This window comes from Sceloporus undulatus, chromosome 4 (assembly GCF_019175285.1).
Source record: "Sceloporus undulatus isolate JIND9_A2432 ecotype Alabama chromosome 4, SceUnd_v1.1, whole genome shotgun sequence".
In the NCBI taxonomy this organism is placed as follows: Eukaryota; Metazoa; Chordata; class Lepidosauria; order Squamata; family Phrynosomatidae; genus Sceloporus; species Sceloporus undulatus.
Genome location: NC_056525.1, coordinates 85,143,591 through 85,215,679, shown reverse-complemented (window position 1 = coordinate 85,215,679; position 72,089 = coordinate 85,143,591). Strand labels below are relative to the sequence as shown.

General features: G+C 39.4%; 2 protein-coding genes across 5 annotated transcripts in view; one reads left to right on the top strand and one right to left on the bottom strand.

Moving 5' to 3' along the window:
* FYB2 (FYN binding protein 2) overlaps positions 1–18,454 on the top strand; it is a 55,180-nt gene extending 36,726 nt beyond the window's left edge. Inside the window, exons 9-16 of one of the 4 annotated variants that reach the window (XM_042463749.1) lie at positions 2,390–2,459; positions 6,602–6,694; positions 7,428–7,456; positions 8,185–8,245; positions 12,409–12,505; positions 15,328–15,487; positions 16,501–16,534; positions 17,166–18,454. In XM_042463749.1, the coding sequence (XP_042319683.1) occupies positions 2,390–2,459; positions 6,602–6,694; positions 7,428–7,456; positions 8,185–8,245; positions 12,409–12,505; positions 15,328–15,487; positions 16,501–16,534; positions 17,166–17,172 (551 nt within the window). In that variant the 3' untranslated portion in view covers positions 17,173–18,454. Of the gene's footprint in view, positions 1–2,389; positions 2,460–6,601; positions 6,695–7,427; positions 7,457–8,184; positions 8,246–12,408; positions 12,506–15,327; positions 15,488–16,500; positions 16,539–17,165 lie in introns of those variants that run through there. The other 3 variants (XM_042463751.1, XM_042463750.1, XR_006103552.1) reach the window with 3 other exon arrangements.
* Positions 18,455–26,819: 8,365 nt separating this feature from the next.
* On the bottom strand, positions 26,820–59,931 carry PRKAA2 (protein kinase AMP-activated catalytic subunit alpha 2). Its single transcript, XM_042463705.1, is given in 10 exon segments — positions 26,820–30,466; positions 32,058–32,184; positions 37,454–37,955; positions 40,206–40,430; positions 40,927–41,014; positions 41,861–41,978; positions 41,980–42,006; positions 46,615–46,708; positions 49,173–49,314; positions 59,761–59,931. Coding segments are annotated over 10 exon segments (1,713 nt in total). The 5' UTR covers positions 59,915–59,931; the 3' UTR covers positions 26,820–30,230.
* Positions 59,932–72,089: the final 12,158 nt, after the last annotated feature.

Below are 72,089 nucleotides of genomic sequence, written 5' to 3'. Positions count from 1 at the left end.
CTCACCACAAAAAAATAAAATAAAATAGAAATTAAAATGAGTATTTATCTGCATAGTTATCGCCTGATAATTCACATATCCTGAAATGTTCCAGGAAATTATTTTACACAGAAATATACATGGGTGTTTGTGTTTGCATGAGAGAGAATTGTGGGGTTTTGAACAACAACAACAAAAAATCCCACACTAATTTTTAACAGTTGTTCACAACAAAACCATGTGGCTATTTTGTAAATGTAAGATTGTTGGTGGGGGAGGGGGAGTTGTACAAGGGTTTACTCTGCTTTTTGTACAAGGTTGCTGCATTGTTTGAAAACACAAGAATATGAATCAAGTACTGTGCAAAAATTCTTTCCACTGTCTTATGCTTCCCAACTGAGTGTCCTGAGAGCCAGGAAACCCATTTTGCAGCCAGGAAGTGAGTGACATTAGATATTCTCTCATTCCCTACATGGGATGACCTTGTGAATTTTGGGGTGGCATCACAGTAACAAGGACTGTAGTACACATATGCAACAGAAACAATTGGGAAAGAAATCTTTTTAAACTAAAACTTTCAGATAACTGCATAAAAAGATTCCCATTTATTGAACAAGATCTGGGCCAGTAAGTCACCCAAGGTCACTCAGTAACCTTGTGGCTGAGCAGAGATAGTTACTTGCTTATCTTTTACTAGAACCAGCCATAGTTAAAATAAAATGTCCAAGGGACATCATTGTACTGTCAAAGGAAAAAATGATTCTTTTATGAGAAACTGATTTGCTCATAATAATACTTAATAGGAGCAATTTTCTGTGCAATGGCTAAAGTCTTGGTCATACCTGGCTTTTAATGTACTTTTATGTCAATGTTTTATTGAAGGAACAGAATAGTTTTCAGTCTGCTGTTCTGGTTCAGTTATTTTTATAGACTCTTTGTCAAGGGATATATGGACTGTGTAGCATTAGCAAAACTTATTAAAATAGGTTAGTATTTTTAAGAAACTAGTTAAAGTACCACATAGGCATAGCTCATTTAACATGTCTTCATGTAAAAGTTTATAGATTGAATAATTCAGTGCTTATTGACCATCCAAATGTTCTTAAGTTTTATTTGGGTATAACATGTGGATTTTTCTCCTTGTATCGTGTTGGGAATTTGCAATTGATCTGATTTTTCCTTCCCTTTTTCTTATGTCCCTGGTTATCATGTCTTTTTTATCTGTTTGTCAGACATTAGAGTCATCTGACCTGCAGGCCACAGTCCCAGCCATCTGGGTACAAAAAGGACAAAAATATGTAGGTGCCTCTGACACCTTATTTTGCTCCTCACCCAACAGTATTATGATACTGAAAATGGACCTCTGACTACTTTCAGTTTTGGTTTACTTTGTCCCCTTCCCCCAGTTTTCTGGGATTCAGTGTAACCTGTAGTGCAGTCCAGGGTGGGCATGGGCCCTCTGATTCCTGGAGCTAGCCTAAACCTGGTCTATATCTGCACAGTCAACAGAAATACCGACGTCTTGAAAGGAAAATGGTTTTTAGTGTCTAACTGCATTCTTCTGGGATCCAGAAGAGATTCCTCTGAAGATCAGTTTGATGCCTTAAAGAATGCCCTTTATAGCTGTCTTTTCAAAAGTGGTTTGTGGGGTACATCTAATGTAACAATTGTCATTGCTAGGTATCTAAATGTCTTCTCTGAGCATCTAACTGCATCTTAATTCCCCTGGAACTCCAGGTTCTTAAGAATGGTTTGTTATGTTTCTTTAATAATTTTCTCTGCTTGTTGCTTTGATCACATCATTCCTTTATTATTAACCTTTCACTGGCTTCCCCCATTCCTTGTAGAATCCAATATAAACTTATTTTGCCGACCTTCAAATCCCTCCATGGTTTGACACCTTCTTATCTGGCTGCACATGTTCTTCCGTATCATCCAGGCCATGCTTTGAGATCTAGTAATGTTGGCTGTTGACACAGCAGATGTTTTCCTCTTCCTCCGCCCAGATCCTCCCTTTTTCCCTTGCTGCTCCCTATTCATGGAATCTCCTTCCCCTACATCTCCAGACTGCCACCTCTTTAGCCAGTTTTTAGTCTGCTCTTCTGATTCAGTTATTTTAGTAGACTCTTTGTTTCTCTAAACGTTTTGTTTAGAGCAGTGTTCCACCTCACAACTTGATTCAATGATTATTACATATTTGTTATTACATATCTGTCTTTTGCCATATTTTAAGATATGCTTTAATGTTCTTATTCTTCTGTTTAGATTGTACAACTTAGACAGGTTTTTATTTTATTGCATTTTGTATACACACTATGTACAGCAGTGCAAATTTACAGTGTTTTATAAATAAAGTTTAATAATAATAATAATAATAATAATGTAAAGATAATTATTTCTGTGGATTAAGTTGCAGATGAAAGTAATGAAGAAACCTATGAGGATATTCAGAGTGAAGATTACAGTTCAACCAAGTCAGAGTAAGTGTTATGTCTTACTAATATCTATAAATAAGTTACCTTTTCATTGACTAGCCTTTGCCTTTTTACCTATAATGGGAACATTGAACTTTTCCAGTGTGTGTAGGCATGCTAGCTGCGAGGATTCTGGGCTTTTCCCTGTAGGCACACAGAAAAGAAATCGTGGCCTACTTTGTCTCCTTGGTGATATGGCAATGATGATATGTCATCTCCATACAGCAGCATTACTCAAGCTATTTGGTGTGGTTGTTATATTGTGTGCCTTCAAGGCAATTCTGACCTAGTTAACTTGTCCCAGGGTTTTCTTGGAAGAGTTGTTCAAAAGGTGTTTGCTTAGGCCTTCCTCTCAGGCTACCAGATTGTGACTTAACAGGGTCACCCTTGGGTTTTCATGGCTGAGCAGGGATATGAACCTTGTTGTAGTCTTAACACTCAAACCACCACACCATACTGTCTCTCACCTGGTGTGGTAGAATAGCATTTGTCCTAATGTGCCAGGGACTAGTTTCATATTTGTGCCATATTATCACATTTGAATAATTTTCTGGAAAGTTGCCATGGACTAGCAGTTAATAGCTCATAGACCTGCACTAGTCTTGGAACCACAACTCAATGGTATGCAGGTAAGATTGCCTTCTAAAGATGAGAGAAAGGCATGACACAGATGGGGAAATGGTGCAATATAAATTAAATGTGTAAATTGTGGTGCATGTACTTCTTAGAATGCAACATATGAAATGGCCTCAGAGAAGAAAACTTGTTATCTGAACTCTGGTTTCTACTGCATTGTCACATGAGTTATGTGCTCCTATGTAGCCTGGACTCTGGAGAACAGGACTTGAATCCCAGCATGGGCATGGAAACCCACTGGGTGACATTGGAAAAGTCACACTCTCTCAACCTCAGAGGATGGCAATACTTGAAGGGATGTCATATTGAGGAGGGAGCTAGCTTGTTTTCTGCTGCTCCAGAGACTAGGACCTGGAACAATGGATGCAAGGTACAGGAAAAGAGATTCCACCTCAACATTAGGAGGAACTTCCCGACAGTAAAGGCTGTTTGATAGTGGAACAAACTTCCTCAGAGTGTAATGGCATCTCCTTCCTTAGAGATTTTTAAACAGAGGCTGGATGGCCATCTGTTGGGGATGCTTTGATTTAGATTTCCTGCATGGCAGGGGGTTGGACTGGATGGCCCTTGCAGGCTCTTCCAACTCTATGATTCTATGACAAACCTCCTCTGAACAAATCTTGCCAAGAAAACCCCTTGATAGGGTCGCCATAAGTTGAAAATGATTTGAAGGCACACAGCAACATGTAGTTTGGGTTCAGCACATAATCAATAAATGTAACAACAGATTCATTGAGCAAATTAATTTTGTGAAAGTATCAGAAGTTCAAAAGAAACTAGGGTTGCCACACTACAGAAATAAAGCAGTTTGACACTACTTTAACTTCCATGACTCACTGCTATGGAATTTTGGGATTTTCCCCATCAAACTACAAATCTCAACATTCCATAGCCTTGAGCCATGGAAATGAAATTGTTCTCAAACTGCTTTATTTCTGCAGTGTGACAGCAGCCTATGTCACTGTGTTGGCTCGTAGAACTGCACTATGAAGTATCTTTATACTCTGTTCCTAGTGTGATGGCCTAAGAGAGTAGTACTGGGGAGCCCTGGTGATGCAGTGGTTAAATGCTGGTACTGCATCCACAACGTTGTGAGTTTGATCCCAGAGGGCTTCGGGTTGGCTCAATCTTTCATCTTTTCGTAGTTTGGTAAATGAGTACCCAGCTTGTTGTGGGCAGCTGGCTTACAGATTGTAAACTATTCAGAGTATGCTGAGTTCACTATTAAACAGTTTAGAAATGTTAATGCTTTTGCTATCACTACTGCTCTTGCACATACACTCTTCAACCTGGCATCAAATCTGGCTGCTTCGTCAAAGCTGGCTCCTATTAATGAGAGTAGTGCCTCAAGCCTGCTTAGCAAGCATGCTCCACAGTCTGTTAGTGCCCCTACTGTGTAGAACAGTGATGGCGAACCTGTGGCACGCGTGCCAGAGGTGGCACTCAGAGCCCTCTCTGTGGGCACATGCACCATCATCCCAACACAGACTTCACTAGAGTTTGTCATTAGAAATCCAGAGAGACATGGCACTTTGCAGTAAATAAATGGGTTGCAGTTTGGGCACTCGGTCTCTAAAAGGTTCTCCACCACTGGTGTAGAAGAAGAGGCCAGGACTCCATATATATGTCATTTGGGGTGTGTGTGTGTTATATCAGCCTTTGTGATAGATGGGAACTGTTTTTTCTCCTTGACAATACAAGTACCAGTATTTAGCATAAGAATTCTTTGCTGGGTTACAGAGACAGATCATTTTATTCAGAGCTTGGCAACAATTCATTAAAAATTCAGCTGCTGAATTTATTTTGCTCTGATTTATTTATTTTTAAATACAGCAGTTGTTAAATAGCACTGATACTCCTTTTGAATAATGATTAATGTTTTACATTACTTTAAGTCATTATTGGCCATTTTAAAATTATATTTAAATTATATTTACATTTAATGACTTAATGATTCAGCAAATTAATTTTATAAAATTCTCTTGACATGGGCACTTTAACCAATTAATTAATTTATAATGGTTTAACATTAACATGTTAGTACTAACCCTTAACATTTTCAAGCTCTGATTTCAGTCTATCATAGATGATGATACATATGCTCCAACTGTCCCAATTTTGCAGGGACTCTCCCAATTTATCCTTTATGATCTCAATTTTTCAGCTGCTTTTTCTTTCTTCCTACTTTTCCCCTCTGTCCCCAGCTTACTTCAGTTGTTCAAAACTGCTTTCAAAATGGAGAAGTAATTTGCATAGTTAACTCATTACGGGGAAGAGTAGAGTAGAGTGTGGAGTCTTGTTCTTCCCAGTAGGCTCATACAAAAGCAAACTGCTGCAGTATCTCTTGTGCTGAGTGCTGAGCCATCAATAGTCCCCCCCCCCCCCCCATTTTGAAAATAATCTGATGTCACTTGGCCACATGTAGCCTGTTTTCATCTGTGAAATGTTGGAGGGCATGAGGATAGAAGGATCAGCAGCACCAACAGTGATGAGTTACATGCTTCCTGGGTAGTTCACAAGGAAAACAAAATAGAAATACCACACTTATTGTAAACTTGATAGATGATTAACCTGATGTTTGCTCTAAGGCTCAGGAGCCTGAAAAATTTTGTCAAGGAAAGTCCTTTTATCCTGGAGGCCTTCAGGAGTCACATCGGAACCAACAGAATATTGTCCATAGCAGGGAACTAGGAAGTCACCACTAGCTTTAAAGTGATATGATGTGGCCACGGGGGGTGGGGGGCGTGGGGTGGGGGGCTTGGCTCTGAATGTTCTGTATGTATCCAGCCCTGAGTCAGGCCATTGGCTTTCCTTTTGTGGCCATTATTAGTGTGTTGAGATTTATTGCTTTGGCTGTCAAGTTCATCACTTTGGGTGCTTTGAATGCTGTTTTCCCAACTTAGTTTATGCTTCACTTTCTGCCTTGACTTTCATTTTGTGTAGCATTGATATTTGCTCTGAACACCATTGGGCAGAAAGACAGGATTGTCTTGTAAAAAGTAGCCATTTTTTCTTAGTTGGTAGTGCTTCATACTCAAAAATTATTTGCCTCTGAACATGGATGTTCCATTTACAGCTATACACCATGGTGCTTTTTAAAGTCCTATTAAGGCTGCATCCACACTGCAGAAATAATCCAGTTTGACACCACTTTAACTGCCACAGCTCAGTGCTGTGGAATTCTGGGGACTGTAGTTTGTTGTGGCACCAGAGCTCTACTCATCATAGCAAACTACAATCCCAGAATCCCATAGCACTGAGCTGCAACAGTTAAAGTGGTGTCAAACCGGATTATTTCTGTAGCACGGACAGAGCCTACATTAGTAATAATGATTATATCCAATGGTACTGAATTCTAGAAGTCACCTATGTGCCATGTTTAGATTTGTTTCCTTTTCCCAGCCCTAGCCATTTTGCCAATCAGCTCCACTTTCATAAATGAAGAAAAGGTGAATGTCCATAACTTCCAGTTCTTGATTGTAATTTGATCCTCTTTATTTTTCTTTATCAAGGGACAGCAAAGGAGAAAAAGCAAAGAGGCTTGGAAAATTTTTCAGGAAAGGAAAATTCAAAATAAAAAATGCACATTTGAAGGAAAATTTCCGGTACGTAATTTCTGTGGACAGCTGCTGATTAAATTATAAAGGTACTCTATTAGCTAACTGTATCAAACAGTTCAAGTTTTGAAATGCTGGCTTACTGTAGTCCAGGTAACAATATTGAGTAGATTATGAATTCCCATCTTCTGCAAAATGCTAGTATATGAATGGTAGATACCACACAATGATATAAATAGCAATGGATGAAACTTCCAGTTGGCCAAAACTACCATCCTAACCAGGAGCTAACTTTCACCCCATTCACTTGAATAGAAAGAATGGGGGTGCAAATAGGATATATTAGAGAATCAGAAGAAACAGTGGAGCTTTATTAAAGAGAAAGGAATGGGAAGGTGAACAAGTATAGATGAGAGGGTGGAAAATGCTGGGATAAAAGTATGAGTGGGATTTGAACAACGCCTTGCTCATGTTTAGTTAAATGGTGGATTTCCCCCCCCCCCCCCACTTCTCTTTTAAAAAAACCTATTTCCTGTATGGTTGGTTTATTGTAGAAGCGAATTATCTATATTAACAGTACTGGTTATGTAACGGATGCAAAGTAACAGATGCAAAGGGCCATTCACTGACAATTTTTTCTGTCATGTAGCTTCTCCAACGTATGTGTGTCTGAGAGAGAAATAGGCTGAAAGTGTTCACGCAGGTGCATAAAAACAATGTTGCTGTTCATAAAACCATGCTGAAATGAGCCATTTTTGTTATATATTTTTTTCCTCTTCAGCAACCTTTCCCATTCTGTACCAAACCTCGGTAAGTTTACATTCTGCTAGTGATGTTCCCTTCTTCTAGCGTAGTGTGTCTTCTTTCTGTGGTATTTTGCTAAAGACTTATTATGATGTGCAAGTAATTCCTGCTTGTTTTAACAGGCAGTAGTTGTTATCTGCCCAAATCCAGTGAAGTGACTTGCATTTATAGGTGTGTGGCCCAAAGTTGGAATATATTGCTTTCTTCCCACCACCACCACCACCACCATTGCCTTGTATTTAGACTGTAAGCCTCAGAGCAAGAAACTGTTAAATGAACAATTTTGAAGCTGCTTTGTCTACATAATCTACAGACTTTCTGGCTGTAGAGTGGGCTAAAATACTCCAAATAAATAAATAAATTTACTTCATGGACTTTGAACACTTTAATGACCGAGTTTCTCACAGCTTCTTCTTTATGGGGCAAAATGTACTGAGAATGGAAGGTTGTTATAGATTCTAAAATGCATGGATTTAAACTTTAGATAGATTTACTTTCTAGCTTTTAAATTAGGTGGCGTTGTGTGGTGTGGTGCATTAATCTTTGCTAGCCAGTGAATTGGCAATGATAAGAGTTTGCTAATTTTGTCCCTTTCTCTTCTTTCCTTGAAGTTGTGTGTATTAGTTTGCAGGCTTGTGAGTGGAACTGTTTACGTTTCTTTAATCTTTGCACAGAATCAAGGAATATATGCATGCTTTATAAATGCTAAAAGATATATTTGACTTTGTTGACAGATGTTATAGCCCAGGAATCCATGGTGTATAACAATGTTGACACAGAACAAACTGATACAAAGTAAGTAAACAACAATGACAAAGGATGTTTGTATTCTCATACACAAAACTTCTCTTTTAAAAATATTTTTTTCCAGATCTGTAAATGTATAATGCTCTTAAACTGTATTTATGAGTATTCTGGGGGAAGCTGATGCAAAACAATTGGACTAGACATACTAGTACTCAATTCTGAGCCAGAACTGCCTTGGAATTTGAAATTATGCTCTGGAATTCGTCCTTATATGTCTCTTGATGTATTTGTACTACAAAGATTGTAACAAAGATATTGAAGCTCTGAACATATTTATGCTAAGGATGTACTACAGTTCCACTGTTTATATTTAAGAATGCATAAATGCACATCCTTTTCAAAAGGAAATTATGGGAAATTATTTCTATGAACCAAACCCCAGTGGATACCAAGGGTCCACTGTATCTCTTCTTCTGCAGCAATGACAGAGGAGGAGAAGCACTTTCACAGCCGTCATCTTAGTTGTTGCTTCACTACAGTGGTACCTCGGGATACGAATTACCCAGCTTACGAATTTTTCGGGATACGAAAAAATCCCATAGGGATTTATTGTTTCGGCTTACGAAGGTTTTTTCGGGTTACGAAAAAAACCCCGGCGCTGTTTTAAATGGAGCCGCGGCAGAGCCGCGGCTTTTTTTCCATTAGCGCCTATGGCAATTCGGGTTACGAAGGTTTTTCGGGTTACGAAATTAGCCGCGGAACGAATTAATTTCGTAACCCGAGGGAGCACTGTATCTTGTTCTTCCACAAGCCCATTCACCAACCGCTATCTTGCCATCTCCTGTCCTCATCTCACATCACATCTTTTTTTATTATTACATCTTGTCTCATCACAACCACTGATGTCTGTTTACCTGGCTACCTTCTGTTTGAAGTAGCACCACCATGGGCCACTTGGCTCTTTCATAAAAATGTGCCAGCTGCCAGTTCTTCTTCACACTGAAAGTGGGCATGACAATGATAGTGGTAAAGAGCTATGGTACTAAGAAAGGGAGGTGAGAGATCAATGGTGCAAAAAGGAAGGAAACAAGGCAATGACAACATGACATGCTGTAGGTGATGGGAGGGGAAGGTCTATAGTGGCAGGGAGACTCCTAGATAGGAGAGGCACATAATTTGTTGTTCCTGGTTTCTGTTAATTGATGCAGATGCACAGCTTATCTAGTGATAGGCCTGGGTTTTTATCTATGGAATCTTTGTGTGAGCCTCCATCAACCCCAAAGGATGGAGTTCATAACCTTTTATGTACTGTGCATCTGAAATTCATAAGCCATCTTCTATATTTATTCAGGTTGGTAAGTGTTTTATACTTAGAAATCTACAATTAGGACAGGCTGGAGGATCTGACTAATAGTACTGTGATGGTAAATTGGTCTGAGGTTTTAGTTTAAACTTTACAGGAATTATCCAAGGTGCTGAAATACTTTGGAATAGGTTTCAGCACTTTGGATAAATGATTTAAAATTCTTACTTGAACCTGGACTGGATTCACCATCTCATTGTCCACTAAACAACTGAAACTTCCTTCCATCCTAGACTCCTTCCTAGGTTTAGAAAGAAAATAGTCAAAAATGATAAAATAGCAGGTTTCTCCAAAGACAGGAAACCCTGATGAGGAGAATCCTAAATGGATGAGAATCTTCACAGGTCGATGCTTATGCTGCATGGAATGTGTCTGTGTGGATTTTTTGGACAGGAGATGGTGTTTCTCAAAGAAAATAAACATTTCCTGCACAAAAAACCCCAAAACATTTTTGCACAGTTGTTTTCTGTATGCGGAGCTTGTTTTGTGTGGAGAAATGTTGTGTCTTTGCTTCATGTAAAATGCCATTGTCTGTGCAGATAAAAAAAGGTACATTTTGGGAATGAAATAAATCCTCAATTGTGAATAGTCTTTGAAAACTGTGCAGTTTACTTTCTCCCAGCAGATGAGAACGTCATTCCTGCCTGTGAAAACAAAATGTATAAAAATTTGCATCCTTAGATCCCAATCTTCAAGTACTTCAATCTTGAGATGTTTTAGCTCTGCACACAAATCTTAATGATGGATTCTTGCTACTCTCTTTGGAAACCACTAAGCAGACTGGCTAGCTGGCATGCAAACAATTATGTAGTTGCTGCTAGGTGTGCTCAGGGACATTTGTTTTCATTAGAGGTGAAAGCAAAATGTATTGCGTTCACACTTTAATTCAAACTGACTTAACTCATATTTCCTTAACTAATACAAAAACAGAAATGCAATTGTTCTTCATTTTCTCTCTCACTTCTCTGAATTCTGCAAAACAGTCTCCTGGCTGAGAGATGTGGACATTTGAGAAAGCTGCATTTACTAATGTATAAATTTATGAAAATAGCATATAAAAGACAAAAAAACCCACATACATTTAGGGAAAGTGCTTGCAAAAATTCATATGCTGTGGAGAACCATGAATGAAAATGCACATGAATTTACATTGTGCTATCAAATACATACATACATACTTGATACAGAAATGGGGCTGAATAATTTGTGCTTGGGGGGCAAAAAAGAGGGATTTATAAAAAACAAAGCAGACAAATTATTCCATCTATAGTCCTCATGGGTAACAAAATCGACCCACAGTGTGAAGAATGTCAGGGATAGATTTTTGTGGTGATGTAAGTCAACCTATTAAAAAAGAATTGGTAATTTAGCAGCATGAGAATAATTGAATACTAAATGTTAAGAAGTGTCTTTTTGGGGGGCAAAAGTTCACATGGTATTCAAAGAAAAAAAATAATTTTAGCATCTGTTTTATGGTTGAATTTTAAAAAGCACTACAACCCTTGTAACTTTACGCCTGGATGAAGACTGTGGGCTTGCAGCCTATTGAACTGACAGTCTATGTGCTCCTGAAACTACACTTTTTTGTGATTCAGTGGTGCATGAAATGAGGCCTGTTGCCTGGGATATCTTGCTTGATTTCGCTGATACTCATTGTCTCTTTGGGACATCAGCATTTTACAGCTTCCTTGTCATCGAGAAACTATAGCTTCACTACCAACAGGAATGGAATGGGATTAATAAAACTAAAAAATGACGTGTCAAAAGAAAAGGATTGACAGATGAGCAGTGATAATGCAGAAGCATCCTGAAAGAAATGTTGGGTGCCCTTTCAGTGAAGTGTCAGGAATAGCCATATCTGCTGAGATCCTATTCAATGCTGGTGGAGCACTAAGCTCCATCATTGAATTTCTGCTGGCAGTCTGGGAGGGTGAGAGCTGCAGCATGGCATCTGAACATACATCCAGACAGTGGCCTTTGAGGCTCATTGGGGCAAAGCAAGCAACATCCAGCTGCCATTGCATGGTTGGGGATAAATACTTCACAAGGCAGCACTATGTATCTCCTGCTGTGTCCAAAGTTATACTTTCTGGTGTAACCCCCTGGAAGCCACACTAGAAGATTCCAGCTGCTGTTTTTAAAAAGCATTCCTATTCTGTACATCTGTGTTGTGATCAACACCAAAGCAATACACCGAGTTTGAAAACAAACAAGAGGAGGGTTTTTGGCAGACTGTGATGTTCATGTTGATAAAATACTACTTCTAGCTGGTACATTCCAGGTGTTCTTCATGGTGCAAATGAAAATTGGGTGTAAATATTATATTATATAAATAAATGTTTCTTTTTCTGTTGCATGAATAGCTTCCAAATATTGAGCCGAAGGCCTAAAGCTAGTACTGCACTAACAGAACTTTCGCCCCATCCTCTCTCACCAGAGCCCTTAGTGCCATCAAAATAACAACAACATAGGTTGCAGTGAGTTTCAGGTTTTGGGTGAATGGGGCACTGTTGGTTGTCTCCTTCCAGGTTCTACTGCAATTCCATCAGATTGTCCCCCACTTGATTTGCTCCTAAATACCTCTTTATAATGCAAACGCATTAATGTTTAGACTCAGATGAATCACACTGTGTTCAATTACATTTTATGGTGTAATCCTCTACATGCTTAGAAGTCTCATTGAGTTCAATGGGATTTAATCCTAGGTGAGCCTACGTAAGACTGCATGTCTCATGCCACATTTGGAAAGGGCTATTAGGACAAGATGAATAATTATGACAGTACTCTGTGCTTATAATGGATTTGTGCCCATATACTGATTTATCATTTGCATAACCTTTCTTCTTAGCTCTTCTCCCAGGAGCTTCTTCAAAGTCAAGAAATATAATGTGGAAAAGAATAACAAGATGTCAAAAGAAGAAAAGTTGTTTAGAGAAAAGTTCATGGTATGTGTCCTTTGGTTGTGTGTATGTGTTTTTAATGGAGTTATTGGGAGTTGTTGGCATGGTTACAAGTGGCTCAAATGAGTTATTGTATGTGTAGTGCCTGAAACTATGTTGTGCCTTACATAGAGTTGTGAGTAGCCACATTCCAGAAAAATGTAATCTTTAAATTATGTCGTAATTAGATGCAGGCAAGAATTTCTATCAATTGCCAAGGACTCTAAGGTTTGGCGAAATCCGTGGATGGCAGAGCACAACAATATTGTCTTTTATGGGGCAGAATTAATGGCAACCAATGTTTTCTCTTGAAGCGAATGAAAACATTATCTTTAAGAAGAGACTATGAACACTGTAGTGCGATATCATAACACACATAATGAACACAATTCAACATGAGATCATATAAACAGTAATAATTGTTTAATTGGTTGGGTCAAACTGATGTGAAATCATCCCCAGAAAAGAAAAACATTGAAATATATTTTTTTAAAAACATCTCTTCTTACGTTAGTTACTCTGCTAATGGAAGCCATATTACAGATTGCAGCATACTGAGTACTAATTGTGGGTGAATTAACATTTTTACATCTGGAATACATGACCTTATTTTGGTGCCTCCTAAGCTAAACATGGCACTCAGAAATTCACCAATGATTCTACAGGAATCTCATCCTTGAGTTCATGTGATCTCATTTTTCATGGATATTCCACATATTAAATCAGTACTGTTTGCTGCCTACTAGATGCTGATTTTGGTAGGACTGTTAACCTGCTTCAATGTAGTCAGAAGCATTATTTGCAGTGACAAGGGGACAAAGCATCAGAATGAAATATCACAATACACCCAGTTGGAAGGGAAAGGCCACAACTTTATAGAATACAGCTGACAGATAGGTTTGGCTCGAAATGCATTAGGTCCGGATCTAGCACTCTTGGCAGAAAAGGCTAAAGACTTAGGTAAAATGACAAATCCTAGGATTCCATTGGATGGAGCTATAGCACTTGAAGTGGTGTCAGACTGCATCCACTGCTTATTATTATTCATTGCTAGCAGCTGAACCAGTTCTGTGAGGTTTTTTTTTTAAAAAAATCATTGTTTGACTACTGAAGGTTGCAAGTTTAAGATATCAGATATTAGCTTCTGTTGTTTTTTTCCAGCTCCCCTACAGTTTTTCTGTCGTTTATTTGATATACTTGATTAATATGTTGTTTGTTTTTTAATTTCATCTGAACTTGCTTTGAAGCAACAGAGTATAGAATCAACAGAACCATAGCTTTACTGCATTTGCAAGGGTGGGGTCCCATATTTTTCTCCAGTAGCACTGGAATTTTTTTCCGGTAGCATTTGGGCTGCATCCACTCTACAGAAATAATCCAGTTTGACACACTTTAACTACCCTGGCTCAGTGCTATGAAATTCTGGAAGCTGTAGTTCTGTGAGACATTTAGCTTTCTCTGTCATAGAGCTCTGGTGTTACAACAAACTACAAGTCCCAGGATTCCCTAGCACTGAGCTAGGGCAGTTCAAGCGATCTCAAACTGGATTATTGCTGCAGTATGGATGCAGCCTGGAATTCCAGTCATCTCCTGCAAGGTCATAATTAGATATTGTATTTTAGAAAGGAACAACCACCATGGACATGCTAGTTAGGTAATATCATGTCCAGTACACGATGCTCTGTTCTACTGCTGCAAGATTTTCTTTAGCAATTCAGTGTCTGTCCTGAGTGGCTGGGGTCCAAAGAAATGTAGAGCTGCATGTCCAAGAAAAGTTCACTCCTATATTCCCCAAACAATTGCCATCTTTTTAAAAGTGAGGAAACTTTTCAAAACAGTTCATGATATGGCAGTTATTTATAGGAAGAACTGTCTAATATAAAAAATCTGCTGGGTATGCCAAAGTCCTAAAAATGTGTGTCACATTAAATAATATGCTTAAGCATGTTTTTAGAAGCAATCCTCCATCAAGAGGTGAAAGACATCTGTTAGTCATATAACAGATGACCATATACCTTGCATTTAGAGTGTTTTGTCTTGTGATTGTTCATAGGAAAATAAACATGGTCTTAAATTTGCAGGTCCCTTCACAGTAAACATAGTACTCTAATTTCAGTACTAAAAGCCTGTCTATAAACTCCAAATCCCAGGATTCCATAATATGGAACAATGGGAATTAAAACAGAATCATAATAATATAATTGTGTGGCGTGAAAGGGCCTTAATGAATTATGTAGCTCTGAGGAAATTTCATTGTGTGAGATAAAAGTTTTGTCCTCATGTGGGGTTGCATTGCCTTTAATATCTATTTTGATCCCAGATTACTTTAGGAACCTTCCAACTTGATCATCTCCTCTTAGCCAGAAGTAAGCCCACCATCTCAATAGGACTTGATTCCAGAAATGTGTCTATACTTTTCCAGCCTTACTTATGAAAAAAAGAATATCCCTGTTTTCAAGACTGCAGATGAGAGAGGCCATTTTGATATGATGGGACAGTCTAACAATGATAGGTGCAGGCACAGTGTGTGTGTGTGTGTGTGTGTGTGTGTGTGTAAGGGAGCACAAGCAGACTGGTCACATAGACGCAAACAATCCTGTTTTTGTTTTTCTTAGTTTGTGCAACAAAGTCACTGTTGCAACCTTTTCAGTTTTGCCCGTTTTGCAGAAGTGTACAAAAGCAATTTGGAACATACACAAAATTGCTTTGAGACATAAAAATGATAAATGTTTTTTTAAAAAAAAACATTATCCTGTTTACTTTGCAAATAAAGACTAAGTCAGGATTTATATCCCTGCTTACTGATTTTCCTCCTCTTGTCTTCTCAGTATGATAAGGAGATCACAGTAATTAATACAGCAGTTGCACACTGCTCAAATGCTTCAACCAAAGGAAAACTTGACTTGAAGATCACAGCTGGAGAACAACTTGAAGTCATTGATGTTACTGAAGGGAATCAATTAATATGTCGGAATTCTGAAGGCAAATGTAAGCTTCGTATGAAACTTCCTATGTTTTTGTCCTACTTTCCTATGTTAGGGAATGGTCTTAGACTGGCTTAGACCATTGGTCCATATAGGCCAATATTTTCAAAACTATCTGGTACCAGCACCCAAGGTTTGAGGCAGGATTCTGCCCTAGCCCTAGTTGTGTGACTTTCTGCTTGCAAAGCACATGCTCTGCTATTGAAAGAACCATGTTTTAGGCTTAGTATAAATTGGCAATTAAGTAATTAGAACCAACGAAGTCACAATTGATTACTCTGGTGTTGCAGAGAAGCATGAAGTAGAAATGTGGATTCCTAAATGACTCAGTACAAAATAAATACTTGGAGCATGAATTCTGGGCCTTTGTTTCTTCCCAAACTGAGAAACAAGACTCTTGCTGCTGTGATACTTGGATCCCATACATTGTATCATTTACTTGAGCATGCATTTGACTATACAGTTGGCCCTTCCCTTACGCGGGGGATCAATTCTGGACCCCGCCACATAAGGGAAATACCGCACAAAGTCAAGCCCCATTAGAAATAATAGGGCTCATTCCTGTGGCACGCACCCAGCGCTCCGCAGGGCACACACCACAGGCACACGCCCCATTTGTTTCTTCTGGGCCACAGGAGAAGCCTTTCTGGCGCGGCTCCCAGCGTATGCTGGAAGTCGCATATAGCGCACCCACGTATGACGCAGGCATACTGTATTTCGGAATTGGGTGGAACATACCTTTTTCACCTGAATGCCAGTTTTCATTTGAATGTCAGTTTTAAGACATACATTTGCGCAACTTGTGTATAGCTATGACTAAAGAGAACCAGTGCTGTGCAGCAGTTTGAGAACTGGACTAAGACTATGGAGACCAGGGTTTGGTTCCTTGCTCAGCCATGACACCTATTGGGTGACCTTGGGAAGTCAGATAGGCTTGCAACTACTTGAAGGCACACAACATGACTAAAGCTATGAGCCAAATTCATTTCTGTAACATTTTTCTTTCTTAATCCCTAGATGGCTATGTGCTATTGGAACACTTGAATTTCAGGTAATTTTTAAAATGCTTAAAATGATCCCTAGAATTCCAGTCTTTCCCTCTTTTCCCTCCGTCCACTCATTCTGCTTGAGAGACAACTGATTTTTTTGGAGTTCAGTGTGAAGCAATGTAGGGGTTCCTCTTTTTTTTTTTTTTCCATTTTTTGAGACAGTCTTAGGATTTTAGTTGTAATGGACTTGCCTTCTATAGAATTTTTCTCTTCGCTTCCTCACCTTCCCGTTTGTGGGATGAAGAATGTGGCAGCTCCCTGGGAAAAAATGGATGGGTGGATGAAATTCAGGTATAGATGGCAGAGATGAATGATAGTTTCAACTCACTTGTTGTGACATTTTGCCACTGAGAAGCTCCTACGTCATAAAGTATATTTCTCATCTACATATCCCTCTCCATAGGCTGCTAGATTGGTAGTCGCTGTGGTTTCACAAGTGGAGGGCCACATGGTACACTATACATCAAAATCTTGATTGTTTTACTGCTATCATTTCTGTCAGTTTTTAAGTTAGAGGTATAACCCATGGCAGTTTGAAATGTGATTTTTCTTTATAATAAGAAATCAGTATCTAAAATCCATATGGAAAGCCAAAGCTAACCTCATGTTGTTGCATCCTTTTTCCTACAACAGGCATTAGCACTGTGTATCTGAAGCACCACTGACATTTCCTAATGAAGCAAGGATGCACAAGCTGAAGATATACACTAGTAGAATTATCTTGGCATGAGGAAGAAAGCATCTAAACCATTGATGGTAAACTGAATGCTAAGTTTGAATTCTTTAGCGAGTGAGTTTTAATGGCTGCCAATTGCTTGAACAATTGCCACAAAATGAATATGATTTCTTTCCAGAATGGCCAGCTCAAAGTAGCTTGTTCTTCAAACTCTTGGTAGGCTGCATGTGGCTTGATAAAATCTAAATGCTGGGATCCCAAAAGTGCTATGTGCTGGTAGACTTCTGCACACACAGATGTTTTACCAGTTGCAAACCTCAAGCACTACTGGAAGATCATCCAATGATACTGATTTGCCTTTTGGATATGGAGATGAATAGTGTAAAAGGTCCCTATGCATGTACAGAACTCTCATTGGTTGTTTGAATTATGACCAGCATAAAAACAATTCTTATGCAAAATAGTATGCATATTCTTGGTACAGTGTATGTGTGTGTTATATATGTGTGTGAGAGGAAGAGTGAGAATAAATGCTAGCACAATTAGAAATGTAACACTTGGCATTTGCACCCAACTCTGTATGAGGCCTGCACTTTGACACAGTAATTTTAGATGTAAATAAAGCAGATTGGCATTTAATAGTAGATGCCTTTCTTCTCTTGATACCTGTACTTCCTATGTAAAATTGCAGCTGACTTTACATAAATGACCTAAGCATGTAATCTGTAATATATATATCTTGATTTGCCATTTTATTTGTATAATCAGTGGCTAACTTTAAAATGAAATAGAAACTGCTAACAGAACAAATTCACCTTCCTATTTGCTTCCCAATCCAAATCTGTTTTAGAATACTGGGGACATCCGGGAAGAGAATAAAGTGCCACTACATGAACAGATGTTTACTTGTCCAGTGTTACCCAAAAAAAATAACTTTCTTTAAAAAATGAAAGTTTTCTTGCGATTTTGAGAGCAGAGCTAGTTTCAGACTCAATGGTACGATTTCACCATAGTCTGGCACATCATGCTAAACTGTCCAAAGAAGCTTTTGAGTAATAGTGCACAAAATAGTAATTTGAGTCAAGGGCAGGAGTCACTGGGGGAAAAATGTAATATGGATGAACAGAAAAGAGGCTTGAGCACAAAGCCTAGAAAACCAACTCTTATCAAGGCTGTAAACATTAAACTTACTAGTGTTTATGTCTGCTCCATGACATGCTGGTATTTTACCTTAAAAACGATACTTGTCCTTTCAAAAAAGCAGAAGGATGCAAAAATACAAATGTGCTAGCAAAGATACTTTAAGGGTGAAATGTTAACTACAAGAAATGTAAATGTGTATGAATCAATTAATTGTCAAAGCTTATGTGTGATATTAATGTAAGCTAATTATGTTAACTTATGGTCTCTGTATGGAATCAGGCTCCTGGAGAGCTGAAATGTAGGAATGATAATACTGATGCTTTTTTGATAAATATACCTGCATATTTCCTTGAAAATCATATCAAATTGCTGAAATATTTTGTACCATTATGATTACCTTGGATTATTTAATATTTTTATCAGACATTTCAGGATCAGGAATCTGCCAAGTTCCCTGAAATTAATACTTGGGAAGAGACTTTAAAGAGTATATGAAGACTAAAAAGAGCTGAACTATCTAACCCATAGTTTTAGTGTGCAAGATATGATTTCAGCTTAACTTTGTGTTTCTCATTACTAACAGGTTTTTTACTTTCAATTACAATTCCTAGAGGCTCATTGCTTCCTTTTCCAACATTTTCTAAAATGTACAAAGCTACCCCCCATAGTACTTGAATGCAGATCTTTATCTTTTCAATACAAGCAGACTAAGAATATCATATGTGTTAAAACTTTAATGTGATCATAAAGAATAGCCCGGAGATTTAGCATTTTATAAGATAATCATCTGTTTATTAAAGTGCAAATGTCAACCATGGATAATCATAATTACATGCAGTATGGTACAACAAAATAAAATATTTTTTCAACAGAGAAAGAGGTGCATGAAATTCTTAATCAGCATTCATTTTCTGCATAAAAGTGAAAGCGCAAGGGGTTGTTCCTTTTCCAAATGCTGACGTAGGCAAGACAGTGATGATTTAAAGATACTGCAGGTTTGTTTTCCAATAAATTGAAGTACAGCCAGAAAGCATTTTTAAGAACTTCAAAATTCTCCGAGTTCAGACCCCGTACTAATAAGGATCTGCCTCAAAGGAGAGATGACTGTGTCAAGCCCTCAAGGTCTTCACTGAATTAGGATTCATGGCTTCTACACTTTGAGCTCCACCAGCCCTTGTATTTGTTTTTTTGAGAGTTCCCTCCCTGCAAAACTCATTCTGCCTTTCAAGGAAGAATAGTGACATGCAAAGAGAGTACAGTACACACCCATACCTCTCCTCTATTGCCTAAACATGCTGATTAGTAGTGTGTTGGAATAAGAAAGCCAGAGAATCGGGGAGAACCTAATTCTTCCAAGAGCTGTGGATAGTCCTTGGGAAAATACTACCTCCTATTGACCCTGGGGCTTTTGTGTTCAGACACATTGCCACTCAGGATGTGTGGATGATGGGAGAAAGGATGAAAGGGAAATAAATAAAGGGCAATAAATGGTCTCCTCTCCCCACATGCACCACCTCCTCCTGCAAAGCAGACTGCTGTAGAGAGTGCATTTGCAGATCCTGAAAAAGGACCATGGAGAGAAGGATGCTTTTCTGTGCTCACATAATAGTTTGGAAACGTTAGCTTTAAAAACTTCACAGCATTTCAGAGATTCTCTGGACAGCACAAAATAATTTGCCTCATATCTAGTATCAACCTTATATGTGTGTTTGAACAAGAGAACAAGCTCCATGGTTATCTAACGGGAACTACAGTACACTGTCTGCTCTCAAGCTTCTCAGAGCCTATGTAAATAATACTAGTTACCTAAGTTAAAGTACTTCAAGGGCATAGCTTTATAGCCATGTAACTTGCAGTTTTGTTTTGCACACTAAAGAAAAAACACCCGCAGCCTTACAAAACATCAAAACAAGTACATTTTAATACACAGAATCTCAGTTCATCTTGAGCTATGAGGATAATTACTTGTGTAGCACTGGTATCCATTTCAGCCTTGTGAGACAAAGGGAGGGGGGGACCCTATTTCCTAAAACTTAAAAAAAAATGCATAGATGAGTATGAAGTGTCTCCAGATAAATTAAAGACAAAAACGGATGTTGGATCAGTTAAGGCAGTTTCAGTAGGACTGTCAAGGCTTTATATATCTATTTTTGTGGATAGAGAATCAAAAGGGGTCATGCAATTTTAGTTTAATGACCTTGTTAACAGGTGACTTGTTCATTACCTACACATGTTGCTGTTAAAATGCATAGGAAACTTGTTTGAAGGAGGCATTTTGCAGATGTCTTGGAATTTCTATAGCCAAAATAATATTTATGACATAGCCTATGAACAGCTTCAGTTATAGATCTTTAATGATCTGAGGTCACTTGCAAATAATTAAGATATTTTGTAGCTAGACTGTCCATTCAGTTTTTCCTCCTTGAGGAAAATAACCTTTTCAAACTGAAGATTCACTTCCCTTTACTGTCCTGGGAGCCACTCCAGAAAACACATTAAAGGAAACTCAAAACCATTCATTGTTCCTTTATTTACTAGTAAACATAGCTTTGTGTTATTGCTATAGCATATTTTATTAACTAGCACACTCTGGTATTATTTCATTAATTCGCACTCACACAGGAAGCTCCCCATAACCCATCTTTATTTTCCCCATTCACTTCAGCGCAAGCTCCATGTGTAGAAAGCAGTGTTTGCTGGCAGCTGTTCCATACTTTGAAGTGAATGGGGAATCGTTAAGGTGCTCCCTGTGTATACTGCAACATGGGTTGGTGCATGATAGCTTTTTATGAACATATGCAAAAATAAGAAGAAATTAAAGCCTGGTGTAGTAACTTAATGTTACAGGGGAGAAAAAGTGAGTAACAAATAAGATGAAAAATGTAGGTGTAAAAAGAGGACCACTGCAATCACCCCTTTTTGCTCAAGATATTAAAACATGATGTTAAATCAGTCCAGCAGTTGTCCAGGTTTTCCAAAGAGCCTTTCCAAACCTTATCTGGAGGTTACAGGGACTGAACCAGGGCTCCTCTTCTTCATGCAAAGCATCTGCACTACTACAGACCTACAACCATTCCACAACTATGTTTCTGCTATTGGTCTACAGATGAATTCTAATATGCTTTGTCAGAAGAAAATGTCACCACTGGAGCAAAATGAGTACAGACCAAGAACACATCAAGTATTTTAGATAATTTTTGCCTATAATATGAAAGGCAGCACACACTTATTGCTTTAAAAATTGTGAAAACAAAGTATTTGTGACTGATGCAGCTGATGGAAGGCACCATTTTGTTTTCTTATATTTAGCTCACACAAGTGTTCTAAATAATACACAAATATGAATAAAAATGTCAAAACTTATCTAAATTTGCAAATTTGGTGATATGCTCTATTATTGTGAAGAAAGCAGTGTGATTTATTTGCAGATGCACAAGTGACCAGTAGAACATTGTATTTTTCTTGCCAAGAGCAGAACAGTGCTTGTAATCTGGATTTAAGGACTACAGTATTAGGAGATATTATTTTTTTATATGATCAATCATATATCACCATCACATTTTAAAACCTTAGAAGTTTACTACTGATTCTCCAGGGGGTGGGGGAGCAGCAGGTGGTATCCTAACTACAACAACTATTAGCTAAAAATTGCACTTTGACTTCAAGTGTATTTAAATCAATCCAGCCTGCTTCTTGGAACAACAGCCTTACCTTAAATATATTAATATTAAATATACTATACTAGAATCTATTAAATATATTAAAATGATAAAGCTCAAGGTCTGTTGAATGTATTCCAAAATACCTAACTAAGGCATAGCCTTTTAAGGGGACAGCATAGGGAACAAATTATCCTAATGCTACCAATAATTTTTCACAGATGTTTAAATAACTGACAGCCAGCCGCTAATATATTCTGATCATCTATTCTACAGAAAAGCAGTTAACTGACTGTGTATTTTTATTATGTGCAAGCAAAGTCTGTGGTGTAAGCCTTCTGTTCATGCTTCCAAATGGGATGGATATTTCAAAGGATTAATGATTAATAACAATTCAGAAAGACTGATGAAGCTACATTATCTTTTTACTTAACCATAACATTATCAAATGTTAGATTTAATAAGCATCATTTTCATATTCTTCACCTTGAGTCCATTGCCCTTTTTTAGAAGAAGAAAAAAGAAAAAGTAAAGTGCAGTATAAGTGCAATATGTTATAATCAACCTTAAAATAAATAAGGGATATGTTGCTGCCACCTTCCCTAGTACTCACATATTCAGCTCATACAAAAGGAGAGCCTATTTACACATTTCAAAATTTACATCTCTCCCATTGTCAAGTTCGTCCAAGGAGAACTTGTTCCTGATCTGCAAAACTCTTTAACAGCCCATCAGAAATGTAAAATAACATTTAAAGTGGGAGTGGTAATAAGAAATGGTGGATGAGATATGTATCAGAGGCTACAAGGCATGAGGCTGAGCAAGTTCTGTTGATATGATATTCAACCATCCGAGTGAACTGTGACAATGCACAACAGGGCAACATGCCAGATGTCTCTTTGTGGAATGGGGGCTCCCAGGAGCAATAGGTCATATTATACATCAAGTATATTACACAATAGGATAGGTTGCACATCGAGACAAGTGCATCTGGACAAATTGTGTATTGCAACTGTTGTACAATGGTCACACTGTTGGCTCCAGTTTCACAGTGGTCCTGATGGTGTAGTTATATCTCTGCTTCCCTTCTGAGAATACAAACATTGTGAAATAGCATAATTTAATTTTACACAATCATAAGCCAGTTTATGATGATGTAACTTCCCAACAGGATCCCATCTCAAATTGCTTCATGTTCACCTCTCCTTTGAAATTATTTCTGGTCAGCTGAAAGGATACCATTTGCCTTCCCATGTAGACCATGTTCTTGATTTTTACAGTGTCTACAATAGTGAGGAACAGGGAAGGTTCTTTGTACATAGACATGTGGGATTCATGCTAAAGTCCCTACTGAACCATGAAATACACAAGGTGAGACCCTGCGCTAGTAACTTGGTCTCTCAGCCTGAGTTGTTGTAAGACTGAGAACCTTGTATGCCACCTTGAATTCACTGGGGACAAAAAAGAGTATAATAGCTAACAAATAAATAAATAAGGAATATATTGTCATCCCCATCCCCAGTACTTACCCACACATTCAGCTCATACTGTAAGGGACAATATGCACACAGAATTCCTTGGAATCTGGAGTCTCAATCAGGCAGAGATGAGTCTCCTGTGGTGACTGGTATACAAACAAGTCCACAGACAGAAGGTTCCCTACTGCACACATCCATACTCAAAGTGGGGTTGAGGTCAGTGTTGTAATCATATCAGCAATGCACAAAGGGAGATTTTCTCCAATTCAGCAAACTACTGTAAGTATCTTATACTGTAAGCTCTTAAAAAAACATTGAAAAATTAAAGAAGTCTGTAGGGATGCACAAACACTGTAGAAATAATGCAGTCTGACACCAATTCCACTGGTATGACTCCATCCTACACAATCCTTTGTAGTTTTGTGACTACTTGGCAGGGAAGACTAAAGATCTTATAAAACTACAAATCCCAGGATTCCATAGGAGCTACAGCACTTAACGTGGTGTCAAACTGCATTATTTCTATAGCATAGATGCATCCTGAGCAAGGTAGTGGCATAACAATGATTAACAAATTTTGCCATTCTTGAGGTGTGGGATTTTTTATTTTGGAGGGAAGGGGCAAGGTTTCTCTGCAAAGGCTTTTGGTTAGAGCTATGCCAATTGTCTTCTCATTTTTTAAAACATGGCTCTATTTTTAGCTCTGTTGTATTTTACTAAGCCTATTTTGGGTGGGTTACAGACCGCCGAATAGCGGCGGCCTGTACCTGCCCCTTTCCCCGGTGTATCGGGGCCTCAGTGGCTAGAACGGCAGCCGCTGAGGCTCTGATCCGCCGCTTTCTGGGCCGTGGGGAAGCGGCAAAAGGCCGCTTCCCCGCAGCCTGGAAAGGGGTGTCCTTGGGGCTTCAAGCCCCAAGGACACCCCGCGGTGGCAGGGAGGAGGAGAAAGGGGCCGCTTGGCCCCTTTCTCCTTTTCGTCGCTGGGTGCAGCCGTCTGAAGGCTGCGCCCAGCAATGCAAACCAGGAAGGAGCTCCGAAACGGAGCTCCTTCCTGCTCCGCGCAAAGGGCGCATTAAGCGCCCTCGCGCGTAGCAATGGCGTCACGTCTGCGCCGCCTCATTTGGAGGCGGCGCGTTCGTGACGCCATCATGACGGCAGCCGTGTGGAACGGCCGCCGCCATTTTGTGCATGAGCAACGCGTACTAGGGTTAGGGGTGTGTGGAAGCACTGCCCCTTCCTAACCCTAGTACGCACTCGTCGCGTACTAATATGGCGGTGTGTAACCCGCCATAAAATGAAACAAAAAAGTAGCTAATACCAATTAGAAAGCCAAACCAACATAATTAACTCATTTTTAAAAGTACAACATCCAACCAAGCTGTAGTGTAATTTACATAAAACAAGGCTTTTAGGCCTTTAAAAAATAGCATAATTGTTATCACAAGTTTAGTAAGCCTGATTTCTTCAGATAGTCTTCAGAGAATGAAAAGCAAAATGTAAGTTATTCCTGCTTTATCAGTACACTGGTGAAGGTCACAGTCAATTAAACTTTAGAGGAACAAGAAAGCCCTACGGTCTGGAATAGCACTGTCAAATTTATGCTCCAGCTTCCATGAAACAGCACACTGAAGGGATTCTTCTTATTTTAGATATGCTGGAAAGATTTACTTTATGTTAGAAAGGTAAATTTGGCTGCTGGCCTATTGGAGAGCGAAATGGCCAGAGCTTTAATCAGGAGGAGTAATATTTTAATTGAAATGCAAAGTTCAACAAGCTCCTTACATTTCAAGGGTGTTGGTCTGTATCATGCAGGGACATTCACATGACTTTCCCAAACTGCCTTTTCAAAGTACTGAGGATAACCTAAATGACAATTCTGCCATGTGTGACTGTTAAACTTTCTTAGAATGAATATAAACCTCTATGGTTTTTGGTATTATAGATTATTCTTTGCCTAGGAATACAGCCCCCCCCCCCCCAATTCCAAGATTTTATATTTACCAGCATGAACAGATGTTCTGGGCTCAATGTTATGCAGTTTGGGAATTAAATACATCACAAGAAGACAACTAGATGAAGATACACCATAGCCTGAAAAGGTACTTTTTGGACTGCACCTTCCAGGCTTCTTCAATTAACCACATTATGTATCAAGTGGCAATGGGATGTGCAGTCCAAAGAAGATAATGTTTCTAAATTCCAGGTTGATAGCAATGCAAAATTCTGGATTGACTATCCACTGTCATACTGAAAAATGTTCCCTGCACTGCAGTGGCCTCAGTAGGGGTGTGTGTATAGGTGTGTGTGGACTGCACCAGGTGGCACCCTAAAAGGGATCACACCGCTACTTCTCAAACAACTCCTTTTTGGCTGAAATGTGCTGTGGCATTCACCTGTGTCCCATTAAAATGCTAAAGGTATGGTTTGAGTGGGATGAGGTGCAGTAGAAGGAGAAAGGAGAGATCCCAGGGTCATATTTTAAAATTAAAATTGTAATGTTTATTTTTTTAAATAATTTAATGTTTTATTATTTTAAATTTTTATTAAAAACATCACTCTTTACCAAATTTTCACTTCAACTCAGTGAAACTCTGTATCTGTAAATGTACTAGGCTGTGCATATGATCTTGTGATTTAAAGCTATAATTTTAATTTTGCTAGTTGTTTATGTCACAACTATTACCATGATATTCAGTGATATGCAGGAATTATGATTAATGGGTAACTAAAAAACATGGCTAAAGATTCTGTATGGTGTGGGATGGGAGGAGTCAGTGTGTAGGGGGTGACACCATGAGTTAGAAAGGTAAATTTGGCTGCTGGCCTATTGGACAGCGAAATGGCCAGAGCTTTAATCACGAGGAGTATTATTTTACTGCACTGGGTGACACCAACCCTAGTGATGCCACTGCTGCACTGTGAGGGTGAGAAACATTCACAACACAATACTGGAGCTAGTTACAACTTCTATCAGGACAAGTTTGGGCTCCATAAAATAGTCCTGAGTTTTTGGGAAGAAGGGAAGCTGAAACCAACATGGTCATAATATAGCAATAGCAATAATATTTCTATACTTCTTATCAACGTACTTAAGCACTCCCTAAGTGGTTTACAATGTGTAAGCTAATTGCCCCCAACAAGCTGGGTACTCATTTTAGCGACCTCAGAAGGATGCCAGGCTGAGTTGGCCCTGAGCCCCTGGCTGGTATTAAACTGACAATCTTATGGTTTGTGAGTGAGTGGCTGCACTACAGGTATTTAACCACTGCACTGGCAGGGCTCCCTAATATAACAGAAGGATAAAGAAAAGGAAAAGTAATAGAGGGTGAAGTAAGGAAACCATCAGATGCATATTTTATTTTGGACTGATGTTAAAAAATTCCCAGTAGCAAGATCATTGGGGGAAAGGTGGTAAGAAGAAACAGAACCATGTAACAAGGACTGAAAGAAATTGGTGAGAGAAATGAAGAGGTTAGAGGAACAAATTAGGAGAAAAACCTAATGATTTAGTTCTTGTTGATACCAACAATATAATTCAAATGAGCAGTGATCCCGCTAAGGATCCAAGTCACTCTTTTAAGGCAGATTGATACATTTCAATAAGGAACAGACAAACTAGGAACAACAAGTTGCTCTGATTTCCAAACCAAACTAGCGATGCACAGTGCTGACTGCCTGGCCTTTATGATAGTCAAAATAATCAACCTCTCTCTTACTTTCCAGTCTGGTTGTGCAGCCTAGTGCCAGCTGATCTGCTGTGGTGGCTGTCACAAAGCCACTAATAGAAGAATAATATACAAACAAGCTAAATGTCATTTTTCTTAAAGCGTGGATATTACAGAGGGTATTGATTAGACTACAGCCCTATATCTGTTTACCTAAAAGTAATTGAACTTAGTGGGATTTACTTTTCATAAGACATATTCTAGATTATTATATGAATGGATAAATATTCTTAGTGCTTACCAAAAAAAGTAAAACAAAAATGTAGTTCTTTTCCACTCAACCTAAAGTCTCCTTATAGCAGTGTGTGTTTACATCAGTGAGTTGGAGGGCAGAGAGAAGCCCAGAAATCCTGGATCAGTACCGGTCAAAGCAATAGAAGAAAAAATGGACTAAATTTTTAAGGGGGGGGGCACATCTCTTTGAGATGCCATAATGCTTTCCTGCTGATTCTTTCCTTTTCTTCTTTTAAAATTTCCCTTTATCATGTTCCTTGCTACATCTCTGAACAGCCTTGGCATCCCCATAATTCTCTTCCTTTGTCAGTGTAAATGAGACTTGGTACACCTGCTGGGACAGCCTAAGTCAATATCATTGTACTGTACTTATGCCATTGTTTCTTTGTCCTGATTTCCACTCTCACTGCACATCAGCAGTTGGAGCTTCTAGGTGCACCTCTGTCCCTTTGGCTAGTGTTTGGGTGTGGGAGTACACCTGTGCATCAGACTGGCTCCTTCCATCCCAGGGTGCTTGAAAGAACCTGAGACAGTCAGTCAGTCAGGAACCATGGGAATAGAGCCCTGTGTGGGAGGCCACTATTCTCTGAAGCAAGGGGCAGCATAAGGCAGTATTGGATGCCCTTTTCCACAATACTCCTGCAAAATATATGCACCTGAGTAACTAGGGTATATGCTGATCTATGCCACTTGCAGGGTTTTGCTTATTGAGCTTTCTTTGTCAAAAAGTGTGTTACCAAAGAACCTCTCTCCCAAGAACATATAATTTTTCTCTCCATCCTACAATTATAAAACTCTACATCTTGATCAGTTCTGCAACTGTACTGGGATTAATATGTGTTCCTTATTTAAATATACAGGTCTTGTCACTTTGGTATATTTAGTGCAAGGCATGGCCCATAACGATTGATGGAGGACTAATAATGTAATTAAGAACAGATTGCTTATTGGACATAGTAGGTAGTTGGAACGTAATAATCCCAGGACAATGGAAAAACTTTGAGCACAAAGTGGTTATGAAAGATTGCAGTGGAAAGAATTTCTTTAGAGGGAAAAGAAACTCCCTAATGTACAACTTTAATTAAAACTGTGAACATGCTGCTGTGAGGATAGTTTGGTAAAAGTTGATGACCTTGTCCTACTACCACCTCTCAAAAAAAGCTTGTTGGCATTTTAAGGGTTTGCTAATTTATATACCGTAGGCTGCCAGCTGGAGGAGTGTTGCCTAGTCACTAGCCAAAGTAAGGGAGGTGAGGAACCATCCACCCACTGTCTGCTACTTCTTGGCAGACAAAGGAGGAAGAGTGGAGGAGTGGGCTTTAGTCCATACATTTTAGGCACTGGTTGTGACTGGAAGGTATTATAAAGACAGCAGACAGGACTCTCCTTGTGAATCCTGTAAGTTTGTGCATACGCTAAATCAACATTGTTCCTGCACATGCACTGTTCTACTTAGTGGCTCATATATTTCATTCTATTTTTATCTCTGAGTATCTATATCTCTCTCCATGGTAATCAAAATTCTGTTACAAAATTCAGCAAAGTCTTATCACACTTTGGAACGGTAGAGGTATATGCATCATTGCTCATATGCTGTTGTTCATAAAAATTGCTACTTTCTCTAATTTCATCACAACATGATAAGAATATAAGAGGAGTGCCTTAACAAGCCAGGCAAACAGGTCATTTAGCTCTGTGGTTCCCAATGTTTGGATCTCCAGATGCTTCTGAACTACAGAAAACCTAGTAGCTCATATCAATAGCCACAATGGCTAAGTTGAATGGGAACTGTAGTCAACTTCAATGAATCAAAAATTGAGAGCCACTTATACAGTCCACTGCTTCTGAGGATAGTTATCATCAGTTCTTATGTCCTGCTCTCCATGTCCTTAGGAAATAATTTCCCTGTGGTATCTGACTTAATTACAGGACTGCGTTTGGAATGAAGAGATGCATTTTTACATTGCAACAGTTCATTCCCAAGAATCTAGGATTTGTGCTTACTCCCTGAGCATTCAAAAATCACTCCCACAGAACGTATTATATCACAGCTTGACCAGAGGCCTTTCACCACAGATTTACCCAATAGAGATGCCTGGGACTAAGCCTATAAATATTTACTATTTAGGGCCTCAAGTATTCATAAATTGCATTTCTCATTGAGCTACAGTCTCTAGGGGTGATTTTGCTTCTTACAGTCCATGGAATAACAGCAGAGGTGGGGGGGAAAAACCTCCAGGGATGTAAGTGCAAATCAACCCTCTAGTAGTGTATTATCTTTGTTTTCTGAAATCAGTATACTGAATTATAAAGGAATTATCAAGTCTTCAGGAACATTATTGCACAGATGTGTTCACAACAGCAAAGAGCACTGCAGTTTCTGCACCTGCAGACATTTTCAGAATTTGGCAGCTGTTGCATTTTTTTGATGCATTTAACTTTACAGTGGCAACCAATAAGAACTGTCAACTGTTGGAAAGGGCCCATAGTGCTTTTCATGTCTGTCTCTCACTGCTCCACCACTGCAACCATACACTCATGACCTAAACATGGCTATACCAAACTTCTTGCAAAAATAAAGCAAATTCTGCCATTGGAATTACATACACTGACCACATTTGCCTATTTCCCTTAACGTACAAAATATAGCATGTCTGTAGGATCTGATATTTCCACTTTCAGAAGTAGGCTTTCCTTGCTGCAAGTGGCCAATTTATCCTTTTTGTGCAGATATCAGGCTGGCTGGCACTGACCAAAGAAATCAAGCTTCCTAAGGATACCTGTCAGCGAGCAAGGGCCATGATGAGACTGGCACACATTTCAAAGAAATCCATGGTGTGGCTACCAAGGCGAGGTGTAACAGAGGACGTGCTCCCCGTCAGGGAGCCAGTGAGAGTCCCTGAGAGTGACTGGTAATCAACAGTGGCAGAATCAAAACTCAGTCTTGGTCTGTGCAATCGAGCTGCAGAGCATGAGCGCTGAGGTGTCGAAGAGCCTGATCTTTGCTCCATGACATCATCTTAAAAGCACAAACAGAAAATTAATTTAAAGTGTTTGTTCTAAATGCTATGACACTTGAGCTCCTTTGTGTTCCTTTCTCTGCTCCTTATCTGACTTCTATGTTTGAATTTTTCTTCTGAAAGCATCAATTGAAGGAGGTGACTGGGAGAGGTTTATACTTTTTTAAATGTCTCTGCACATTATTTTTACAAAATGGAACTTGGGTATGGGGAGGAGTAAGATTTCACCCAATGGCTTAAAAGCATGATTGCCCCACATGCACACAAGAATCCCATTAACTTGATGAGGCTTAATCCCAGTAAGTGGGCAAAGTAGGGGAGGTTCCAGCCTGTAGGCCTATCCTGGGGGATCCCTGCTCCCTAAACTCACAAATCCTTTCCCCAAATTCCTGTTTCTCAACTGAGTGCAAGCAGCAAACAGAGGCATCTCATCTGGAATGAAATCGCTGCATGAAAAAGGCCCCAAAATGGATACCAGAGAGGAAGACTGCTAGATGATTCCCGAGTTTGGGTCCTGTCTCCCTCCCACAACTTCATCTGGCCTGCTGCCATGCTCCTGGGGGGCAATTTGGCACTGGCACAACTACAGACTGTCACCTCTGGGGTACAGGAATGCAGTTTTAATGAATAAAGCCCACTGATTTAATTGGACTGTAGCTTGGAGTTTTCTTGCTGACTTATATGAGTTGAGCATGAAGCCAAGAATTTGCATGAATTTGTCTGCCACCCATTGCAAAATCGAGTCTAACCTTTTAATGAGCTATCCAAGGTGCTGAACTTTGAGGGCTAAAGGGCCTGCACCTTGGGCATCTCCTATAAGGGTGCAATGTAGAGTGAGTTCTCCATTCCACTAACATATGAACCAGGATTTTCCATATGAGTAGAGTTAAATTTTGGCATTTTGATAATCATGTCAAAATGTACAACTTTGGTGTGGAGGAAACAGTTAACTACACAAAAAATTAAAATGTTTCATCTATTTCATTCTAGTGTTCGGGACAAAAGGTGGGAGGCAGAATCAAAGAAATGCATAAAGGAAACTGAACAACTGACACAACTTTCAGCAGCAATGAAAATGAAAATGACATATAAAGGATTGTTTCAGCTGGTACTCTCCTAACTGTAAGAGAATCTTACATGCATGGCAGAAAAAACTCTGTTATAAGGAGGCCTGAAATGGTCTATGATCAGAACAGGTATGCGACAGCATCGCCCGTTTACGGGTTGCTGTGAATCTTGATGAAATTTCTCTTGCATCCACATTAGGTTGATGCCATTAAACCAACCTTCTTCAACCTGGTGGCTTCATCCTCAGACAGCATGAGTGCTGCCCATACTAATTAGACACAACGGAAACTGCATTCCAAAACACCTAGCAGATAGCTGGTTAGGAAACACATATGAAACTACCACAGTTAACACTAGTGATGATTAACAGATTAAAGTATTAGCTATAGCAACAGTTGTCCAGAAAAGATGCTATAAGGAAACAGAAAATATTAAAATGTGTGAAGGGGAAAAGAGATTATACCATTTTAAATCAAGCCTTCTTCATCTTGGTGTTTTTATTCTACAACAGCTCCTTCTTACCATCAATACTTTTAAAGTCCAGCAGATAGCTGCGATTGTCAACCTGATAAAGCTGCAAACTCATTTTGACGAAATTTCCAGTCACTGGATTCTTTCTACGAACTCTAAGATGATAAGCATTCACCACCTAAAACATGTAATTATTGCACAGGAGAAACAATGACTTTTTGGAGCAATTTAATTTTAAGAAAACAATTTTATCTTTTTACACAAAAAAAATATGAATGCAATCCTACACATGTCTCTTCAAAAGAAACCACACTGAGTACAGGGAGACTTACTACAGTCCTATTTACAACTATGGTGCAATGACTCCCAGTGGACCCATAGAAACTTACCTCTGATTATATCCATGCTAGATTGCACCCGATATGGCTTAAATAATGTCAGGCTCTTTGCTTAATAAAAATAATGAGTATGATTTGTGCAAACAAATTTTGAACATAAAATAAATTCATTGTTTGTCAACAGAAAGTGCCTTTGAGAATTTTTAAATAAATAATAGTATCACTTTTAAATAAACACATCCTAAACAATACTTTTTTAACAATTCCTAGCAATACTTTTTTAACAATTATTAAAAAAAATCTATCTATCAATTTCTTGATCATCAAGATTCTCTTTGCCTGTGCTAAACTAATACAATTTTGGAGATTATAAAAAGTCTCAATCCAGGCCATTCAGATAGCATTTAGATACAGTCTATGATGAAGTTAAGACAATTCACCTCCAACAACCTATACATGATAATGTTGTACACTCGTCCCTCCAATAGCAATAACAATAGCAAGTACATTTCCATACCGCTTTATCAGTGCACTTAAGCACTCCCTAAGCAGTTTACAAAGTGTAAGCTAATTGCCCCCAACAATCTGGGTACTCATTTTAGCCACCTACGGAAGGATGCAAGCCTGAGTCGGGCTTGAGCCGCTGGCAGGTATTGAACTCACAACCTTACGGCTTTGAGTGAGTGGCTGCAGTACAGGCATTTAACCACTGTGCCACCAGGGCTCCACATTTGTGGCTTTGACTTTTGTGCATTTGATTATTCGTGGATTTTATTAATATGTTCTCTCTAGGAATTTCTAGCTCCTCCAGCACAATTCTATGGTCAACTTTAACCAAGTCACACTGAAGAACCTAGAGATTCCTAGAAAGGTGTTCTCTCAGGTAAAAACAGTGTTTTTGTTAGTTGTTGTTTTTCCACATTCACGGAGGTTGTGTGCTCCTAACCCCAGCAAATGTGGAGGGACGAGTGTCATATATAATCTTTGTAATCCTTTGCCATTTCTGTTTATTTATGAGGATAAAACTATGCTAAATGAACAATTGGTCCTAACTATATTCAGATGTAGCTTGCAAGGCAGTTAATATTGTGCACTATATTATAAAACTATGTGGGACAAAACTAAACATTAAATAAATACACTTGAAGGAAAACAAAACAGGATGTTGAAGAAGAAAACTATAATACTTCATTCATATTCAGGTGAACATAATTGTGGTGAGAGGAAGAGTAGAAACAGAACCATTGGTTCTGCCCCTGTTCCCTTCACACTCATGCCTGTCAAGATTTGTAAACAAAGAGAGTGACTGTGAGTTCATCAGACTCCAATCTACAGATATTCCATAAACACACAGACATGCGCACATACAAGGCATTGACAGTGGATGAGAGAGAAGATGGCTATTTTTTTTTCACTACATCTTCCAGAATCACCCCGGACCCATAGCCAGTGGTATGCTTGCTTGAGGTTCTCATAGTTGCTGTGCAAAACTCTAACTTTTTCAAGCTCTAGCATTCCCCTATTAGGATTACTCTTTCTTGACCTATCCCTGTTCTGCTAAGGCAGCATCCTCAACTTTGGCTGGTTTAAGCCAGGTTGACTTTTTTAAAATGATTTTTAAAAAATAAAACAAAAATAAACCAATCTTGATTTTTGTAAAACTGATTGTTCTCTCATATATATATAATATATATATAGTCTGACTATTATTACTATTTTCCAAACCTCTTACTGGGACAACATGACGGTTTTAATTTAAACATTTTAACAGTTTACTGACATTTGTTCATTGTTAGGCCGGTATCCACTGTCAATTGCTTCTTTTTAATCACTTAACTTTATAGTGCAAGAAATGCCATTCAGAAAGTAACTTAAGTTCATTCAAAACATGTTTGCTTTAAAAGAGCACTTTTAAAAGAACAATTATTAGTTAAGCAAGTGGCCATAACATCTGAACAGCATTTTGCTATTTAATTTTCTGATTTAGTCCTATATTGGTGGAGTCCTGCACATTAATGAAAAAGAAAACAAACAAAAACCTAGTTTAAACCAAAATAAAATAAAATAAAATAAATAATAATAATAATAATAATAATAAACTGGGGATTTTGGTGTGTTTTTTTAAACTTTTTTTTTTCTTCAATACTTCATGTCACAACCAAAGGAAATATTTATACTTATGCCTAGGTTGAACTACTACTCCCAGCCTTTTTGGCATTTGCTGCCCAACCTGCTAGCAGAATTAATTCTTTAGACATCACAGAAATGAGCGGCAAAATGCTCTTCCATGAGCCATGGCAACAAGGGTTAGTGGTCCTTATGGCTTTGATTCTTGGATTTAAAAAAGGAAGTTCTCAAGAAAGAAATTAGAGAATTATTTTAAATAAACAAATGTATGAAATAAACTTCAGATTCCCAATGTAGATAGATTATAGCATTCTTTTCTTGGCAATTTATCTGAGTTACCAAAGTGCAGCATTCTGGTTGCAATCCTACGCACAATTATCTAGGTGCAATCCCCATTAAATATGATGAGGCTTACATTTGACAGGATTAGATTGTATTACAAATTATTTATACAGTCAGCACTCCATATCCATGGATTTTTTTATCCATGGATTCAAGCATCCATGGCTTGAAAATATTTTTTAACTATATAAATTCCAAAAAAAACCCAAACCCCAAACCTTGATTTTGCTGTTTTACATAAGGGACACCGTTTTACTATGCCATTGTTTTTAATGGAGCTTGAGCATCAACAGGTTTTGGTATCCATGGGAATTCCTGGAACCAAACTCCATCAGATACCAAGGGCCCTCTGTATTTCTCTTTTTTTGGTTCAGAAAAAAAGCCAAACAGTGAAGATATACAAATGCATACAACAAATACATATAACAACATGCAAATGAACAATCACAAAGTAACTGAAACAGCACAGAAAAATCAAAATAAAACGAGCAGAACAAGTACAAGAGCATAATAGCTTAAAATTAAATTTCAAATGTAGTTTGTGAACAATCTAATTTTCAGTAAACATATCTATCAAATATAGAATGATAGTTGAGAAAGTGTTACCTACTGAGGATGTGTAATAGAATAAGAAAAGTAAAAGAAAATGAACCTACTCAAGAGTCAACATTGACTTTTGCTTATGAATAATTTATTGAGAAACTAGGGGAGAGCATCTCCGAAATAAAACTATTAATCTCTTTGAGATGAAATCATGCTCATCTTCAAATATGGCTATAAATTAAGGACGTAAGGAACTGGATATGAATATGTTTTAGAGTAAAATCCTATATTTGATTGTGGGAGGGGTGTCCTATTGTGTTCAATGAAATCCACTTCCAAATAAATGTGCAAACGGTTACAGCCTGAGCCTGTTTTACACATAATGTATCACTATGTAATCTGACAACTACCTTGTAGTAAAACTAGAAAATACTCCATTATTTGAAACAGATTTAATGTAACAATATTTCTATGTCTTCTCTGGCCACATAGTTCCTTGAAACCATGCACAAATAATAGACAAACATCTTCTCTTAAGAGCTTTTAGAAAGATTAGTTACCTAGAAGGGAATTAATGACTAAAATTAGAAATCTGAAGAGTTCCTAGCATCCTTACAGCTGTGCCAGACAGAATTATCTACCCCATCAAGCTCAGGCAGCTTAAGAAAGAAAATCATAAGCCAATAATTAAAAATAGACTACAGTTACAATGCAGTGTGTGTCTGCTTATGTATCTCTGCTGAGAAATAAAACTGACTGAATTGAGTGGGAATTGCCCCCCAGGTAAATGTGTCTAGGGCTGCAGTTATAATGTTCTAATACTCACAAAGAAGGTGATGTCAATAGACTAAAGATATTTACAATTAGACACTGCTGGTGCTATGCCAACAGATTGCTTATTTACTTTTAAAGCCCTAGGCAGTTTGGGATGCATGGCATGGAAAAGTTTTGTTTTGTTTTTTAAAGGAGTGGGAGCACTTTTAAGCTCTGTTGTGATCACGGTACCTGAAGGATCATCTCACTGCCTCTGGTCTCAGTTCTTTAACAGAGGACCTGCTCTGAGAGCCCTCACTCCCCTGTAGCAGAAATTAGGGGAGAGGTGGCAAGAAAGAGGGTACCTCCTTAGCTGGGGTGCCTCACTTAACCTATTCCCTAGGGAGGCCCACCTGCTACTTATTTTTCTGCCGTTTCTGCATTAGGCAAAGACCATGATATTTATTGCATGCTTTTATTATTCAGAGCTGAGGTATGCAAAATATGTCCCATGGGCCACACATCTTCACAAGGCTTATTTTTGCTAGGTAGATTCAGGGGGGGAAATCTTTCTGCCATGCCAGGAGCACCAATAATAATAATAATAATAATAATAATAATAATAATAATACAATACTTTTTTTTAACCATGGCTGATGCTGCAAGGGCATCAGTTTTAGGCTAGCAAAAACCACCCCATCCAAACTATAGAACCTCTCTTCTATTTTTTTTTTACAGCCAACCTGCCACTGACAATCTTGTCACTTCTGATTATCTTTTGTTTCTATATGTTCAGGCCTGATGCAGACCATGATGGGTGTTAGGTGCAAAAATCTGGGCTGCAGCACCACCTGGCCCTGGTATAGAAGATACTACCTTCAGCATCAGAAGCAGGATGTCTCTGAATATCAGTTGCTGAGGAACATGGGCATGAGGTTGCTATCATGTTCACATACATAGGCATCTGTTCCCACTGCAGGAAACAGAATGCTGGACCAGAGAAGTAAGTGGCCCTTCAGAAGTTGCTGGATTACATCTCCCAGGATTCCTTACCAAGAGCTATGATGCCTAGGTCTTCTGGGACTTGTGGTCCAACAACATTTGGAGAGGTGCATGATTCCAACACCCACGAAAAACTTTTTGGTCTGAGTCAGCAGCTTTTTCATTTTTATGTTTGTTCTGTTTTATTGTTGAAAGCTTTACTTTACATATTTTGGACAAAGGGCAGCAAGCTAAGATTTTAAATTATTTCAGCAAATTATTATATAGATAGTCTTTAATAAATTAACAAATAGAACTTTCTAGAAAAATATTAATGACACACAGATTATTGCTATTTCTCACCTTCCATTCAAATTCCAAGTGTTTCATAGCACGGTAGACTTCAGCCATGATATCATAAGGTTTGCTTTGACTCCGTATTCCTAAATGCCACTTGGCCTTTTTGACAGTCAATGGTTTTGGCTTAGTAGTATTCAATGCTTCCAATGAACTTTTTGCTTTAGGACTATCTGCTACTAATGGAGGCATCCGCTCTGGGTGAGGTTTTACTCCTGGAGGGATGTGCATAGAGTCATCCATAAAAGAACCAGAGGGTGGGCTAGAGGCGAGGTAGAATTCACTGGCTTGGTTCATGATTCTCCGATTATCGATAATAAGGTGATAAGCAACTGCAAGCTGGTCTTGAGGATCTCCACTGTATAAGCTTGTCATCACCTCAGACTCAGTGCATTCAAATTTCTCACAAACTTCACGAACAGCATCATCATCAATGACATTGGCATCATATGAAGGGTCTTCTGGAAACAAGTAACTAGGCAGATCCTGCTTGAACCACTCATGTTCTCTAGAAAAAGAATTGTTAGCTAACAGTTAAAACCCTCTGTGACAACCTTAAATCTGACTTATCATGAAATATAAAAAGCTGGGCAACTAAAATGGTGAAGGGTCAGGAAACCATGCCCTATGAGGAATGCCTTAGGGAGCTGGGGATGTTTAGCCTGGAGAAGAGAAGGTTAAGAGGTGATGTGACAGCCCTGTTTAAATATTTGAAGGGATATCATATTGAGGAGGGAGCAAGCTTGTTTTCTGCTGCTCCAAAGACTAGAATGAGGAACCATGGATGCAAACTGCAGAAAAAGAGATTCCACCTCAACATTAGGAGGAACTTCCTGACAGTAAGGGTTGTTCAACAGTGGAACAAACTCCCTCGGATTGTGGTGGAGTCTCCTTCTACAGAGGTCTTTAAACAGAGACTGGATGGCCATCTGTCGGGGATGCTTTGATTTAATAATAATAATAATAATAATAATAATAATAATAATAATAATTTTTATTTATATATCCCACCTCTCCCTACGGATCGAGGCAGGGGAACAGCACATATATAAAGTTACACATAGTTAAAATACGTTATCATTATACAAAGCAAAATTTAAAAACACATTAAAATGCCTGTACATGTGCAATATCAAAATCTGATTCCTCATCAAGTTCCGAGTGGAGTATCATCTTAAGCTGTTAAAGCATGTCTGGGGGTAGGCTCGCCGGAAGAGATCTGTTTCGTGTACCAATGACCAGTCTGGCTGCTGCATTTTGTACTAATTGAAGTTTCCGAACTTGATACAAAGGTAGCCCCATGTAGAGCGCATTACAGAAGTCTAAATGAGAGATTACCAGTGCATGAACCATTGCTTCAAGGTCCTTTCGGTCCAAGTAGGGACACAGTTGGCATATCAACCGAAGTTGGTACCAGGCACCTCTGGCCATCACATCTACTTGAGATGATAATTGTAGTGATGGATTTAGATTTCCTACATAGCAGGGGGTTGGACTGGATGGCCCTTGTAGTCTCTTCCAACTCTAGGATTCTATGATTCTAATGACAAATCAATCCTGCCTTTCCAGGTCACACACTATATATACCCAACTCCTTTCCAGGCAAGCATTCTCTGAAGATGCCAGCCACAGATGCTGGTGAAACCTTAGGAAGAAACTCTTTTAGAACATGGCCACATAGCCCGAAAAACCCACAAAAAACCATGGATGCCAGCCATGAAAGCCTTTGACTTCACATTGTATGACAATGGCAGGCAATGTCTACTTGCTTAACAACTTTGAATTTCAAAGAGCTGAGACTTGTGCTAATAGTGCTGCTGATAAGCTTGTCAAAATGACCAATAATTTTGGGAAATGATACTGAAAGAAACTAAGGAAGAGAAGAATTTAGCAGGATTAAAATAAGCTAATTATTAACAGGAAGAATTAAACTTGACAGGTGTAGGGTTCATTAATGGTTTTTTAAAAAGCCCCTTCTGCCCATCTGCTGTAAAGTATGCCAGATGCCTCTCCGTATCCTCAGTCAAAGCCATATGCTGTGGCCACATACTGCATTACCAATGATAATACAGAGGTAGGTAAACTTCCTAGGAATCTTGTTATGAGTTGGAAGCATGAGAGAAAAGAATATAGTAGTATGATGGGTGGTATATGGTAACCTGAGGCTCTGGGCCACGTAAAGATTTTGATGTGTGCTTCTTAGCTTAATAACTTTGGCCACCCTTGTTAAAAAGTGCTTCTACCTCAGCTCTGTCTGGGATTCACTCTGGGGAGGATGTCTATGGTGTCATCCACATAAGAGCCAATGAGAAGGCTGAAGGCACTCATGCTGTTTCACCAAAATCCTATTTCAATCTGAGTTTGTGTATAACCAAGTCACATCTTGGTCTCTCCCAGTCTACCTGTGAATGTTAAGAATATCTTAGCATGGATGGCTCTGCGATAAACCAATGTTTTGATTACTTATGTACTTTTGGCTCTCCGTATCTACAGATTCTGCACCCACAGATCCAATCATTTGTGGCTTGAAAATATTCAAAAGAAAATTCCAAAAAGCAAACCTTGTTTTTGCCATTTTATATCCACAGGGGGTCCTGGATCCCAAACCCCAGTAGAAACCAAGGGCCTTCTGTACTCAGTTTTTTAAATTTGATATTAAAAGCATAAACAGGCTGACTTTCTCTGGCAATCTCTGTTTTCCCTACCTCAGAAATATATCTCAAGGTGATGTTTTAATAATTTTTGACACCAAAATTACCGTATGTCCTTGATGGTTGCTCTTTTGAGTGGGTCAACCTGCAACATATGCATGAGTAGAGTAGCAACTGAGCGGTTGAGATATTCAGGAATGTAGAAGACACCTCCACGGATTTTTTTAAAGAGTGTTGGGACATGATCATCATCAAAAGGAAGAGTCCCACAGAGAAGAGCATAGAGAATAACACCACAGCTCCAGATGTCAACCTCTGGACCAGCATACAATCTGGACAAAAAGAAGATCATGTTAACCGGTTTCTTAGGACAACACCTGTAAAGCAGCAACAAATAAGTCATGTGCTGGACAGCTGGAGGAGGAAGAGAGATGTAGTGCTGACTAGCAGGTAGAGCATCTGATTATGGTAACATCCTTCCTGCTAATTTTGCAGTTCTGGTTGACAGTCCATCCTTCAACCCAGAACTACCAAAACTTTTCCCTTATCATCCCTCTGCCATGCCAAATCACCTTAAGTCACCCTTTGGCATTTATGCTCTTTTAAGAAACTGTTTCTTAAAAGTGCCTAGGTGCAAAGAATGCAAATGTTACACCTTTATTCCTTTTTGTGTTACTGTTTCTTGTTTCAAGATAATTGTATAACCCAAATAATAGGATGCTATCATATGAAGAATACATACATAAAGGATTGTAAATTGCTCAGCTATTAGAAACAACCCATTCCATGTCTTTGATAAAAATCATAGCCACTGGCTTTATATTCTACCTTCCAGAGATGACTTCTGGTGCTGCATAGTTGGGTGAGCCACAGCTGGTTCGTAGGAATTCACCATCAGACATCATGTTAGACAACCCTGAAAAAGAAGACTTTCACATGTTGGAACGTCCCAATGAAACAAAAAGATATGTTTAGAGATAATGGTATATTGCTAAAATGAAAAGATGGGAAAGGAAGAATACCAAGAGCTGAAAGGAAACTTCTATGGAAAAAAATAAAAAAATAGGTTTGTGGATCTGTGATATTTTGTTGGTTGAGAAATAAATTAGCACAAGGGTTATTTACATAAAGTTTCTTGATGCTGCAGGCTTCTTTAAATTATTCTGTAAGAAATTTATATCTTGATTTTCCCTTCCTAAAATGGAGCTTACAAAGCATAAAAAGCGTAATAAAATCAACAAGTTTTAAAACACATTTACAAGAAGCTAAAAGCAGGCACTAGAACAGAAACATGAAGAGCCTGAAGAATCTATGATGTGGTTCTCACTGAGGTAATAGACCTGTGCCCAAATATTATATTTTTGTACCATTTTATACAATAGGAGCAGCTTTACATGACTGAATGTTCCCACATATTTAAAAACAAATGAACAAAAAACAAAACAAACAAACAAAAAACAAATCAGTATTGCGCAGAACATTAGAAGTCAGGGAAATGGCCAGGCTGGGTCTCTTCCCTGAAATGTAACTTTTGATGTACAGGGATGTGCAGAAGATGATGAAATAATGAAATAACACTCATTCATGTGGTTCCTCACATTTTGGTTTGCTGCCTTGAAGAGGAGGAGTAAGCTAACCTATAAGCTTTTTATAGCAGCACAGAAACTGCTAATGGTGATGAAAACTGACTCTGAATGCCCTGCAGCCTGTGCCAGTGGCTTATAGTCAGTTACATTTCTGAAATGCTATTGGGGTCACATACCAAAATCAGCTATCTTGGCATTCATGTGAGCATCCAGCAGCACATTCTCTGGTTTCAGATCTCTGTGAACCACCATATGCCGATGACAGTAATCTACAGCTGACAGAATTTGCTGAAAAAAGACGCCTGGCTTCAGCCTCTTCCACCTACAATGCAAAAATGCCAGGAAGGAAAACAGTACTCAAGATTCTCTCCACAAAAACTAGACACTCAGCAAACCAAGATGTGTCTCCTTAATGAGCCACAAGAGACAGAATTATCGTAAACATTACTAAGCAAACAAACAGAAAAGAACCATCCTTAGCAGATAGCATTACAGTATTCTCTTAAGATTAAGGCTGTCAAACAATTAAAGGCTGCTAAAAGCTTTAAAACTGTGCAGCTTTAACAAAGCAAGCGTTCAACTAATTGCTTTGAAAAAAAATTATTTGTACAGATCGCAGGCCTCAACAGTTGTCCCCAAAGAACTTCACCAAAACAGAGAGATATAAGTGCAAGTTTTCTGCTTCAAAAACTATCTCTTGCTCATTCCACTCTCTCCATAGATGACAGAGACTGCCAAAGGAAGGATTGTGCTTCATCGTCTTAAACTTTTAGAGATTAGGGCCAATGCCAGAGTTTGGCATGTCTGGACACTTGTCAAGGTCCTCATTTTGTTATGGGACCCACTGACAGCTCTTGCCCCTGCTTTTTAAAACTGTTTAAATCTCTTTGCTTGCTCACTCCCAAGGCTAGGGTGACATAGGAGTGAAGAGGAAAGAAAAAATGAGAAAGGGCAGTTGCTACCATCTGCTATTTGGATAGTCTTTTTCCTATCAACTTAACAGCTAACAGTAATTGCAATGAGAAGGATGAGGCCATTGGGAAGGTATTACCATCACCCAATTAAAATCTGAACCATGGTTTAATATTAGGCACACACGTAACCTCTTCCCTTTCCTTCGCACACAGAAGAGATTGAAATTTTAATTACAATTAAGATCATGGTTTGTTTTATTTGTGTATTTTTATTTAGTTGTTAAAATACTTACTGCCAACTCTACAGCCAAAGACATCAAAATGGCATACAATAAAATAGTATATGGCTCAGGTGCAGATTGTTTGAATGCCTGTATTCTCCCTTATGAACTGGCCCATGCTTTGAGATCTACTGGTGAGGCCCTTCTCTCTCTCCCACCTTCCTAACAGATACATTTGATGCAAATATAAGAGAAGGCCTTCTCAGTAGCTGCCCTTAGGGTCTGAAACTCCCTTTCCGGAGAGGTTAGACTGGCACCCTTCCTACTCTCTTTCCATAAACAGGTGATAACTTTTCTGTTTTGACTAATTTCTGTGCAATGCTGGCTTTCCTATTTGTAATTTTGTAATTTTGCTGGGGCTGCTGTGGTTTTTGTTTTTTACAGTTCATTATTTAAACTGATTTTAAAAAATGTTCCATTACTTTTTAACTTTTGTATTTTGTGAATGTTTAACTATGTTTTCATCTATGGTAAACCACTTTGAGTCCCAAACTAGGAAAAAGGCAGGATAGAATAACAATTTTAAGTGATTTAAAATGTAAAACAGTAACATAATTTACAATCTAAAAACATATTAAACTACCTAACAAGTTAAAAGAAGTTAAACAAGCAAATGAAGTTAAACACTACAATTGCTGTTACCCGCTTTGAATCCCATTGTGAGAGAAAGACAGGCTATAAATCCTTGAGATAAATACAATAAAAATAGTTAAAACCATGCTCGTGTACAAACTGGGTATTTGTGGCCAAATATCCAACACTGTCATTAACCAGAACTCTTAGGGGTACAACCAGGTGCTACAACAGAGGCTGGATCCACACTGGATCACACAAAACTACAGTTCTCAGAATTTCATGGCATTGAGCCATGGCAGTTAGACCGGATTATTTCTGCAGTGTGGATGCCATGGAATTCTGGGAATTGTAGTTTTGTGTGACATTAAGTTTTCTCTATTAGAGAGCTCTGGTGCCACAGCAGACTATAGTTCCCAGGATCCCAAAGCATTGAGCCATGGCAATTAAAGTGGTGTCAAATTGGATTATTTCTACCGTGCAAAAGTGCACCACCATTACATAAGCACTGCGCGGCGTCTGCATGGTGCCGCATGGAACTTACGTAACCACCACCGCGGCTTGAGAAGAACCTGCTTTTTGCTGGTTCTTTTTCTACCAGCAGGAAGCCGTGCGGTTTGGTGGCTACAGCTTCCCTCCAGTGGAAAAAAGGCCGCCGCCAGCCCGGACCATTTCACAGATATGTACTGGGCCACAGTTAGAATAAACCATAGTTCCCTAACATCTGATGAGCCAAGGAACTGTAGTTCATTTTAGAGTAAAATCAGAAGGTTCCAGTATCTACTCGGCATGTTTAATGAAAGACAAGGGAGCAAGAAAATCAAAGTAGGCATGTAAATCCAATAACAGGGGGGGAAAACAGGGCCTGAGCTTTTTGTCTTGTTGAGCTAGTTTTCTATTAACAGAGGAGGTTTATTTGTTTGTTATTTTAGACAAATTTAACACTGATGCTCCCAGCAATCAATTCGAAGTTGTATATACTAGTTGGAATAAAATGATACTGAAATGAAGTAACAAAGGTGGTAGAATGGAATATACTACTTCAGACTGCATTTGTGAAAATTACTTTTTTAATTTTTTGCCTTCAAAAATGAAATTAAACTCCATGAATGAAAAAAAACCCATGCAGCAAGAAACAAGCAAACTTTATCCTGATATGCTACAAATTTTGTATTTGTAGGGAAGGGTTTTTTAAGGATACCCCTTTCTCCACACACACCTGCAACCTGCAATAATTTGGTCAGTGGTGATGAACCTATGACACATGCCATCAACTTAGCACAGAGTTCACCAGAGTTTGTTACTAGAAAGTCAGAGGGACATGGCACTTTGTGATAAATAAGTGGGTTTTGGGTTGCAGTTTGGGCACTCAGGCGGGGTACAGACCGCCGCTTTGCGGCGGTCTGCCGCCGCCGCTAGTAGGTCCGCGGGGGAGCCGGAGCCTTCAGACGGCCCGACTCCCGCGCGGACCGAAAAAAGAAGCTCCAAAATGGAGCTTCTTTTTTCGTCGCGCTTGCGACGTAGCGAGGCGCCAGGGGCGCGCTCGCTACGTCAGCAGCGGCACGACGCGTACGGACGCTAAGCGTCCGATACGCAAAGATGGCGCCGGCCATGTAGAAGGGCCGGCGCCATCTTGTACGGACGGAGTCCGTACTAGGCCATGGGGCGTCTAAAAGAGACGCCCCTTTTTTAAAATGGGACGTCCTCCGGACGTCCCAAAGGGCAGTATAGAAAGCCCCTCAGTCTCTAAAACATTTGCCCTCACTGATGGTCTGTTCATAGAAGAAATCACTTTTAAGCTGTGTTCAGACCATTGCTGAGTCACACTAATTACACACAATGATTAAACAGTAAAAACATACTTTATCTTTTATGTCTTTTATAAGGGGCATTATAATTTAGCACATACAATACTAATTCTTTATATAAATTAGAGCAGTGAATCAATTTGTGGACACTGGGTGTCCCTAAACTGTAATGTTGAATCTTTTGGAAGTTCACTTAGTGAGGTTACAGATCCATGGAATGCCATGTAGTACATGTTACACTGTTAATACATTTCTAAAGGTTGAAGAAAAAAGGGAACTGAGATACCTTAACTTGTGATGTTAATTCTGGCCTGGTACAGACGGGTCCTGAATGACACCCTCATCATGCACTAGCATGTGACTAGGGCATCATCGCTGCGCAGCGCTGTATAGATGGTGGACACAGCGATAACGTCGCTGCTGCGCTGCATCCAAATGGAACAGTGTAATAGCGGTATTCATGTTGCCACGGGCTGCTTATGGCGGCGCAAAAAGGAGCCACTTTTTAGCGCTTCTTTTTTGCTACACAGCAACAAAAGGCAGCCCCAGCCCACCCTTTCGGGCCCGTCTGTACTGGGTCTCTGTTTCTCTTTACAGTTTTTGCAGATTTAACTTCTAAATATAAACATTAGTTCTATTTCAGACAAAACTGGGGGAAATATAAGCAAGAAAATAACCATCCATCAATTGTGTTGACTAGCTGCAGAAACAGACATTTACAGAGGCCAGGATTTAAACTGCTTCTTAGGGTGAACTCTTACTTACATTCTAGGCAATACTGTGGCTCACTACCTTTGCAAGAGAATTATAGCACTAAAATGGTAAGTATCAATAAACTATACTGCAACAGCAACTGAATGTTTAGAACTGTCTGAAATGGCCATTGTACCAGTTCTGCAACGTAACACTATAACTGACTGAGCATATTTAGGACTGAACCACTCTCACCAAATCCATTTTGCTGAAGCACTTTGGCAGAAGTTGGTGGCAACTGTCCCAATTAAGTTGTTTGAGTACAAAAGCATTTAAAATACATAGGGAGATGGGCATTGCTACTGGTTATTACCTATGTTTGTTACATGCTTTAAAAAAATCATATATAATTTGACTCTCAAGGAGATATGCAGAACATTTGAACTGTAAGACTGTAGGGAATAGCTGTAAAGAAGAAAATATACCATGGTGGTGTTATGTCAGTTGCAAGCTATTCCAGATGGGATTGTGATGGAGCCAAGTCTATTTTTGGCCTTAATAACCTTAAAAGAGTCCCATTTAGCAAAGCCATTCTACTTCCCAATACCATTTTCTTCTCTCCCACCCACACATTTTATCTCTGCTGGATAAAGTCACTTACACGTCCGTGTTTACAGATGTAATCAAATAATTCCCCACCGGACACATATTCCATTACCATGAAAAAATCCGTTGGTGTGCTGATGACCTGGTACCTATTAAAAATGAGGAGGAAATATGATTTCTTATCTGAAAGGCTTTCACTAGTAAAAACCAGAAAAGGGTCTGAAGACCTCTTACTAATCTAATGCCAACCTTAAAATAAGCAATTGGATTTCACTTTGCACATAATTGGTTCTCACTTCTGAAGGAGAAATTGATTACATTTTTCACAACACAAATACAAAGTCCTCTGGACTCTGTTAAATGAGTATGTTTGACAGATTTATTTTTTCTCCCCCTTAAGCTTGTTTAATCCTCTGAAATCTTTGCTCACTAAGCCTACCTCATTTAGGTAGAGCTTAGAAAGTTACTTTTTAGAAGAATATAATGACTTCATGAAGGTATCCATAACTGAGTGGATGATGAGCCCCAGAGCACTATCCCACACTGCTCTGTTATGGATTTTTAAACTTTGCTAAGCTCTGTTACTTTCGTTTAAGCTTTGCTAAGGCAACTCTTTCAGATTTTCACTTTGGATTGCTATGCACAAGAATAAGTAAAAAGGCAAAGATGATACTTAATTTCATATAATAAGGCAAGCATGGGAGTCATGGAACCCCCAGGCCACATGTGACTCAGGGGATCTAGTGTGGTCTCAGAGATTGTCTTTGACCTTCATGTAGTGTGTTGTTGTTATTATGTGCCTTCAAGTTCTTTCTGACTTATGGCAATCCTATCACAGGGTTTTCATGGCAGTATTTGTTCATAGAGGGTTTGCCTAATTGTTTTTGCCTTCCTCTGGGGATGAGAGAGTGTGCCTTGTCCAAGGTCATCCAGTGGGCTTCCATGGCCAAGTGGGGATTCAAAGACTGGTCTCTAGAGTCACAGTCCAATGCTCAAACCACTACTCACACCCACATTGTTTTTAATGGGGAAAAAAACATTGACAACAGCTCTAGGATGCATGAAGATGTTATTTCAGCCCCCTGCTCCAGCCACAACACCATAAAAAAAAGCAAACCCGGTAATGGCACCCAAAAGATTATCAAGAATGATGCAATTTCTTTTTCAGTCACCCAAAGTGATAGCTGAAGCAGTATACTATGGCCTTCCAGAGCTCCAGAGTATCCAAAAATTGGATGGTATGGCTTGCAGGCGAAGGAGCATACCTTTCTCTGTAGTAAGTGAACATGATGTTGTTTCATTCATCCTCACAATCAGTTAATAACAATAACTGTTGTCTCTTTACAAATGTACCTTCCATATCTACAGATTCTGCACCCACAGATTCAATCATGCACAGCTTGAAAATATTTATCAATTTTTTTCTCTCCAAAAAGTAAACCTTGATTTTGTCATTTTATATAAGGGACACCATTTTACTCTGCCTCTGTATATAATGAGACTTAAACATCCATGGATTCTGGAATCTGCAGGGGTTCCTGGAATGAAACTTCAGGTGATACCAAGGATTCACCATGTATCTTTCTGAGAAGAAATGGATTCAGAGCAATGTTCTTTTCACTGTGCACTATTCCCATCAAAAGATGATAAGAAAAAGCATTGATGTTTATCTTTTTTCAAGGGTGGGCAGTGAGGTAGCCCTGGAAAGACCCCAAGGAAACAGCATATGAAAAAACCTTGTTTTCTATATTAAATTCCAGATGTATACTGCTTTTCAGCACTGGAGGTCACAGAATCGTTCTTGATCTCCCATTGCTGTGTGTGGAACAGAACTGTGGAGCTTTCAGTCATGGACTTAAACTTTAACACTTTTATGTGTAATCCAGTCTGTTAATTACAGTACCCTTATTTTTTTTAATTTAAAAAAAAAACCTAAAGCATGGCTAAGGTTAAAGTAAGATCTATTGTTAATCTCATGAGCTCTGAAAGTGCCAGACAAACATCACAGAAGTACACACAATTGCTTTGTGCAAAGAATTTTTCCAATTATGCAGCAAACTCTCCCATAAAACCACATCAAATATAAAGACTATTACCAGATTTCTTCTGCTCATCTGAGAAAAATGAGTATAATCTATCCATTGCGGGCTAGCTATCAGAAGCCCGTAAATGGACAGAACAGGAGCATTTTATAACATTCCCTCCACATTAGTCTAGCAGCAATCTTCTAACTGAATCCTAATAATGATCCAGCTTATTATGGTACAAAAAGACTGAAATGGCAATTGCAAGAACAGGCAAGGGAGTTTTTCATCACTTATTTCTTGGCCAATCTCTCTCTCTCTCTCTTTCACTCTCACTCACACACACAAACAATGTTATGGAGAAGGCTCAACTAAGTTCAGTGGGACTCGATTTAAAATAATTTCTAAGTAAGGCCAGGATATAAATTAAATAAATAATAAACATGCAAAGGATTGCATTTTGTCTCATTCTTAAAAGTATCAGACACACAGTAAACTACCAGCAATACATAGGATCACCAAAGGCATCCTCCTTTCATGCAGCACATACGTGTGATACACCAAAGGAAAGAGAAACATGAATACTTACAGTTTGATAATATGGGGATGCCGGAAAAGCTTTAGGTTTTGGATTTCTCGTTTGATCTTTCCAACCACATCCAAGCTACGAATTTTTTGCCTATTTAAAATTTTGACTGCTACTTTATGTCCTGTGAGCTGGTGTTCACCAACTAAATAAAGAGAAAAGTTGAATGTTAACTGAAGGAAAGACCCCTGCTTAGATCATATATTGTTGGTTTGACAAATATGATGTTTTACATAATAAGCCATGCAACCCCATGTTTGTTTTATCAGAAATAGGTCCTTTTGTGTTCAGTGAGATGTACTTCCTTGTCAATGTGTTTTGAATGCAATCAAAGGCAGCACAATCCTGTACTCATATACTTGGAAGTAAGCTTCAGGAGAATCAATAGAAGGTTGTCCTGTAAACCATACACAGGACAGATTTTGGAATATTTTATACCAGTCCCAGGCCATTATTTTTGCTGGAAATTATTTATAATTTAATTTAATTCAGTTTATATACCACCTTTCACCACACACAGGACCCAATTCATATAGGAAGGGCATATAGTTGTCTGTAAACAGATGACTTGCCATGTTGGTTATAACAAAAGCAAGGGTAACAATAACAATAATATTGTAAATTAGGACAGCAGTGAAATGTGCTCTATTATTTTACCACCCTCTTGGTGGGCTACAAAGAGACATATCATTTTATTGTGATCTGGAAGTGGAGGAGGCCTTGTTTAACTTATTAGTATGTAATCACAACTGTACTGTAGTTATGAGGGCTTAATATTCCCAGTCTGAAACCAGTGAAATTTAAAACTTGCTTAAACTAAGAATCTGGAGACAAACTATCTCCAACTGTGGATGTGGCCTGACTAATGAACACATGCAGAGTGGTAATGCAACAGCTGTATAAGTTGAGCAAGTCACTATTATTAGCAGAGATAAGAGTGGCCTGAAATTCTTTCCTCGGTAAGAGTGTTCTAAAAATAAAGTGCCTTGCCATCCCCACTCCAAAATAAAAACACTTTGGCTTGTTACTTTTTATGTGCTCCTTTCTATGTTCTGAAAATAAGGAAACCAAAATTTAAAAGATGTTATTATTTAAACAGCCTAAGACAGAGAGATATCATGTCCTTGAACTTTAAGAGTTAGTTTGTTATAGTAAAGACAGCCAAGAGCCCCCTGACACTTGAAGGACTGACTCATGTATTATGTCATAAACTTTCCTAGGTTCTTAATAATATTAAAACATTTGTTGATCTTCAAGGTACTGTATGACTATTTGACCTTTCTGCATGCCTTTCAACATATTTCTGAACATACTTTTAACCTTTGCCTCAATAAAAGAGATGCATGTCATGTAGGTTTTTTATCCAGGGCGATTCAATGCAAAACTGGTTGTGCCATTGAAGCTAGTAAAATGTGGGCTAGACAATGCAACTGTTAGGTGGATTAGTAATTGGCTGACTGGCCAAACCTAAAGGGTGCTTAGCAATGGCTCCTCTTCATTCTGGAGAGAAGTGACCAGTGGAGTGCCATAGGTTCTGTCCTGGGCCCAGTGCTACATCTTTATCAATGACTTGAATGAAAGATGTTCATAAAATCTACAGATGACACCAAATTAGGAGAAGTGGCTAATACCCCAGTGGAAAGGATCAAAATTCAAAATTACCTTAATAGATAAGAAAACTGGGCCAAAGCTAACAAGATAAATAAATAAAGGTTAATAATAATAATAAGATGAAGTTCAACACAGAGAAATGTAAGGTACTGCACTTAGGCAGAAAAAATGAAATATAAGATATAGGCTGGGGGACACTTGACTTAACGAGACTACCTGTGAAAGGGATCTAGGAGTCCAGGTAGACCACAAGTTGAACATGAGTCAACAGTGCGATGCGACAGCTAAAAAAGCCAATGCAGATCTAGGAAGTATAGTGTCTATATCAAGGGAAGGAACAGTGCCACTCTATTCTGCTTTGGTCAGGCATCACCTGGAATACTGTGTCCAGTTCTGGACACCACAATTCAAACAGGATGTGGACAAGCTGGAGTGTGTCCAGAGGAAGGTGACTAAAATGGTGAAGGGTCTAGAAACCATGCCCAATGAGGAGAGACTTAGAGAACTGGGTATGTTTAGTCTGGAGAAGAGTTGATTAATAGTTGAGCCCTGTATAAGTATGTGGGTGTCATACTGAGGATAGAGTAAGTTTTTTTTCTGCTGCTGCAGAGAGTAAAACCCAGAACAATGGATGCAAGCTACAGTAAAGGAGATTCCACTACAACATTAGGAGGAACTTCCTGACATTAAGAGTTGTTTGACAGTGGAACACACTCCCTCAGAGAGTGGTGGAGTCTCCTTCTTTGGAGGTTTTTAAACAGAGGCTGGCCATCTGTTGGGAATACTTTGATTGTGGGTTCCTGCATGGTAAGGGGATGGACTGGATGGCTCTTGTGGTCTCTCCCAACTCTTTGGTTCTATGATTTTATGATTCTGTGACTAAACTGAGGCTGTCATACTTAAGCCATATCATGAAAAGACATGACTTACTGCAGAATTTAAGTAATTTGACACCATTTTAAGTGCCATGACACAGGATACTGTGGGAGCCTAGGATTCATAGTTTGGTAAGCCTGGTATGTCAAAGAGCTCTAATACCTCACCTAAACACAAATTTCAGGGTTCCACAGGGCAGTTATGGCATTTAAAGGGATGTGAAACAGCAGTGTGGCTATAACCCCTGTGCCTATTAACAGTATCTTATGCAGCATGTAAATGAGAATAATTATCCCCATTCTCTAAAAAGCTTCACTTGCTAATTCCTCAATATCAAGTTGCTGTTAAGAGAACAGAAGTAGATCAAGCCATTTTTTCCCTTGGTGAAAAAATATTTTCTTTGGGAGATGACACAACACAGATGCCATCTGTACACAAACATGAAACAGGAGTAGTGGGAATAACAGTGAGTTACAATATGCAAGCTGTAGCTCCAGCAACTTAAATCACCTTCCTCACAGACTCTTTCAATGATCAGTATTGTAGCTTCCTATACGAATTCTGTTTTGTTCCATCATCATCTTCCATGCCCTGACGTTTAAGGGAGAAAATAAGCTAAGAAAAGACTATCCACGTGGTAGCAATATAGAAAGTTGTTGAGTTAGTGCAGGAATGGCCAACTTGAGTAAATCTGACAGCCAGTTTTCTTGGAGGGGAACACAGAAATTGCGTCCAAAATGTCAAAAAATGGAAACAAAGCAAAACAAATCCCTGAAAATACCCAGAATTCCACTTCTGAATTTGAAAAATTTGTGTTTCCTTTTGCTTGTTATGACTTCTCTTCTCTATTTTCTTCTTTTATCTGGTAACCTTCATAACGACTATTAAAAAAAACCTTCCATGTAGATAAAATTAGGAATAAAGAGATCTTAGTTATAAGACTATATTCCCCCCCCCCCCAATTTACCAGGATTATATTTGCTTTGTTCAATATTCTTTAGATAATATCCTTTAGAGAATATTCTTTATTCAATATTCCCCCAGCACCCACTCCCCTTCCTGTAGATATCACACACACACACACACACACACACACACACACACACACGCACACACGCAAACACACACACACATACACCAGGAAAACAAACTAGGGCAGGATTATGTTGCTAGTTGTAACTCATCCCCTATACTTCATTTATAAAAGACATGTGTCTGACTGTGGTTTTCTTACAGCTGATACATTAATAATTAATAATAAACAGCCTGTCTTGTAATCTATCTTTTGCTTACAGTAAGCAACAAATACAGAGATATTATTGTTTCATTCCCTTGGGACTTGTTAATGCTACTTGAATGTCTTCAGTGACAGATACAAGAGAAAGGGTATTGTTTATTCTGTGGTATAGTAACTCAGGTTTCTAACATGGTTCTCTCTCTATAAAGCCAAGCAGTAGTACAGTATTTTGGAAAGTGATGAGTTAACAGGACATTATTAAACCTCTACACTACAAGACAATGTTGCCTTGAGGTGGATGATTTTGGCAGGATTATGAGAAATAGTTCAACTCAGTTTATTACAACAGGCTTTAGAAGGTCAGATGTTCCCTGTTATGAGCTAGAAAGATATAGCCAGGCTAGTTTGTAAGATCACCTTGTAAAGAGATCTTGTAGCACCTGAGACTAACGGAAAGAAAGAAGATGCCAGCCACAGATGCTGGCAAAACATCAGGAATAAACTCTTCTAGAACATGGCCACATAGCCCGAAAAACCCACAAAAAACCATGGATGCCGGCCATGAAAGCCTTCGACTTCACATTGGAAAGAAAGAAGTTGGAAGCATGAGCTTTCATAGACTTACCGTATATTCTCGACTATAAGTCAACCTCAATTATAAGTCAAGGGCAGGTTTTGGGGCCAAAAGTATTATTTTTAGATGACCTGTGGATAAGTCAAGGGTAAAACTTAGGGGCATGTAACAAAGGATCTAAATGATGACGCAAAGGAAAACAATGCCAAAGAACTTACAAAATTCCAGCAGACATAACTTTGTGCTTACTTTAAAGGTTGGATGGATGAGAAAATAGAGGGAGGCCAGTGCTTCCAGAACAAATTACACTCTTTCCTTTCACCAGAGGATGATTCCCTTTTTTAAAAATGAGAGTTAAAGTATAGTACTTACATTCACCCCTGGGATCAATTTTTTGACCTAAATTTCAGATACATAAGGTACTAACCTTAATGGGGCTATTATGTGCTGTTCCCTAACTTCTTGGACATATTGAAAGCACATTTTCAGGTTTTCAAATAAATAGAAGAAAGGTATTAAGCATGACTAATTTTGTATTCATTTGCTTGTTGTTACATTAGTCATTGGACTGTAGCATATCCATGGGTGGAGGCAGAAATCCTATGCCCATTTATTAGAAAATAAAGCCATTGTAGCATTTGAGCATTGAACTATGACTCTGGAGGCCAGGGTTCAAGTCTCCTCTCCATAAGCTAGAAATGACTTGGAGGCATACAACAACAAAGACTTACCAACCTTAATGGGACTTTCTTGAGAAAACATAAATAGGATGTGGTAAAGATAGAAGAGGGACAAAAGCTTTCCTGATTACTGCCAATTCTTATTCACTGTAGGTAAGTGCCATGGCAAGTGGCAAGCTAACTGGGAAATGTGGACTTAAAGTGCTAATGAAAAAATACAATGTGAATGGGACAAGAATGGAAGAAGCAATAAAATTCATTCTGGAATGGTGTGCCAATACAGCAACAAATTTCCCTGAGTGCTATTGGGCCAGTCTCTTCTAGCCTTTAGACTAACCTACATCACTAGATAGTTGTAACATCCTTAGATGTTATGCTACTTGAAAGAATGGTAGCACAATAGAGATACTACGCTGAGAGCAAACACAATTGAATATTTATTTCTGGTTTTGAGTAAATACACACAGGATTGCCTTGCGTGGGGAGGAAGCCAGTTGGCTATACCCTGATACTCCTGGCGTCTAGAAAATGTACTCAGCAGCCTAACTCTGGTTGTTAGTCCTAAGTAGAGTAAATCCACTGAATTAATAAAACTTACACAAGTGTTAATTTAACAAGTTCTTGGGTTTATTCTAACTGGCTTTATTCTACCTGATTCCTGGGGTTTATTGTTGCTGGGATATAAGCCACTATTGTGACTATCCTCCATGGACAGCAAATCAAATGGGAACATGGATGACATTTTCTTATTAATTTTTTATTAAACATGGGGGGAATCTCAGGCCCCATTCATACTGGCCTAAAAGACATGGAGGGAACTGGGATGATCCGGATGCCCCTCCCCCGAATCGCTCCGTTAGCAAGTGCCAACTACAAATTGAAATCAAATGCATTTTGACAGAAATCGAATGCATTCTGTAGATTGGCCGCTGCCAATCAAGCTATCGTCATGGTGACGTTTGCAGGGCATCGGGGGAAGTGTCCTCCCTTTTTAAAGAGCCAGGCACAGGGGTTTCAGCGGCTGAAGCAGGGAGAGAGATGCCTCTCTCTCTCTCTCTCTCTCTTTTTTTTTATAAACCTGTGGGCTTTTGGGTCAGATCTGCCCCTGTCCCAGGCAGAGGATGGGATTGCCATGCATTTTTTAAAATGTTTTTAAAAGCAACATTTGCTTTCCCTTTGCTTCCCTTGCTGTATCTGCTCAAGAAGACAAATCATTCGCATATTTGCTCAAAAAAAATTGTTAAAAATGTAACATTGATTGTTTGCAATATTTGTAGCTTCTCCCTCTGCAGAAAGCAAGTGCAAGCCTGGCTCCATCTGCCTCTGGAATAGAAACAATGCGCATGTTCGCTCAAAAAAAAATTGTTAAAAATGTAACATTGATTGTTTGCAACATTTGTAGCTTCTCCCTCTGCAGAAAGCAAGGTGATCCAAGGATATCCAAGTGCAAGCCTGGCTCCATCTGCCTCTGGAATATAAACCATGCGCATGTTCGCTCAAAAAAAATTGTTTGAATTTGAAAAGGGGGGGGGGGTTGCCTGACATGAGCTCCATTCATGACCTGATTTTTTCCTCCTGCAAGGGAAGGAATGCGCAGCGACAGAGGGCTTTGGGCAGGGGATGCAGGGAAAAGAGGCTCCTAAAGAATGCCTTCCCTTGCTCCCTTCTGCCCAGGGCTCTTTCCTCCTCCCCCTCCCCTCCGATGAGGGGAGGAAATGCCTTGCCCTTTGCCCACCCTCTGACCTAAATCCCTCCCTCAATTTGCCTCGATCGTGATCGAGGCCAAAGTTCTCATTCCCAGGACCCGGGTTTTTTAAAAAGAAACGGTATTTGCGCCGATTTCAAAAGAACCGCGCTAGGGGCCATTTAACACGGAACGGGTGTGCAAGCCCCGGATTCGCTTGTGTGAGATTCGGGGTGAGTAGGAACTTCATGTGATTGAATCGGTTTCAGAACCGATTTTTTTTGTAATGTGAATGGGCCCTCAGATACCTGACAGAAGCAAATTCCAATACCTCGGTCTCTCTTCCCAACATGGAAGGAGTCTCTTTTATTCCAGGTACCGATGATATCAGAAACATCTTGTATGGGAGAACCAAGCAGCAGTGTTATGAGAGATGAACTGCGCTGTGCCTACAGTGAGGGAAAGTTTATCTGGCCCAGTGTGTCACACAAATACATTATTACACAGCTTAGGGAAAGGGAATTAGGAAAGACTGCATGATTCATCAAGTGAAGGCCCATGTGTGTGTCACTACACTTGTGCTCCTATGTTTCCATCTCTCTAACTTCCCTGGGCTGTTTTGTTTTGTTTTTTTCTGTGCCTTCCACAATGCCAAATTCCATAGTGTATATCCATCAAGGCTGAAACACATCTTAATCCTTATCCTTGCTCCATTTTTTAAAAGAGACACACAGGTCCATCTGTGGTAAACATTAAAAGAGAAACAGAAGGATGCTTGCAATTTTAAAGTCTTTGCCTATGCCTTCTAAACCTGGAAGGAAATACCACTTCTTAAAACACCACAAACAACTTCATCAGAATATATATATAATCCAGCTATTGGGGGGGAGAGTGGTGCATCTGCACTGTAGCAATGGCAAGATTTGTTCAGAGGGGGCCTGGCTTTGCCTATGGAAGGAGGAGAGCGAGGGTGCAGCTACACTGTAGAAGTAATGTAGTTCAGTATCACTTTAAGTGCTGTAACTCCCTCCTATGGAATCCTGGAATTTGTAGTTTCAGAAGGTCTTTCACATTCTCTGCCAAAGAGGGTACCGGTGCCTGATGAAACTACAAAACCCAGCGTTCTGTAGGATGGAACTATGGCACTCAAAGCACTGTCAAACTGCATTAATTCTACAGTGCAGATGCATTCATAGTGAGCCAGATCATTAATCTACCTAGTCCAGTACTGTCAACTATGAACTAGCAGGCCTTAGACAAGATTATTTTCCTAGGTGTTTATCACACTATGCTCTTAAAGAGCTACTATTCCAGTGTGACTCCTCTAGCAGCCTCCTGTTGCATGCTGGGATTGGCAGTTTTAAGGAGCTGAACTTCTCTGTCTGAGAATTCTAAATACCCCTCCTTAAAACTGCCAATCCCAGCATGCAACAGGAGGCAGCTAGAGGAGTCAGACTGGAATAGTACCTCTTTAAGAGCTCGTCTGATAAACACCCTAGTCTTACTACTACTGCCAAACTTCATTATTTGCAAGCTGCACTGCCAAAATAATCAACTTTGATGCTGCTTTAACTGCCATGGCTCTGTGTTGCAGAATCTTAGAATTTGTAGTTTGTGGCAGCACCAGAGCACCCTGAAAAAGCTAAATATCTCAGCAAACTACAAAACCCAGAAGTCCATAGCATGGAGCCCATGGCAGTAAAAGAGTTGTCAAACGACATTGGTTGGGTTTTTTTACCAAAACGATTTAAAATACTTTATTGTAAAGTTTGAAAAACAGTTCTGTGTGTGAGCTGCCTCAGGTCTCTTTCTAGAAGAAAGGCGGCATATCAATAAAATAATAATAATAATAATATTCTGTAGTGCAGATGCAGCTGTAAAATATACACCTTTTTTAAAAAAAGATGCCTCTGTTGATCTGGCATCAAGGGTCCAAAACACACTGCAGAAATAATCCAGTTTAAGATGACTTTAACTGCCCTGGCTCAGTGCTAGGGAATCCTGGGAACTGTAGTTTATTGTGGCACCAGAGCTCTCTTATGGCTAAATGTCTCACAAAACTATAGTTCCCAGAATTGCCTAACACTGAGCCAGGGCAGTTAAAGTGCTCTCAAACTAGATTATTTCTGCAGTGTGTTTTGGACCCATGGTCAGCTTAAAAGATGAGGGGACAGGTTGACCAGACATCCTCCTTTTCCAGGACATGTCCTACTTTTCAATTGTCCGTCCTGGAGGAATTCCAAAATGTCCTCCATTTTAGCATGACTAAGCAGCCCATTGAGTAGCACCATGTTTGCTGTCTGGGGTGTGTAGTTTTGTGAGAGATTGAAAGCCTTCTCTGTCTGTCCCAGAGCTCTGGTGCCCCAAGAGACTCCTCATCCCAGAATTCCATAAACTGGAGCCATGGCAGTCAAAGCGGTGTCAAAGTGCATCAATTCTGCAGTGAAGATGCATCCTGTCCATGGAGAAGAATCATAGCGTTGGAAGAAATCCAAAGCACCATCTAGTCCAACCCTTTCATTTTTTTCCCTTGAATGTCCTACATTTTACAGTGCCTTGTCCACCTTTGCTGTTATGATATCTGGTCATCCTGACCTAGTTATCTTGTGAAAGGAGGCACAAGGGAGGGGGGAAGAGCCTTTACCTCAGTGCTGCCATAATGTGTGGCAACATAATGTATGGTAGTGGCTATTTTGGAAACCCTAAAGAGGTTGTGTGTGAAAGTATGGAATGGTGAGACTTCCTAAGGGGGTTGTGTGTCCTCCATTTCATGAGGGGTTCCAAAACGTCCTCCATTTTAAGCCTGACTAAGAAGAATGGATTGATGTTTAGGTTTTGTTTTGTTCTTTAAAGCTTTTCTTTTGGTCATGTCCTCCATTTTTTCTGGAGGTCCTCCATTTTTCTGGAATGCCCTTCCACAGGAGGCTAGGCTGCCTCCTCTCTTTTCGCTGGCAAGAAACAAACATTTTTATTCAGGCAGACTTTTTTTTAAAAAACACAACAGGCTTTTTATATTTGGGATGATGATGGTGGGGTTTTAGTTGTGGGGTTTTTGTATGTTTTTAGTCTTAATTTTATATTGTTTGAAGAGGATTATTTTAGCTGTTTTGTTTTGTTTTAAATGGTTCTCTTCCTGGGAGAAAGGTGGCATATAAGTTAAATAAGTAAATAATGTTGGTGGGAGGGCTTGTCCTCCTTTGCAGGGAGGACTTCTGGTCACCCTTGCGCCTAGATCCCTTTTAATATAGGGGCTCTTGTCAAGGAGGAATCGTTTTTACCTCAGTGCTGCCATAATGTGAGGCAAGATGGAGTGTGTGTGTGTGTGAGAGAGAGAGAGAGAGAGAGGGGGGGGTTGTATGAGAGGTGTGTGTGTGAGAAAGAGAGGTGTGTGTTAGAGAGGGGGATGAGAAAAGTGTGAGAGGTGTGTGCGTGCGTGTATGAGAGAGAGGTTGTATGACAGGTGTGTGTGTGTAAGAGAGGTGTGTGTGTTAGAGAGGGGGATGAGAAAAGTGTGAGAGGTGTGTGTTTGTGAGAGAGAGAAAGGGTGAGTGGGTGTGAGAGAGAAGTGTGGATGTATGAGAGAGGTGTGTGTTTGAGAGAGAAAGGTGTGTGTGAGAGGGTGAGGAGAGAGTGGGTGCGTGAGAGAGAAGTGTAGGTGTGAGAGGGTGTGTGTGGGTGAGAGAGAGAGGTGTGTGAGGGAGATGAGTGTGTGTATGTGCGAGAGAGAGAGAGACTTGGGACTGTCTAAATAAAGTCGCACTGAGAGAAGCCCTTTCTTTCCTCACAACAAACTCCAACTCCCAGAATTCCATAGCCTTGAGCCAGAGTTAAAGCGGTGCCAAAGCGGGTTATTTCTCCAGTGTGTATGCAGCCTGTTTTCCCCGCCCTTCTCCCCGTCTTTCCCTTCTTTCCTCCTCGCAATACTCAGCTCTTGACTTTGCCGAAGGTGCCGACCCCGAGCGTGTCCCCCAGAACGTAATGGCCGATCTTGACGCGCCCGTCGTGCTTCGCCGGCGGCTGAGGAGGAGGCAGAGGCGGAGGAGGAGGAGGAGGCGGCTGGGGCAGCGCGGGCTTCTCAGCCATCTTCTCTCTGGCCGGGAGAGAGGAGCGGACCACAATGCAGCAGGGCCGGCGGAGGGGAGGCGAGGTCTGACGGCCGTGACAGCGACGGCGACAAGGGCGCCTGGCGGGGAAGGGAGGGAGGGAGGGAGGGCCTCCGCTGCACTCGCCCTCCTCCGTTGCAGGACCGGTCCTCCATGTCACCTGCTGCCCGGGAGGGATCCCACAGCGCCCTCCATTTTGAGCATGGCATAAAGAGCGAGGAGCCACACGCATTTTCCAGTTATCAGATTTAATTTTTGTATTGTCTTACATTTCCCCCCTTGACGCGTCCTCCATTTCATGCCCAAAGTCCATTCATTTTATATTCATTTGGAAGGCTTATATCCTGCCTTCCTCTCACAAGGGATTCAAACCCCGGTCTCTATGGAGCCATACTTCAGTGCTCCAACCACTACCCCTGCTGGCTCCATAGGACTGGCAGGGCTGCCTTATTATAAGGAATGTTATTATAAGGGATGTCCTCCATTTCAGTGCTGGATGGAAAGCTTTTCTATCCACTGAGGGTTCACAAGCTTTTTCAAATCATATTAAATACAACAGCATTGAAATTATGCCTCTCATATAAAAACGCATAATCAAGATTTGTTTTTGGGGGGATATATATATATATATATATATATATATATATATATATATAAGATGGTTGAATCCATGGATATGGAGGGATGACTTTATATAGACTGACAAGATAGCAATAGTAAATACATTTCTACACCACTTATCTTCACACTTAAGCACTCCCTAAGCAGTTTACAATGTGCAAATAATGTGTAATATATGATGATCATATACTGTGGTTTGTGGTGTGGACACTTTATAAAGACAAAAATGTGTGCATTGTGTAATTTATGAACAGGGAGAGTTTTAAAGGGAAACATTTGGTATTTTCGCAAAACAACCCAAACTTGTTAGGAGCCACTTTTCCAGATTGTCAGATTTCTCCTGTTTCTTATTGCTCTTTTGAAAACCTGGCAACGCTATGCTCAGCCTTAGGACTGAAAACTTGCTTGCCGTCTCAAACAAAGCTGCCCTGACCAAATGCCAGAAACCTGGAATACATGGAAAAAAACACCACACTTTGAAAACAAAAATTGTAACACAGCGCTAGGTGGAACAGCCTTTGCTTTTTGTGTGTGTGTTTGTGAGAGAGTGAGTGTGGCAGAGAGAGAAAGAGAGAGTCCTGGAGGTTGCTGAGGTAACTTTTGGCAGGGAAAGAGATAAGCTGAAGGAGTAAATTAAAAAGTGAAAATTGACATTTGTTCGGGTTCTTAAAACCACTGAATATTCCCAATCAAGGACAACCATTGGCCACGGTTCAGAGTTACCAATTCCTGGATGCAGAGACCACTCAAAAGATTACAAAAAGAAGCCTATACAGAGAGTTGGCTGAAAATACCAGCTGATGATCTGTAATTTGTAAAAATAAAATAAGACCTTTAAAGGATGCAGAGAGACCGCAGGAAAACCACAGGGGTTTCCAGACGATGAAAACTATCCAGGTAGAATCTAGGGTTGAATCTTTGTTGTTCACATGATTTAAGTTTGGTGGGAAGGTTTCCAAAAAAAACCCCTCTTAACCTGGGATAATGTCAGGTTTTTCCCCCCTGGATTTTCCTGTGTGAATAACCAATGCAGATAGACCTGGGATAAATCGGGATAAAGCTCTACATGCCTTGAACATGCTTCGATTTCATCTGCATCATCAGCTCCATCTTTTTTGAGTGCTGAGATGTGTGAGGAACCAAACTTGCAGGGATGTGCATAGATATGGCGTTCCATAGTGTGAACAATAAACCCAGTATGTGCGAGTGAGACTAACAACACGTGAATAACCCCCAGGTTAAAATACCAGAAGTCTTAAGGATATCTGAACTTTAGTAATGCCCTCCCTTTTGTTGTGTATAGGAAGTTACCAGTTAAAACAGGATGAGGATGAGGATACACTTGTCCCTCCATGTTCACTAGGGTTAGGAGCACAAGACCCCTGTGAATATGGAAAAACCATAAATAACAAAAAAACTGTACTAAGAGGACATCTTTCTAGGAATCTCTAGGTCTTCCAGTGCAGACCTCTGTGGTCAATGTCCAACAGACACAGGCCATAGAACCACACTGGAGGAGCTACAAATGCCTAGTAGAGTATTCTCTCTAGCAATCTCTAGGTCTTTCAGTGCAACTTTATAGTTAAAGTTGACCATAGAGTTGCACTGGAGGACCTAGATATTTCTAGAGAACATATTAATCAAATCCATGAATAATCAAAGCTGCAAATATGGAAGGATGAGTGAAATTTTTATTTTAAAATAATATTTTAATATAATTTTTAACAAAAACATTATTTTTAATACCATTTAAATAATAATATTTAAATTCTTTTGTATAGATATTGTTGAGTAATCTTTATCTGAATCTGGTGGAGCTACATTGATATGATTGGGAGGAAGCCGATAGAAGACTTTGTATGTTGATAGGCACTTATAGCACCTGAGGTGGTGTACATGAATAGCAGTTGAATGATGTGCTGCAAGATCCTGTCATTTTTGAAGAGCAGGTTTGGGCTGTAAGGAGGCTGTAAATACCCTGAGGGCACCAGATCCTGTCTGATCTTGGAAGCTAAGCAGGGTCAGCCCTGGTTAGTACTTAGATGGGAGACCACCAAGGAATAGCAAGTGCTGTGGGCTATATTTCAGCAGAAAGAACTGACAAAACCAATTCAGAGTATCTGTTGTGTAAGAAAACCCTGTGAGAAATTCATGGGGTTGACAGAAGTCAACCAGCAACTTAACGTCCATCAGGTATTTGTGCCTGACACACAAACACACATGTGTCAGGCACAAATACCTGATGGACATTAATTTGATGTTGATCAAATGCCAGACGTGAGAGAAAGAAAGAGTGTGCATGTATATAGGTGACTGAAAAGCAAACCAGCAGCACTTCTCCCAAGTTTGTCCTGGTCTCCTGGATCCCAGAAGGATACAGTTAATCACTAAAAATACATGAAACAATTAACAAGCAGAAGTTTAAAAATAACATGTTTTTATTGTTTCATGTTTAGTAATTGAAGAAAATGAAAGCCATGGCATTTTACTCATGTATTTTTAGTGCACCTTAAGTAAGGCTGGGTGATACAGGGGACATTTTAAAAGCAGCTGAAATGTCCCCATGCAGTTGGGATAGTCAGAGGCAATGGCAGTATGTGGCCTATGAACTACCACTTTCCTTCCACTGGTATAAATGAACAATAGGTAAACCTAAGCCCCAAAATGACTATACAAAATTATTAACTGAACATTTTCTTTTAAAAGGCTAGTTTATAGCAGGAAACATCCAGAAGTAGCAGTGTTGGCCATATTGTTGTTGCGTGCCTTCAAGTCGCTTCCAACTTAAGGCAACCCTAAGGTGAACCTATCATGGAGTTTTCTTGGCAGGTTTCTTCAGAGGAGGTTTTTCATTGCCATCCTCTGAGGCTGAGAGAGTGTGACTTGCCCAAGGCCACCCGATGGATTTCCAAGACTGACCCAGGATTTGAATGCTGGTCGGCAGAGTCACAATCCAACACTCAAACCCCCATACCACGCTGGCTCTATAGCAAAGTACAAAAGTATCCAAAATCCACAAAACAGTACCATCTTTTTTGAGCCAAACAAAATGCATACAAATTTACATCTCAAGTTATACCAGGTGATTAAAAAAGAATAGTACAAAAGTAAAGCTGTTGTTACTTGGTTTTTATATATTGCCCACAAGAATACAGTGATAAGGCATAACAAATCCCTATTGACAGAGCATTCCACAAGATGAGAGAACCACCAAGAAAGCTGTGGACTTTGTGGCTGCTCTCCTAGCTTCATATAGTAAGGTTGGCTGAAACAGTGCCTCAGAACATGGGCAGAGATTGTAGACAGGAGCATATGGAAAAAGGTGAAACTATTACATAGCATTTAAAGTATTTGGCAGGCATATCTCAGTTAACAAAGCCTCTAACAAAGAAACTCCTTTCTATGCCTGCCCAACCACACTTTTTCTTCCTTATCCTCTGTCTAGCTGGAGGTTTTTCAGCAGCATCAGCATTGAGAGAATGGTGAAGGAGGCCATGAGAAACACAGACATTTGGGGCTGTGTTGCAGTAACATGTCTGCAGTAAGGATGCAATAAAGCTTGACCTGGGAAAGAATCAGATCCTGTATAAATAATCCTACTGTAGCTGTGTGTGCCTGCCTACAACAGGTAAGGTATACAGCAGTTGGCTCCAGAGTAAATTACTGAGCATACATGAACAGAAAAACAGAGTACAGGTGAAGAGCCGACAGGCCTGCCTCTCCAGCTACATTTGGTGTGTTTAAAAAAGGGGCATAGAATTAGAAACCTGGTTGCCAAAATGGAAATCATAGAGCAAGCAGAATACAGAAAAAGAAAAAAAATATGTGTGCATTTTGGAAGAAGTCTACAAATGCTCTCAGCGGAGTTCAAAATGTTCACTTAAGCAAGGCTTCACTTTGGATAAAAGTTTCCTAAAATCTGTTGAACTGCTCTTCATTTTTTGGTGATGTAGGAACCTTATTTCTATTCTTTCTATGTTTTCCGCCTATGGTGCCAATTTTTTGTTTGTTAGAGACGTAATGCTCAGGGACACATCTACTTTGTTAATTCAGGTATACCTGTGTTGTGTGTGTGTGAATGTTTGTGTGTGTGGGCAAAAGCAGAGCAAAATTCAATTGTCTTGTTTGCGACAGCCTATTTCAGGCTGATTTAGCTGCCTCAGGAGACTGTGTTTTGCTGGGGATAAATTATCTCTGTGCTTATTTCACATTTCCCCAACACAACTGTGACACTCTTTTCAGTATTTATTGTAATAAGTACTTTAAGTTGCAGTGTCTCTTTTCTGTTTATTTTTAAGTGTCACTCCTTCCTGCCCGCTCAACATCAGTAGTAAACTATTTTTTAATAAATTGTTCACCTGTAGTCAATAGAGTGAAAAAGGATTTATGAATTAAATAAAAAAATAATGTGCATTCCTGTTGGAAAGACACATTCCAGTCCCTTCTGCTTTGCTCAATAAACCAGCTTTTTGTGGCAGAATGCCAGCATTTTTATGAATAGGAGCCTTACTTTCTTCCTCTGCTAGGAACTGGTCTGAAATATTAATTAAAAAAGAAAGCCCCACATAAGGCATTCCTTGCTGTGCTATTTTTAGTCATGAGCAAGGAATTGTGAAACAGAGTATTTGCTTTGAGTGATTTCTTCCAAATACTGTATTGTTAAATTCCAGGGAAGGTAACCATTATTTTATATAGTCTTTATTATCTTTCATATCAACACTGGACATAATGCATCGTTCTTGCAAGCTCTGGTATAAAGAATACTGCCTGTTTAAATTCTCAGTGAATATTTCACAGTTGACATTAAAGAAAAAAGCAGGTAATAAATATGTCAGTTTAGAATACAGTTTTTAAATTAAAATAACTGAATATAGTGGCATTCACAAAACTTGAAACTGATAAAAAGTATTATTTTTATAAGCTAATATTAATAGTGAGCATTTCCCAGTTTTTTAAAAACACCATGTTAGTAGGTTCAGTTTCTTTGAAAGATGAAAGCATAATATGTAATTGTTTGTAAAATCCTGTTCTCTCTAGCATTTAGAAGAGACCTATGCATTGGGTATGTCTTAGGCTGCATCTGCACTGCAGAAACAATGCAGTTTGACACCGCTTTAACTGCCATAGCTCAATGCTATAGAATTCTGGCATTTGTATTTCTGTGAGAGGGCAGGGAATCGTCTATTATCCCCTCTGTTGTAAGCCGCCCGGATTCCCAGTGATTGGGCGGCATATAAATAAACCCTATTATTATTATTATTATTATTATTATTATTATTATTATTATTTAGCCTTCTCTGTCAGAGAGCTCTTGTACTACAACAAGATGCATCTGAGGAAGTAGAGCAAGGGTGCATCTACACAGTAGAAATAATGCAGATTGACACTTTTAGGTGCTGGGTTCCATCCTATGGAATCCTGGGATTTGTAGTTTTACAAGGCTTTTAGCCTTCCTTGCCAAAGAGTGTTGGTGCCTCACAAAACTAGAGTTTCCAGGATTCTGTAGGATGGAGCCATGGCAGTTGAAGTGGTGTCAAACTGCATTATTTCTACAGTGCAGATGAATGCACCCCAAGTCTAAGAAACCTCGTGCTACAACTTACCTTGCCATTCAACACAGATCATTACACAGATTAACAGGTAAATCACTTCCTCTCAACCAAGGGTCACACAGTATATATACCCCTCACACTTTCACGCCAGTATTCCCTGAAGATGCCAGCCACAGATGCTGGTGAAATGTCAGGAATAACCTCTTCCAGAACACATAGCCAAAAAAACCCCACAAAAAAACCTATAGTCTCAAAATTCCTTTAAAATATGTTGTCTTAAGCCACTTGGTTCTCATATTGGGATAAAGGTGGGATAATAAACAAAACAAACAAATTTTGGTTTCACTCCGAATTGGTGTGGTGTGGAATGCAACTCTGCTTCTGCTCTGGTACACCACCACAACCCCCCCCCCCCCGGTTGCAAATTTCCCATGATGCAGTGCTGCAATTTCCTCCCATTTTCTTTTGGTGGTCCTTTCACTTTCAGGGCAACCAAGGGGTGGTGTTGGTGTTGTTCACTCCATTGTCGCTGGGATAAGGCTGAAACCTTTCCTGGGAGTTATGTGTTTGTTAAACATTTTCACGTTATAATGTGAACTAGGCAGGACCCTGTATTTTACCTTGGGCTTTCCATACCTCCCATCTGCAATTGGGGGGGGGGGCTATGGTTTTCTTCCATTTCCTATCCCCCCACCTCAGGCACACTTCCCGGCCGCTATGTTGGAGGAGGAGTTGCGTTTGTAGGGCAACTCATTTTTTTTGGAATATATACATGTGTGTATGTGTGTGAATGTGAATATACAGATCTGTCTGTCTGTCTGTCTGTCTGTCTGTGTGTGTTGAAATTGCTGAAATGGAAAGGAAAATAAAAAGGGGGATGAAGAAGACACAGAAAGATTCATGAGGCAAAAATTCACACAAACATGCAATTACACAAAACAGGGAACAAGAACTTGCGCCCCCTTTCACCCCGGAAACATACAAGGTCACGATGCGTTCAGACCCCCCACTGAACATGCGCAAGGGTGCCAATTCGAATTGTTGAATCCCACCGGTGTGGTAATACAATTTACACTCACTCCGCTTTGCATTAATCCGCATCATGTGACTTGCCTTGGATTCGATTCCCCCTCGATTCGGAAGGGCAACCATGTGTGATAATTCACGTTATAACATGAATTCACATAGCTGAACCAGGAGTCACCCCGGATCTGAGCTGCAAAAATCTCCATGTGATAAATGTCTTACATTTCAGCCTTCTGTCCTGGGAAAATTTCAAAATGTCCTCCATTTTGAGCATTACTAAGAAACATGAATTTATATTTATATTTGTGTTTTTAGCTTTTATTTTGTAATATCCTACTTTGTCCTCCTTTTGCAGTTATGATATCTGGTCACTCTGGATAGCAAAGATGTATACAAAGATTTGGGAGCTCAAGTTTTCTGAAGGCACTGAGGAAACCAAATTATAACAACCTGTAAAAAATCAATTGTGAAACAACGACAATGAAACAATGATCAGAATTTTACTAGCAGCATTATAATCACACTTTAAATGCACCAGCAATTTCAGTTTCTGCTAGAATGAAACATCTTTAGAGCTCTCTGAAAGGTTAACAGTAATGGAGCCTTGTAGACTTTTCCTGAGATTGGTATTCCATATTCTAGATATCACCACATAAAAGGTGACACATCTCATGCCCACTGGCCACACTCTGGGCAGATCTATATGGAAGGATACAGTTCCTGAAATAAGCTGCTCCTAGGTTGTTTATCTTATATTTATTATTATGGAAATATCTTGATTTTTCCCAGTCTGTCTTTAAGATAACTGTGTTTTAAATAGACTAACATGTCCAATTGATCTGTATGTAAGGGAAAGTATGCCTTTTTAAATGAATAAAATAAATGTAGTTAACTCTCAAAAGACTATAGGAAGCACTCAAGACTAGAGGAAGAAGGAAAATACTAACTTTTAATGATTTGTTCAAATAAAAGTGAAGAAAAAATATGTTGCTGAGTTTTCAAATAAGGACGAAAGGGAAAAAATGGGGGAGAAGAAGCAACACAAACAAAAAAATGGAGCAAATGACATAGAACCGTGAATGTTCACCAACCCAAACAAATAAAGCTCCAAGACCCTGCAGATAGTAACTGAACTTCTTCAAAGTCACAATCTAGTTCCAAGAAAATCAAGAGTAAATTCTCCTGGGCTTCACAGTAACCAGATTTATAAACCAATTAAGGTTAAAAATGTGGCTGTAATGAAGTGGTAACCAGTGACATTCACAGCTTTTAATTTGGACATAGAGGGTAGTAAGGTCATGACATTTTGCAATATATGCAGTTTTACCTTCTCTAAGCTGTTCCTTGAATGTAAAGTGATTTCTAAGTGAACTAAAAGCTAATTTATATACAGTATTCCTCTCTCAAGTCAGGTATGCAAGTGTATAGATTCTTCTTTGCCTAGTCTTGGCCCTTGACAGCTCTTCTGTGCCACCTGGAAAGCACTTCAAAACTAGTCAGTATTTCCGGACCTGGCAAGAGGACAAAGAGTCACATCATCTGAGTCCTAAGCAGCTGGGACTTGTCTTGTGATCCTATAGCTATACAGAGAAGAGATCAATGAAGTAGCTGGAGGAAGCAGGTGGACATTCTATCCTTCTATAGCTACATCCTTTCTCACCTCAGGAGACCACATCCACAGTCAGCATACTCTGGCATATATGTTAGGAAACAGTCTGGTGAAAGTTCTTTTTTTAGACTACAACTCCCAGAATTCTGCAGCCAACCTGGCCACAGCAATACAAACAAAACCAAACAAGAAATTTCTCAAGGAAAACATTTTGTTCACATCACGGGCTATCTCATCCGTATTAAACTAGCAATTTCAGGCCTGAAGCTGCATCCTTTTGTATGCAAAATATGTGTTCTGCCAGTCTATGAAAATTGATGCCAGACTAATGGGATGGTTTAGTTCTTGTGAGCCAGCTATGACCCTGAAAACAAACGAAGGAAAATAATTACATTTGGAAGGATGAGAATTCAGGAGCCACTCAAGAAAGCTCTAGGTGAGGAACTAGCTCATCCCTGCTTTGAGCTTGCCTTTCTCGCCTATTGAATGCTTGTCTTCTGATCCTCACAATCATGCAGAATTACCTTACTGTAATTGTAAACAAGAGGATGTCAGAAGATTCCAGTACTGGCAGTACAGCTTCACAGTAGACCTGTCTGTGTGTCTCCTTCATTCCTCATTCATTCATACTACATAGTTGTAGCAGTATAGTCCACTTGAACTGACATTACTTTTATTTTATTTTATATTTTATTTATATGCTGCTTTTCTCCTAGAAAGGCATCACACAGATAAAATAGTTTTAAAACTTTACAGTACAAAATCATCATGCTAAAACCATATAAAATCATATAAAACATACTTCAGACAATATCTTATGGAATAACGGGCTTGTAGTTTGATGAGGGACTAGAGCTCTCAGGGGGAGAATTCCCTTCCCTAAATTGAAAAACTCAGGTTGGAACTATGGCAGTTAATGTAGAATATATTACTATAACTGTGTAGTTTGAATGGGCCTTAAGCCACAGCCATCTGTGTTGTCCTCCGGCAAGGAAAGACTCCTTTCTCCCAACAGATAAAAAAGGAATGTGGCATTGAAAGAAGGGCAAGCACTGTTACTTGTCCTTTTGCTGTCTAGCATAATCAACATATGTACATTGAGGATGTAAGGACAACAGATTTTCCAAGAAGGAAGGAGATGCCTATATCTTAACTGCTACTTCAGCATATCCATACCTGTAATCACTCTCTGTCCCTAGTATATGAAATAGGCACAGACATTTGAAACTAGATATGGACTTACAAGATCAACTTGTTGGTATAATTTCTAATTTTTATCTGAGTGTAGACAAAATATTCCAAGAGTGGCACCACATGTTTCTCTTTGTCCAAGTGACATAACCCTGAAACCACAAAAGTTGCCTGATGTACCTTTCCCGTCTGTTTTAATTGTTTTGAATCCTCTCAAAATGTTTATTGTGCGCATCTACTGTTGTTATCATTCTTAATGTACATTTCAAACTTAAATAGAAGCAGTTTTGAAAGCTAGGAATTTGAAGCTGTGGAAAATGATCTGATGTGCAAAGGTTTCTCTCAGTTTTTCCAGCTCTTATCATTCAAGACTAGAGGTCTCACATTGGTGCTGAAAAATATACTTTGGCGATTGTGGGCAACAGCTTCTACCATTAGGCAGAATGAGACACCCATCTCAAGTGGTGACACTAGAAGTGGGCATCAGTAGCATTCTTGGAGAGAAGAGCTGTGTGTGCTACACAAAATGTTTTTCGCCACCATCACCCCAAATTGGCATGGTGTCTTCAATATAGTGTAAGATCTTATCTCATTACGAATATAGAAATAAGATTCAACTGCTAGTCCAGTTTATTTTCTTCATAGGGAATGGAGAGGGAGGGCATTTTTGCCTAAGGAAGCCAAAAATTCTGGGTCAACCCTGCAGTAACTCAATGCCTAACAGAAGCCTAGAAATGCAGCATTGCTTCCAGTGGCATGAAGCTGGTGAGCTCTTTTTTTTTTTTTTTTTTTTTGTAACTGGTGCTCCACTGTCTATACTGATGTTCAATAAAAATTGCTGTTGCTGTTGTGTGCCTTCAAGTTTTTTCCGACTTATGACAAGCCTAAGATGAACCTACCACTGGGGTTTCTGGGACTGAGAGAGTGTGACTTGCCCAAGATTACCCAATTGTTTTTTTTTTTTTTTTTTTTGTGGGGTTTTCAGGCTATGTGGCCATGACCTAGAAGATTTTCTTCCTGACGTTTTGTCAGCATCTACGGCTGGCATCTTCAGATGCTGGCAAAATGTCAGGAAGAAAATCTTCTAGAACATGGCCATATAGCCCGAAAAACCCACAAAAAACCATGGATGCCGGCCATGAAAGCCTTAAACTTCACGTTACCCAATTGGTTTACATGGTTGAGCAGGGAATCGAACCCTGATCTGAGTCACAGTCCCTGATCTCAAAGTCATTGGCTCTCTCAATAAAAATTACACCATATCAAATGATATGGTAGTATAAAATATGTTATACTACTGTTATACTGGTTTTATTGTCCTTACCATTATGTTTTGAATGTTGTATTAACCCAGAAAAAATACATGCAAAAATCAGGGCTGTACACAAGATACAGTAGCTCAGACCAGATTACTGGTTACTCAGGGTAAGATGTGATTGGGCTGGGTGGACACTGAATCTACCGCTCCTTTGCAAATTCTAGCTAAGAGCAAAAAGTTTGGTGCCTGGATCAAAGTAGTGGTCATGTTTACAACTCACCTTACAACTCACCTGCATATATGATCTTCTTTAATTGGCTCCCAGTCTGTAATAGACTTTACACACAAATAGAGATTTTCACCCACCTCTTCACTCAACTAAAGGAAAGTTAAAGAAGAATATGGTCACATCTAGAGTGACATGCTAACACTGCTCTTCCTGTCATTATATTCATCCTTCTTACTAAATTCTGCACTAAAGGAGTCCCAGGGAGCAGACATTTTTCCTTCACTGCCACCCTTGGAGATAAAATTAGGTGTGTGTTTGAGATAGAGTGTGATAAACCCAAATTGAAACAGAGTAAGGCAGGGTTTGAATCCTGGCCTCTCTTGTGCAGTATTACATACAGTATATTAGTGCCTCTAACAGAATGGCTTCTTTTCATAATGGGGTTTGCAAATGAGTTCAAACAGTGCTTTTGTTTTGTTTTTTACTTAATGCAAATATGCATGTGACATTTATGGATCTCTGAATACTGCTGGCTGCTGATCATTTTTTTTCCAGCCTCTACTGCTCATCCGTTGCAGGTTTCAAAGATGACTTAAAAGAACATGAATTAATTATTACACACCATGACACCAAATTCCACTGCTGCTTAGCCTCACAGGGTGCATGTCA